The sequence below is a fragment of the Lathyrus oleraceus genome, chromosome 5 (assembly GCF_024323335.1).
Source record: "Lathyrus oleraceus cultivar Zhongwan6 chromosome 5, CAAS_Psat_ZW6_1.0, whole genome shotgun sequence".
Taxonomy (NCBI): domain Eukaryota; kingdom Viridiplantae; phylum Streptophyta; class Magnoliopsida; order Fabales; family Fabaceae; genus Lathyrus; species Lathyrus oleraceus.
In genome coordinates this window covers 342,535,796-342,607,884 of record NC_066583.1, presented here as the reverse complement: position 1 = coordinate 342,607,884, position 72,089 = coordinate 342,535,796, and the positions used below count along the sequence as shown (strand labels likewise).

General features: G+C 36.1%; 4 protein-coding genes, 1 long non-coding RNA gene and 1 other non-coding gene across 9 annotated transcripts; 4 read left to right on the top strand and 2 right to left on the bottom strand.

Annotated features, from left to right (window-relative positions):
* The first annotated feature begins 6,977 nt into the window (after positions 1–6,977).
* LOC127084523 (uncharacterized) lies at positions 6,978–8,999 on the top strand. The gene is made up of 2 exons (XR_007788726.1): positions 6,978–7,312; positions 8,698–8,999. It is a non-coding gene; the product is annotated as an uncharacterized LOC127084523 (long non-coding RNA).
* Positions 9,000–18,684: 9,685 nt separating this feature from the next.
* Positions 18,685–20,397, top strand: LOC127080574 (uncharacterized). The gene is made up of 2 exons (XM_051020892.1): positions 18,685–19,158; positions 19,204–20,397. The coding sequence occupies exons 1-2, from the start codon at positions 18,685–18,687 to the stop codon at positions 20,395–20,397; spliced, it is 1,668 nt and encodes a 555-aa protein (XP_050876849.1).
* Positions 20,398–42,526: 22,129 nt separating this feature from the next.
* LOC127084521 (SAGA-associated factor 11) lies at positions 42,527–45,382 on the top strand. The gene is made up of 4 exons (XM_051024988.1): positions 42,527–42,710; positions 43,777–43,843; positions 44,608–44,919; positions 45,071–45,382. Exons 2-4 carry the CDS (start codon positions 43,802–43,804, stop codon positions 45,257–45,259), a joined length of 543 nt encoding a protein of 180 aa, XP_050880945.1. The 5' UTR covers positions 42,527–42,710; positions 43,777–43,801; the 3' UTR covers positions 45,260–45,382.
* On the top strand, positions 42,572–64,510 carry LOC127084522 (uncharacterized). 4 transcript variants are annotated; one of them, XM_051024991.1, is made up of 5 exons: positions 42,572–42,710; positions 61,693–61,744; positions 61,920–62,136; positions 62,626–62,722; positions 64,002–64,510. In XM_051024991.1, exons 3-5 carry the CDS (start codon positions 61,957–61,959, stop codon positions 64,256–64,258), a joined length of 534 nt encoding a protein of 177 aa, XP_050880948.1. In that variant the 5' UTR covers positions 42,572–42,710; positions 61,693–61,744; positions 61,920–61,956; the 3' UTR covers positions 64,259–64,510. The 4 variants fall into 4 exon arrangements, with proteins under 4 accessions (XP_050880948.1, XP_050880949.1, XP_050880946.1 ...); XM_051024992.1 differs by having other exon boundaries at positions 61,855–62,136; XM_051024989.1 differs by lacking the exon at positions 42,572–42,710 and adding an exon at positions 61,032–61,274.
* On the bottom strand, positions 45,534–45,606 carry TRNAE-CUC (transfer RNA glutamic acid (anticodon CUC)). The gene has a single exon. It is a non-coding gene; the product is annotated as a tRNA-Glu (tRNA).
* Positions 49,519–51,878, bottom strand: LOC127080572 (uncharacterized). The gene is made up of 5 exons (XM_051020889.1): positions 51,873–51,878; positions 50,638–51,141; positions 50,203–50,556; positions 49,810–50,112; positions 49,519–49,668 (listed from the first exon to the last, which is right to left on the bottom strand). The coding sequence occupies exons 1-5, from the start codon at positions 51,876–51,878 to the stop codon at positions 49,519–49,521; spliced, it is 1,317 nt and encodes a 438-aa protein (XP_050876846.1).
* Positions 64,511–72,089: the final 7,579 nt, after the last annotated feature.

Here is a 72,089-nt window from a genome sequence, read left to right as displayed (position 1 = left end):
ACACCATTTTTTCCCGAACCTAAATCATGCCTTGTAACCTCGACTTAGACATCTTATACCCTGAAGTGACTTGGGCCAGCTCGTTGGACTCTTGGTTCTTGTTCCTGGGCACATGTCTTATGTCCGCAATTTCGAAATGTTCTAGTAGCCGTGTTGCAATCACAAAGTATTTCAGCAGACTCCCCTTGATGCATTTATATTCGCGCGTGACTTGCTTTATTATCAACTTTGAGTTTCCCCTTACCTCGATTCGACTGGCTCCTAACTCTTTCAACAGTTAAAGGCCAACTATTAAGGCCCCGTATTCGACTTCGTTGTTAGAACACTTCTCGTTAATCCTATACTTAAACTTTGTAGGGCCTACCTGAGGGGATAATATCAAAAGCCCGACTCATGTTCTGTCTTTGTGATTCGAACCATCGAAATATAAACGCCATGACATGGTGTCGACCATATTCAGGGATGATTCGACCATGGCATGATCTACTATAAAATCCGCCACGATCTGGCCTTTCATGGCCTTTAAAGGCTTAAAATTTAGAGAAAACTCTGTCAACACAGTGCCCATTTCCCAATTCTACTATGTAGAATAGGCTTAGACAACATATGTTTAATAATATCGTAGTGAGACAAAACATAAACATAGACTGGTTTAATATATTGTTTTAATTTCATACAGGCAAAGTACAAACACATACATAGTTTTTCTATGAGACTGTACCTAGTTTCAGCATCTATCAACATTCTACTGAGGTAATATATGGGCCTTTCGACACCATTACAATCCTCTTGGGCTAACATGCTCCCTATAGTTGTATCGGATGTAACAATATATAATCTCATACTTTTATTTCTTCTGGGGGCAACAGGATAGGAGGCTTGGTAAGATACCCCTTGATCACGTCGAAAGCCTCTTGTTGTTCGTGGCCCTAGTGAAAATCACTTTCCTTCTTGGTTTTAAGTAGTGGCGAAAACACCTTCGTTTTACCATTTAGGTTCGAGATGAACCTTCTTAAGAAGTTTATTTTCCACAACAAAGACTGGAGTTGTTTCTTTGTAGATGGGCTTTTGAGGTCTAAGATCGCCTTCGTCTTACTTTGGTTGATCCCTATCCCTCGTTTGTGTACCACAAATCCCAGGAAGTCACCTGCATGTACCCCGAAAGCACACTTCAATGGATTCATTTTCAATTCATATCTCCTCATTCTATCGAACGAGCGTCGAAGGTGATCTATGTGTCCTTCTTGAGATGACGATTTTAGCACGATGTCGTCGATATATACCTGCATGAACTTCTCAATAAAGTCATGAAAGAGGGCATTCATGGCTCTTTAATAAGTCTCTCCCGCGTTTTTAAACCAAACGGCATGATGACCCACTCGTATGTCCCCAGCGCACCAGGACATCGAAATACTGTCTTGGGGACATCCTCTTCGGTAATGAGAATATGATTGTAGCTGGAGTACCCGTCAAGAAGGCTCAGATACTCAAAACCTGCGGCCGAGTCGACCAATATTTCCGCCACTGGCATCGAATATTCATCCTTCGGTGTGGCGTTGTTTAGATCTCTGAAATATATACAAATCCTAAGAGTTCCATTTTTCTTGATGACGGGCACTATGTTGGCCAGCCATTCAACGTACCTTATCGTCCTTATGAAACGATCCTTAGAAGTCTTTCAATTTCTTTCTTGATCTTCGAAGTTATGTTCGGAGTTAACCGTCGAGGGTGTCGCTTCACCGGTTTCTTCCCAGGTTGGATAAGCAGTCGATGTTCTACTACGCTTCGATCCAAACCTGGCATTTCGTCATAATCCCAGGAAAATAAATTTTTGTATTCAATTAACACCTCGACTAGCCTTGCCTTCATCTCTAACCCCACCTTAGTACTTATGTAGGTTGGTCTTTTTGTGGTCCTATTTCCCAAGTTGATCTCTTCGAGGGGATCTTGCGCTTGCATTTTTGGGACTCATTTTGTGGGTTCTTTTCGAACCCCAAAGGCTCATTGTCATAGATACAATCAAGCCTCCGGCTTTTCGAAGCTGTTGTCTGGTCTAATCGACCATCATCTAGGCTTTCGGCTTCACAGGCTAAATTTTAGAGTCTCTTCCTTTCCAGAATCGACTTCCTCTTGTTTTCAGCCAAATAGGCTAAAATTCGAGCCATGCTTTTTGACTCAGCAGTCATCTTCAACGACTATTTGCCACCCCGTAGGTGGGATTCCCATCTCTGATCCCGTGTCTTCCTCGTTATCCTAGATGAAACCATGATCAGGGTCCAACTTCAGAACTCGACCAGTATTGACGGAAGTATAGGATCCCGACTCGTCATCACATGGCGCTATGTTTGCCAAATGTTGGTCAAACGATCTCTTGGAACCCCTATAGTCGACCCGGTAATAGCTTTAGTCGGCCTCAATTTTCTCTACGGTGTCGTCTTTTCTCCAGATTATGAGTCTTTAGTGGGCCTTGAGGGAACAACCCCTATCCCATGGATCCATTCTCGACCCAGGAGTAAGTTGAAGTTAGCCTTTGAGTCTATTACCATAAATAGCGTTGAACGTGTTATCGTGCCTGCCGCGAGGTCGACCTGAACCACCCCCATTATATTGTTGGTCTTCCCTTCATAATTTGAAAGGACCATGTTGTGTTGTCAGAGATCTTCATCGACTTTTCCCATCTTCTTGAACATAGTATAGGGAGTTAGGTTAACTGCAGCACCTCCGTCGACAAAAACCTTATTCACCGTCATTTCATCCACCTTAGCTCTGATGAACAATGGTTTTAGATGGTACATCATCCCAGGACTGGGCCTTTCAAACATTGCTTTTTGCTCTTCCACCACGACGTTGTTCATGACATAGTAGCATAAAGGCTTTCCCCCTTCTGTTTCGTCGGGTACAAAGTCTCCTTCTATTTCAGAAACTTCAGACACCATGTCGTATTCGGCTGGCACTACTGACAGAATGCCGCAGTTTACGATGAAACCATCACTGTAGATATCGTCATTGTTTTCGTCGTACATATCCTCATCAAATTCCTCATCAGACTGAGGAGAATACTCAGGTTCTTCTTCCTCTGGTTGGGGAGAATATTATGGCCCCTCCTCCTTCGATCTTTCTTCATTTCATGGTCATCCCTCAATCTCTGACGAACATTCCACGTTCTGAGTGGCTATCACCGCTTTCTTTCCCGTCGAGTCGACGGTCATGGCCACTGTCTAGTTGGCCATCATTTTTGCAAGTCCATTGACCTTTGACACATGTTCCTTTTGTCCAGCAGTCTCCGAAGTCTTCGACTGTGTGGTAACAACTTTCCCAGCTTTTTTGTTTCTTTGGTGGCGTCTCCACTGTGTCTTAGTCATAGGATTATTTCCTTTGTAGTTAGGAGAGATTGTGTAACCTCTTCTCTTCTCTAGAGACGTTGCCTCTTTTTCCAACACCCTCCATTTCGGCTTCTTGCCCCCCTTCTGATTGACAAGTTCTATCCACTTCTCATATGGAACATCAGTTAGAGGAATGAATGTCTTCGGGCGGGAGCGTTGAAATTGTCTCTTGTACTCTTCGTTTTGTTGAGGAGCTCCGTGTCTGTCGAACACAAATCATGGGACATCAAGTTTTTCCTCCTTATTGGTCTTGTTGTCGGCCTCCAGTCTTTCAACGGTTTTCTCGTCGAATACCGCTCTGCACTTTGGGCATAATAGAGCCTTTGATCCTTACCCCTTGCACTTCTCCTGGAAGTCAGACAAACTTTCGCCCAGCTGGGGATAGGCCGACGTGGGCCTCCTTTCGTCTTTGACTTCGAAACCTTCAGTAGTTTCGACCATCATTACTTCAAATGATTCAGCTAACGAGGTTGCTTTAAGAACCTCAATGAGACCATCAGTAGTCTCCACCCTCATGCATTCTGTAGGCTCAACATACAATGCTTCTTCCACCTTCAAAGGGTTGGTATCCACCTGCATTTTTGGCCCTTCGCCAAACTGAAGCCTTCTCTTTGGTTCGATAGGGTTTTTCCCATTCGATGGTTTCAAAACCTTGCACGTATATGGAGGTTCGGGATTGAGTTCCACCACATTGACCTCACTCTTGTCGACTATATCTTCGTCGTCAGAAGAGTCTCATTCGACTTTGATGTAGGACACTTTCTCTTTTTTATGATATCAACCTGCCTTAGACTTTTGCGCTTTCAAACGTTTGATACGTCGAACCCTATCGGCCAATATGGGCCATATCCCTAAGGTACTAGGTGTCCAGCTTCTTCCGTATAGAATAATCTAGACCCCCAGCCGCCAATTCGACTACTTCGTGTTTAGGGACTTGAGTAAAGCATCGCGCCTTCAATAGTCTAAACATGTTCAGGTACTGGTCAATTGACTCAATGACCTTTTACTTAACGCTCGCTAGTTCCTTAGGACTGATCTTTGACTGTCCCATGTAAAATTGTTCATTGAATAGCCTTTCCAATTGTGTTCATGTTTGGATTGACTAAGGAGGTAGCATTATGAACCAGGTAAATGCATGTTTCGTGAGAGAACTTGGGAAGTATTTCAACTTCAAGTCCTCGTTGTTTGTTATGTCACCAGCCTCGGTCTGGTACCTCGCTACATGTTCGACGGTGGTTTCTTCAGTATCCCCGCGAACTTAATAAACTTAGGGACTTTCCATCCCCTTGGCAATTCTGTCTGTAAGATAAAATCTGGTAGAGGCGAGGAGTATGTCGATCGTTGGAGGCACGGACTTACTCCATTCCGCACTATGATCCGTTCGACGATAGCCTCTAGGTTTTGTCCCCCTACGGCTGCGTCGTTTCGAACTTGTCGAACCACCTGGTCGGGATCCCGGTTACGGTTAACCAGTACCACGGGGGGCCTTCGTGCCGCCCTTGGTATGTGTTCGAACTCCTGGTATTCTTGTTCGAACGTATCCTCTGTCATCTCCTCTTGTCGAACCGGAGTCTCTGGTCGAGGAAGAGGTGTGGGGTTATGACGCACTTGAGCCCTTAAGGCTCCCAAAAAGTCTCAAATCCTGGTCATTTGGGTCCCCAACTGTTGATAACTCTGCATCGAATCCTAGATAAAAAGCCTTAAAATAGTACCTATTTGCTTAGTCAGCATGTGTACCATTTCGTGGTTACTTTCTTCCATTTATTGTCTCATAACGACAACTGAGCTTGACATAAATGTTGGGATTGATTGAGATGTCAATCCAAAACCTAGGGGCCGACCAAATGGGGTTGCCAAAGGTCCAAACCCCTGATAACAAGGGAATGGCGATGATGAGGTATCGCTATAAGTCGAATCGAGGTTATGCATGTTTGCCATAAACTCCGTCGGCATTCCCAATATTCTGTGTATGGGAGCCGTGTAACTGGGCATATGTTGCCCCATAGTTCCCATGGTTGTCGGTGTCGGTGTTTGTGGCTGACACGATGTTAGAATTGGTCCCACAAATGTTGTTGAAATCGTCGACTCCACACTAGAGTCGGTGTCCACGACCTGGGGCGTCGTTGTGTCTCCCGCCGAAGACGTTTCTTCGTGGGGTCTAGGAGACGTCATTTTTCCACTGCGCAATCGCATACAACTTAACACTGCCGAGGTCTCACTGGGTGTGCCAATTTGTTGTTTTGCACAACAATCTCTAGCCTTCCTTTATAAGGGTTACTTGCGGGATCAGCTAAGGAGTCTCGGACTTAGTGTTTTGTGTGTATGGCTATATGGTAAACAGTGTTTCTGACTGGTTGAAAGGGTGTAAACGAGACTCTTAACGAGTTTAAGGAAATAATAAAGGTAAAATGACAGGTAGAAACGATAAAGTACTGAAAGAAAGACGATAAACAGTAAAGTGAAAACAAGACAAAAGATAAGCTTTGCGAAGATTAAATGACTTGTAATTATAAAGTGGAGGCAAAATACACTGTTTGTGAGGAGAGTAACTTTTTTCTCGTGAACGCTTGGATACTTCAAGTTTTACCCCTACTACAAATGTTCAAATTGCCACCTTCGAATTCTCATCTAATATTGGCTTAAATACTAATTAGAAGGTAACCGTCGGGGGTTACAAAGCCTTCTTGAGGTGCCACGTGTCGGTCCACTTCCCCCATCTCAGTGTATAACTACCCATGACTTCTTTACGTGCCCACGTTCTCATTCTCCCCTCAAAAACCTTTCGACTTCGACCGAAGCTTGCTCGTGTCGACCGACAGCCTCTCATACCCTTCTGTCGAGGAGCTTCCGACGGATCCCCTTGATCGAAATTGGCTTTTTCCCTTAGTCGAAATTTACCAGCTAACAATTATTTAACACATTATACCTACAAGCACATAGATCCATATATGTTCCATTGGCTTGGTGGTAATCTCGTGCAATGTCTACGAGCTCAACATGCTTTTAAGGGTCTTCTGTGTGGATCTATGTGCTTGCAGGTATAATTTCTGCAATATTTAATTAACTTATATAGTTTTGATGATGAAAAAACTATAAGGTGAAGTCTTCATCTAAAGTTAATCAAGTTGTTATGCTTGGGAGATCAAAATTTCAAAAACTAATCTTTTAAGAATAACCCTTAATGTCAAGCGGCATTTGGTGGAATCCTCGGTGATCTTAGTCAAACAATCTCTCTAATGAAGGTGTTTATCAATATTTCTTATAAAGTCTCATAAGTTAAAAGAAGTTGAGTCCTAGATGAAGTGTTGAACCATTGATGTATTAAGTAAGGGATCTTGAAGCTTTAGAATTTTTGAAAGAGAAAAAGTGATTTAACACCCCGCTTTAGAGCAAGGAAACTCCTAACTCTTTAATTTAAGGGATTTAATTTTATTATGTTAATCTCATTCACAAGCCAAAAACCTTAATGTGTAATAAAAAGAGAAATTTTAATTTAATGGTTATGAGTGAATGGAGGGTAATTTAGTCATTTTTAGAACCAATGCCATATGTGTGATTTCCTTATATGTCAGGTGCAAGTTAGTAATCTGTCTTGGGTATTATGTTAGCTATTTTGACAAAAATCCGGAACTCCTCCTTCCTCTCTCTAATCGACAGAATATCTACCTCACCCACCAAAATCTATTTTTCATTCTTCCCCCAAACCAAGCTTTATGAGGTGCTTTCATGGTAATCCAAACACCTAGAAAGAACAAGATTCTATTGATTTCTAATTCAATAATAAATATTTACATGTGTCTCTTGAACTCTCTAGTCCATATTTTGGACTGTAGGTGAAGTCGTAGGGAGATTTGAATCAAAGGAAAGAGCTTTAAGAGGATTATGTAAACTTCAAGAACTCAAGCTTAAAGGAATCAGATTTTTTCAAGGTGATTTCTATTAATAATTAATCTCTTGTTATATGATTTAGTAGTAACTTATGAAGTTAGATTTCTCATAGGAAGTTAGGGTTAGTGGAAATTGTTTATTATTCTGAAAATTCTGCAGACCTGCTTTTGACACCATGTGGTAATTTGCCCATAACTTCTCGTAAATCATTTAAACTTCATTTTTACATGAATGATAAGTAGACAAAAATACACACAAGATATACTATGGATACTCATTTTCATTAGGTTTTGATTGAGTAAACCATGTTGCAAGTTCAGCTAACAATTTAAATGTTGTTTTGAGGGTACTGTAATGTTTTTGCTATAATTGTAGGTATGGAACTCCGGTTGAGTTTATTTTAGTGTCAATAGAAACTTCCTCAATTACCTTCAAAGTATGCACTAGTTTTTTTGAAACCCATTGAATATTGATAGAGAAAACTGAGTTATAAGATGATAGTTTTTGCTGTCCTATTTTGGAGAAAATTAGTAGTAACAATTGTTTGGTTTTATGGATGTTTTGTGGTTATTTGAATTCAAATCTTTGAATTGGTATGATTGAATTAGTTAGTAATTCATTCTAATATTTGACAGTTGGCATAAAATATTATTATTTTTATCAATTAGTAAGATTGGTAAAATTAGTAGGGATATTTAGCATTGATATCAAATTTTTAGTAAGATAGACAAGTATATATATATATATATATATATATATATATATATATATATATATATATATATATATATATATATATATATATATATATATATATATATATATATATATATATATATATATATATATATATATATATATATATATATATATATATATATATATTCTTATGATGATTATAATAAAATAAATTTAAAATGTTCGAAATTGTGAATCTTGAGATACTTAATATTTGACCCTCTTTAGATGTGAGAACCAATCCATCGAAGAGTTGTGATTACTATTGTTGTGACTGTTTATTAGATATGTAAACACATATTGCATTCGTCTTGGTGTTCAACCTTAAGCTTACGTGGGGTAATCTGAGTGCTTGGTTAACACATATTTACAAGTTGAATGGTTAGTGATGTATAGTCGGTGAGTATGATTAATTATGTTAACACTCACCAATAGGTGAATATTGTTGAGTTCCTCACTCTCGATAATATGGCTGTTTGCATATGTGTTAATACAAGATTATGATTATCGAAGGTGAAAAGTATACAATCATATGATTAAGGAAATGTAGGATCATGCTTACATTGTGTGAGTCATTGTGATCGGTGTAAAAAATGAGATTCTTTGGTGGAGGTCATTATTGGTTTTTTTAGTAGGGAATCCACTTAGATGTAATCTCACCCCATTCTGCTTAAATTTTATTTTTCAGATAAGCAGGTTTCAAAGGGTAAGAATGACGTGGGTTAAACTCAATGGAGCGGAGACTCTTTATGATCCAACTTTTGTATTACTCTTTAAGTTATTTTGTGCAAAGGCTTTTTCAACCATTTACTGTGAAACTTAATTATCTCGTACATTAGTTGTAATTTCTTTTGTGAATCATGGACTAATGAGTTAGTCAAGTGGCATGTTTGTGTTTCAAGTTAAAATTTATGATATGTAAAGTCTGAAGTAATGTAATTTCAATTATCGACTATCAATACGAGACTCCAAGGATTATATTCTAGACAACTTAGACTTGGGGTGTTATATTAGCCATTGCAGGGTTCCTTTTTTTTTGAGGGAATTAGGGTTGTCATTTTTATGAAGCACATAATCGATTAAACCAATGATATAATCGATTATGAGTATTAAAAAACCCATAGATAATTTTAATTTTTGATATAGACTTCTCACCTATAAATAAAGGTTTTCATTCACTTTCAAACTACACCAAAACACGTGCGTTGACACTCTTTCTCAGTCTCTACTCATTTTCTCCTCATTTCTTTCATTTCACTAATATTTCCTTAGTGCTTCAAGAGTGCACAATATCAATAAGAATTTTATTGTGTACTCTAATGTAGGGGTAAAATGGTAATATGAGTTTATCACTAGAAGTTGATGTTTGGTTCGTGAGTTTATCAGTGAAAATCTTCATTTGGTTCGTGAACTTCACCTGGTGTAAAAGATCTCATTTGCTTTGTGATATTGTCCGTTAAAATCTCGATTTGGTTTATGAGCTAAGTATGGTGTAAAAGCTCTCATTTGTTTTGAGATTAGTCTGGTATAAAATATCATGTTTGATTTGAAGGGTAGTCTGTGTAAAACTGCAAGTTTGATTGAAAGATAGTTTACGGGTATAACCTGTGAAAAAACTCACACATATAGTGAAAACTCTCAAGAAGAAAATCTTGGGGAGAGCTGTATGCCAAATTGTTAGGCCTGTGGAACCTTGTTTTCCATGTTATTGATCTAGGAAGCTCTATTAAATATGAATATGCTTTTAATGATGACAAATAGTTCTTGAAGATAATAACTAAAGTCAAGTATAATGAGACACTCTAAAGATGATAAATGGATAGTTTCCCAAGATTGAACAAGAGATAATGAACATTCTAATCTAGGAAGATGAAACACCAACTGAACATAAAGTTCATCTTTATAGATGGTGCTAAAACATTAGAATCCTTGGAAGATATGTAAAAAAATTATATTTAACATATATCTTAGATTCAATAATTGTAACCAAAAATCAGATCCAGACCTTGAATCAAAATATATAAGTGTGTTTGTTATTTTTCACGAAAAATCCAAAAATAAAGAAATCATTGAAAAACTCAACAAAGTTATTTGGATGTTGAAATATGGTGGAAATTGTTCAAGAAAATTAGAAGAATCATAATCTTCATCATTAGAAGAAATAAATTATAGAACAACACTAGAGATGTCCTTTGAAAGAACAACTATGATAAACAAACAATCTTCTAAGCAGTCTTCTTTAAGTAGAGGATTTGAAGAAGCTTCACCCAGTAGAAGACATGAAGAAACTTTGTCCACTAAGAGAGATAAAGAAGTTGTAAGAACAAATTTAGTTCTACAATGTATCTCTAAGATTTTGACGATAACAAATGATGAAACAAAAATGGTACCCTAACGAAATATTTCTAAGTATGCAGGAATCTAATAAAAAACAGTCAGATAGACATTCATCAGATATATAATCAAGCTCTAAGATACCACTTAGAAGATACGCAAACAAAAGCTCTGACTCTGATCAAACGCAAGCGCAAGCTAAACTAAAGAAGTCAGACACTCTGAAGTGGAAGAATGACTCTAGAATCGGAAGACGTACGCTTTGATGAAATCAAGTAAAGACAAACTCTGAAGACAGTCAGCAACAAGCATCTTCTGAAGTTGCAATCGCTTAATAAAGGCTCTGACATTAGGATCCTCTGATTCAGAAAGCTTAACCTTGAAGAAATTCGCTTATGGAAAGAAGCTATTTTAGGAAGATTTTATGGCGCTCCAAATATTACTTTGGAAAGAACATAGAGATTAATGACATTAATCATACATCATTGCCCAATATTCTGACATTAACATCACTCAACGGTCTTCTCAATACTCCTATATAAAGGATGGAACGCCACCCAAAGACAATACCTTAAACACACGAGAATACCATACTTCCATTATTCATTTTTCATTCTCTCACGAGCTGCTGCTCTAACGTGTGAATATTTGTTACTCTTACCTTGCGTAATTTCTGCTTATTTTTGAAGCACTATTCATTACTGTAATCATACTATATTGCTAAGAAATTTCCTCAAGTGACTTGTGAAGTCTGTAAATTTGAGAGGGCTAGGGGATCCCTATTCTCTTTTAGATGACTGGTTGTGTAATCTTTCAATATTAGTGGATTAAGTCCTTTTTGAAGGCGAAATCACATTGGCCGGATGGACTGGAGTAGCTTTGAATTTCAAGCGAACCAGTATAAAATTCTGTGTTGAACTCTTTTGTTTCTGCGTGTGTCTAATTTCTAAAAAGTTTTTATTCTTTTAAAAACAATTCAAACCCCACTTTCTTATTTTTCTCTACCTTCAATTTGTATCAGAGCGTCGACTCTGTTATTGATTTTTTAATCAAACACTTAACAGTGTAGAGAGATCCAGCGTGAGAAAAAAATTATGGTAAACACCAATAAAAGAGATAGTTACAATGCTAAACCTCCATTCTTTGATGGAGAAAAAATTGATTACTGGAAAGATAGAATTGAAAGTTGCTTTCTGGGCTATGATGCTGATATGTGGGACATAGTTACTATTGGCTACATACCTCCTGTATCTGACGCTGGCGTTGCCATTTCCAGAAACAAGATGACAGATGATCAGAAGCGTGACTTCAAAAACCATCACAAAGCCAGAACAATACTGTTGAATTCCATTTCCTATAATGAATATGAAAAGATCACCAACAGGGAAACAACTAAAGAAATACTTGACTCCTAGAGGATGAATCACAAAGGAAATTCACAAGTCAAAGAGACAAAGGCTCTAGCTCTAATTCAGAAGTACGGAGCTTTCAAGATGGGGGACGATTAAGCTATAGAGGTAATGTTTTCTAGATTTCAAACTTTAATTGCAGGACTCAAGGTTCTGGACAAAGGCTACACAACTGCAAATCATGTCAAAAAGATAGTCAGAAGCTTGCTAAAGAAGTGGAGACCCATGGTCACAACATTAAAATTGTCAAAGGATCTGAACAATATCAGCCTTGAAGAACTCGTCAGTTCACTCAGAAGTCACGAGATAGAACTTGAGGAAGATGAGCCTCAAAAGAAGATCAAATTTGTCGCGCTAAAGTCCAGATCTGAAAGACGCAAACCAGAAAGGAACAAAGCCTTCCAAGCTGGAGAGGAAGACAATGACGACTCTGAAATGGAAGACTTTGACGATGAAGAAGAGTTATCCCTTTTGACCAGAAGAGTAAAACAACTATGGAGAAAAAGGAATAATAACTTCAGAAGACCAAGACCCAAGGGAGATTGCTCAGAATCAACTTCCAGAGGTAAATCAAACAAAGAAGTAACATGTTACGAATGTAAGGAAACATGTCATGACAGAAACAAATGCCCAAAGCTAAAGAAAGAAAGCTCCAAAAGAGAAAGTTTCAAGAAAAGCTCCTTCAAAACCAAGAAGGGGCTGATGGCCACCTGGGACGACAGTGGATCTGATTCCTCTGAATCATACTCTAAAGAATAGGCAAATGTTGCATTCATGGCTACCACCTTTGGAAACACATCTGATGGAGAATCTGATCCTGAAGAGGTATTTTTTTATCTTTCTCGCTCTGACCTTGAATCATGCCTTTATAAATCTTTGAACTCATATCAGAAACTTAAACAAAAATTTAAAACACTAAAAAGGGTTCTTGAAGGAACCATCGAAGAATGTGATAAGATTGAGATGACAGTTTCAGAACTAAAAGATGAAAATCTAACTCTGACAAAAGAAAGAGACTCCACAAATAAACAATGTTTAAAACTTGAAGAAGCTTTATCTCAAGCCCCACAAACTTCTAACACAATGATATATAAATATGAAAAATCTTTTCAAAAGTTTCTGAAAAATGGGATAGAAAGAAGCAGAATGGCATCCATGACTTATGGAGTCAGACAGAATAATAAAAGAGGAATAGGGTATGATCCTAGCAAAGATAAATCTTCCACAGATGACAAACCCAAATATACTTTTTCTTATCACTACACACATGCACAAGCACAACGTTTTGATAATGCTAGAAAACCCAAAGTTCTAAGAAACCTTGGGAAAACTAATCACAAAGAACCCAAAATATTATGGGTACCAAAGGATAAAATTATTTATGTTGCAGATATCTTATGCAGCAGAGTTAGGACACCAATCATGGTATGCTCGCGACACATGACGGGAAGAAAGTATATGTTCCAAAGTCTATAACTTAAAGATGTTAGCTTTGTAGGTTTCGGAGGAAATCAGAAAGGAAGAATCAGAGGCTCCGGAACTATTGGTAATGGAACTCTTCCCTATATATCTAATGTTATCTACGTAGAAGGATTAATGCATAACCTGTTATCAATAAACTAATAAGTGATAACGGTTATGATGTAATCTTCAATCAAAAAACATGTAAAGCAATTAATCAGAACAATGGAACAGTTCTTTTCACTAGCAAGAGAAAAAACAGCATTTACAAAATAAATCTCTCAGATCTAAAAGATCAAATTGTAAAATGTTTGATGTCTGTTCACGAAGAGCAATGGGTATGGCATAGACGTTTGGGCCACATTAGCATGAGAAAACTTTCTCAGCTAAATAAACTCGAGTTAATCAGAGGTCTACCTAAGCTGAAGTTTTCTTCAGAAGCTCTGTGTGAGGCATGTCAGAAAGGAAAACTTTCTAAAACATCTTTTAAAAAGAAAAATGTTGTTTCCACCTCTAAGCCTCTGGAACTTCTTCACATTGACCTTTTTAGGCCTGTTAATACATCGTCAGTCAATGGAAAGAAGTATGAACTGGTCATTGTTGATGATTTTAGTCGCTGGACATGGGTAAAAATCCTAAAGCAAAAGAGTGAGTCTCACTCTGTATTCACTAGCTTATGTTCTAAAGTGCAAAACAAATTTGACTCTAAAATTATCAGAGTCAGAAGTGATCATGGTGGCGAATTCGAAAATAAGTTCTTTGAAGAACTGTTTGATTCTACTGGAATATCCCATGATTTCTCCTACCTTAGAACTCCACAACAAAATGGAGTTGTAGAAAGGAAGAATAGGACACTCCAAGAAATGGCCAGAACCATGATCAATGAAACAAATGTGGCTAAGCACTTTTAGGCTGAAGCAGTAAATACAGTGTGTTATATTCAGAATAGAATCTCTATAAGACCTATTCTGGAAAAGACTCCCTATGAATTGTGTAAGGGAAGAAAACCCAACATATCTTATTTCCATCCTTTTGGATGCTCATGTTTCATTCTTTACACTAAAGAACATCTGAACAAGTTTGATTCAAAAGCACAAAAAGGTATCATGTTAAGATACTCAGAACACTTTAAAGGCTAAAGAGTATACAACACATAAACCAAAATTATGGAATAATCACTACATGTTAGATTTGATGATAAGCTTGACCCTGAAAATTCAAAGTTAGTTGAGAAACTTGCAGATTTGGAGATAACTCTTGCAGGCTCTGACGAAAAGACTAAAACATCAGAAGAAACTTAGAAACAAAGTCCAGATTCAACTGAAGTTTCAACTATCTAGAAATGATCAAGAAGTCTCCCTAACATCTCTGAAGATTTAATTCTGGGAAACAAGGATGAACCTGTCAGAACCAGGTCAACATTTAAAGTATCTGAAGAAACTCCTCTGGGATTAGTATCTCTGATCGAGCCAACTTCCTGTGATGAGGCACTTCAAGGCAATGGCTGGGTTCTGGCAATGAAAGAATAACTGGATCAATTCTCAAATAATGGTGTCTAGGATCTTGTCCCAAAGCCTAAAGGAACTCATATTATTGGAACAAGATGGGTATTCAGAAACAAACTAAACGAAAAAGGAGAAGTAGTCATAAACAAAGCACGACTGGTGGCACAAGGTTACAGTCAACAAGAAGGCATTGACTACAATAAAACCTTTGCTCCAGTCGCCAGGTTAGAATCTATTCGCTTACTTGTTTCTTTTGCTGTAAATCATTCCATCAAATTATATCAGATGAATGTCAAGAGCGCATTCCTTAATGGTTATATATCATAAGAGGTATATGTCAATCAACCTCCAGGTTTTGAAAATTCTAAATGTCTAGAACATGTTTATCATTGTATGGTCTGAAACAAGCTCCTAGAGCTTGGTATGAAAGACTAAGCAACTTTCTCCTAGAACATGACTTTATTAGAGGAAAGGTTGACTCTACACTATTCTGTAAAAACATTAGAAATGATCTCATGATATGCCAGATATATGTTGATGATATTATTTTTGGTTTAGCTAACCCCTCTGTATGTCAAGAATTCTTTGAGCTAATGCAGGCAGAATTTGAAATAAGCTTAATCCAAGAACTAAAGTTCTTTCTAGGAATTCAAATCAATCAAGCTTCAGAAGCTACCTATGTATATCAAAGTAAATACATAAAATACATTCTGAAGAAATTCAAAATGGAAGAATGCAAACCTGCTAAGACACCCATGCATCCAACCTGCATTCTGGAGAAAGAATAAGCTAGTCAGAAGGTTTGTCAGAAGCTCTATCGTGGTATGATATGATCTCTTCTCTATCTGACGGCTACTTACCCTGATATTCTTTTTAGTGTATGTCTTTGTGCCAAATTCCAACCAGATCCTAGGGAATCTCATTTAACAGCTGTTAAAAGAATCCTAAGGTATCTGAAAGGAACCCCTAGCCTTGGCCTAGTGTATGAGAAAATATCAGAGTATAGGCTCTCTAGTTATTGTGATGCAGATTATGCAGGGGACAGAATGGAACGTAAAAGTACATATGGGAACTGTCAGTTCTTGGGAAACAATCTCATATCGTGGGCCAGCAAAAGACAATTAACCATCACCCTGTCTACTGCAGAAGTAGAATATATATCAGCTTCACTTTGCACCACTCAGATGCTCTGGATGAAAAATCAACTAGAAGACCTTCAGATCTTTGAGAGTAACGTTCCTATCTTTGGTGATAATATTGTTGCAATATGTTTAAGTAATAACCCTATCTTGCATTCCAGATATAATCACATAGAAATAAAACATCATTTCATCATAGACTATGTTCAAAAAGGGGTAATATCCTTAAAATTTATTGATACAGACCATCAATGGGCTGATATTTTCACTAAACCCCTCGCTGAAGACAGATCCTCATTTATTCTGAAACATTTAAAAATTGAAATTTGCCCAGAATAAACCAAATGTGCTTCTCTGAAATAGCAAAATAAGGCTCTGAAATAAACATCGGGTATCTGGATCTGACTCTGATGCTTCTACGAATTTGGAGTTATCTGAATCAGAAATCCTCAAGATCCAATCTCTTGGTATTCCTAAAGATTAGATAGATCAACACGTGGGGCATCATACGTCTGACTTTGGATCTTTTGGATAGCTGTGTATCAGAAATCAAGAGACAGGCCCTTGAGATCTCCTCGAGCAGTGTGCTGATTTAGGGATTAGACCTCCATCATGGGTTGTAATCATTTATCCCCTAAGCGTGTAAACTTGGTTAATGTGCATCATTAATTTCATAACTTCTCAACTGCCTCTAACGCTGTTGTTTTGCATGCATTTCTTTGTGTATATATATTTTTCACTTATCACATCTCACACTTTTACGCTCATGCCATACACAAACCCCCTGCCCTCTCTCTCTCTCTCTCTCTCTTTCTCTCTCTCTCTCTCTCTCTGAAGTTCATCATCTTCATCAGCTCCTCATCATCTTCAAGCAAAGTTCTTCATTCTTCAACAAATTTCATCAGAATTCTTCATGGATGCTCAACAACAATCCACCTATAACTATTCTCAGCAGATGGAATCAACTGATCAAACACCCATTTCTACTCAAAAAACAACTATAACTATTGGTGTCATTTCTACCCCAATCTACAGAGAACCACACATTCTAGATCGTGAACCTCACATTCATCTTGCCACGCCCTTTGACAAACTTGAGGTACTGTGCGAATCACTGGTAGATTTAGATAACATAAAGCAAAATGGCATAGGCCTTGATCGGTCACCATTTTACTTGATTTTCATCATGTTCTCGGCCAAAATTCATCAATGTGGTAACCCTTTATTTTGAGTTTTAGTGTTTGAGTTTTAAGTATTTCATATTTGAGTAGTTTTATGCTTATTTTGCTTTTGGTGTTAATTTAAGTTTTTAGATGCGTTTGATGTCGTTTCCATGGTATTGTGCATGTTTCAGAAGTAGTTGAAGAGTCGGAAGTGCCAAGGCAACAATGGAAGAGTTAAAGAAAAAAATAAAAAAATATAATAAAAAATTCTGGAGCCAAACACGGCCCGTGTCTCCTGACACGGCCCGTGCTGCAAGCTCAGCTTCTTCCCATACAAAAACCAGAGAGCCAACACGGCCGGCCGTGTTGCTTGGCACGGCCCGTGTTGGCTGGCGCGCTGAATTTTTCCGATTTCCTATTTTCACTCATGAAGTGATCCCGAAGGGCATTTTTGACTTTTTGGCTTGGCTGTAATGTGTACTGTACTATTTAGACCTAAAAAGAGAAGAAAAGAAGAGGAGAGACTACGAAGAAAAGAAGGGCAGTCAAGGTTTTTGGAGAACGGAGATCATCAAGCGCGGAAGCAATTGAAGATCGAAGCTATCCAATCTCTTGTAATGTTTAACCTTACATTTGTACTTTCTTTGAATATTGTGATGAGCTAAACCCCCCGATGCTAGGGGTGTCCCTGAATTGCTTTTGTAATGAACCTTTTTCCTACAATTTTATGAATGTTTATGCTTTTATGAAATCAATTTGTTATAACACGAGTGTAATGCTTGCCGTATTGGAAAATTAGGTATTGATTTGGAGGTAAAGGAGGTCGGACAAATCCCTTTATCACTGTGTGTATAATAACATCGCTAATTTCTCTTAGGAATGAGGATCTAATAGTGATGATGGGAAATTCTTGATATTCATACATGGGATTAATATTCTTTTGAATGGCTAAGGAATTGGGATTTAAAATTGAATGTTAATGGTTTCTGGCTAAGGAATTAGGGGAAACTACTCTTGAGAATCATATTGAATCATTCTAACGTAGATGTCATAAAATAAGGATTAAGTTTATTTCAGAGCAATTCATACACCCCGGACCTAGCATGCTTAACTTTACTGCGTTCAAAATTCTCTATTTTTCCTTTATATTTTACAGAGCAAATTCACTTTTCACTTACCAACCAAAGGTTCTTTTGTTCAATTGAATCATTACCAACACTTATAGTTCCTACGCAGTCCTCGAGATCGATACTCAGGATAATTCCTTTTCATTACTACATCGGTAAAAATAGTACACTTGCTATTTTCCCGATCAAGTTTTTGGCGCCGTTGCCAGGGACTGCCAAACTATCTGTTAATAATTATTCAATTGGAATTTTGTTGCTCTGCAACTAAAATTTTACTTTATTTTATTTTATTTGTTTATTTTCCTTTGCTTATCCTACCAATCGTCTAATATTTTTATGCGAGGTAAGGCCTCAGCTGAATTTCTTTTTGACGCAGAACCAGAACGATCGTTGCGAGCACAAATCAGAAAAGCCAGACACGACAGACTGGAAGTGACAGAAGAACCCCTAATAGTTTCTGATTTTGAGAAAGACGGAACCGTTTCAATTCATTCGGAACACTCTGATTCTGAAAATTCGGATACCGAGTCTGAAACTATGGCAGCTGCCCCACCTCCTGTGGAGAGACTATTAGGTGATTACGGGGGAGCTAATGCCCCGCTTGGAAGGATGACAATAGTGAATCAACCAGTCAATGTTGCCCACTTTCAACTTCACCCCTCAACGATACGGCAACTTGAAAGGAGACCTTTCTCAGGAAAAATTAACGAAGATGCCAACAAACATTTGCAGAGGTTTCTTACGATGACTACGTCGTTAAAGATTGAGGGGCATTCTGAGGAAGCTAAGAAGCTGGTCATGTTTCCGTTTACATTGTCAGAAGATGCTGAAGAGTGGTTCTACTCTTTACCTGCTGGAAGCATCACAACTTGGCAACAGATGGAGACAACGTTTCTCAACGAGTACTTTCCGGCTTCTGTATACATCCGAAAGAGGTACGACATAGTGAATTTTAAACAGAAAGAAGGAGAGTCACTTGGAGATGCGTATAAGAGGTTCAAACGATTGTTGGTTGCATGTCCTACTCATAATATGGATGCAACGGAGCAAATGCAGAATTTTGTAAATGGTCTTCGGCTGAAGACTAAGCAACTCATTGACACAGCAGCTGGTGGCTCAACCAATTTTACAACAGCCACTGGTATTAAAAAGATTATCGAAGCCATTGCAGCCAATGAGCACCTGGAGTTGTATGACCGCAGTGTTAGTCAATCCGAAGGGATAATTAATTTGAAATTGGCAAACCAAGTGGTGAAGATGGAAGATCAAATAGCAGCTGAAGTAGAAAGGAGACTGAAGAAGATGGCTATTGATACCCAAACTGTTGCACAGGTTCAACAGGTTCAACCAACTCACACTAGTAATTGCGAAATTTGTGGAGGACCTCATCTTACCGTACATTGCGTTGCTACCGCACAACAAATTGAGGAGATCAAGTTTCTTAGGCAGAACAACCCTTATTCAAACACATACAATCCGGGTTGGAAAAACCATCCTAATTTCTCATGGAAGGATCAACAAGGAAATGTGCAGAACCAACCACAGCAACAACAACCGTATCAACAACATCAACAACAGTTTCAGCAACAGGTACCAAGAAAAGCTGATTGGGAGCTTGCCATTGAGAAGATGGCCGCTCAAAGCTCTCAATTTCAAGAAGAGACTCGGAGTAATTTAAAGAACACAAGTGCTTCAATTAAGAATCTTGAAATCCAGATGAGTCAGATAGCCCAACAACTAGCGGGCTCTCCACAACAGGGAGTTTTACCAAGTTCTACGGTTACTAATCCAAGAGAAAATAATCATGTGAATGCGGTGACCACAAGGAATGGTAAGTCAAAAGAAATACCTGAGAAGAGTTCTGAAGAAGAAGACTTATTGCTTGAAGTTGATCTAGAGATAAAAGAAAATGAGGTTGCAAATGAAGAGGTCACTCATGATGAACGAGTGGTTAAAGATAAAGTGATTGATCCAAAACCGGCCGTCAAACTGCCATTCCCAACAAGAAATAAGAAGAAAGGGCAGCATGAGAAAAACTTTGAGAAGTTCTTGGAAATGTTTAAAAAGCTTGAGCTAAACATTCCTTTCTTGGAGGCGCTTGAGCAAATGCCTACCTACGCAAAGTTCATGAAAGACATCATCTCGAAGAAGCGGACCATAGAGACTAACCCGATTATTCTAACGGAAACTTGTAATGCCATTTTGCAGGGTATGAAGGTTCCGGTGAAAAAAAAGATCGAGGTTCTCTGACTATTCCGTGTGCCATTGGAGATAGATCCTTCAAGAAAGCTCTAATTGATTTGGGAGCGAGTGTAAGTCTTATGCCGCTGTCTATCTATAAGAGGTTGGGGATAGGTAAAATTCAAGATACGAGAATGACACTCCAGTTTGTTGACCACTCTGTGAAGAGACCTTATGGGATAGTAGAAGATGTGCTAGTAAAGATCGACAAGTTTGTGTTTCCGGTGGATTTTGTCATTTTGGAAATGCCGGAAGATGAAGAGATACCAATCATTTTGGGGAGACCATTTTTAGAGACCGGGAGATGTTTGATCAACATAGAAGAAGGCACGATGACTTTGAAAGTGTATGATGAAGAGTTAAAAATTGATGTGCGAAACACCATGAAGTACAAGGATGAGGTTGCCACTAGTCAACATATTGAGACAATTGATCAAATATGTGAAAAGAAAAATTGCTTGACAACACAAAAATTACCCTTGGAAAGGGTGTTGAGCTTATCAATTTTTAACAAAGAGGAAGTAGTTAACGAGAAAGATATGGAAGTATTAGCCATGACGGAAGCATCACCACCTTTTAAAGGTTATCGACACAACCGGTGGAAAGATTTAAGGCAACCCTTAGTGGAAGAAAAGAAAGATGAACAAAAGAAGGGAACTGAATTGAAACAACTACCGGAGAACCTCAAATATGTCTCCCTCGACTCAGAGAATTTGAAGGGAATAAACCCTACAATATGCATGCACAAAATTCTCATGGAAGATGATCACAAGCCGGTTGTCCAACCTCAACAACGACTTAACCCAGCAATGAAGGAAGTAGTCAGAAAAGAGGTACAACACGGCAGGCCGTGTGAGCTAGCACGGGCCGTGTTGCTCAATTTTCAGAATCCAATACATTTTCCAGAGGAGCAACACGGGCAGCCGTGTGTGCCAACACGGGCCGTGTTGCATGCTTACATTTTTCCCATACATTTTCCAGGGGTGCAACACGGTCGGCCGTGTGGTCTAGCACGGACCGTGTTGCAGTGCGTAACTCAGAATTTTTTTTAAATTTAGAGACGTTGGAGTGGGGCCCACACGTCTTTAAATACCTTTTACCTCTCCCCCACTCACTTTTCAGCCACTTCATCTCCTCCAACCCTATTTTTCTCTCAAACCTCTCAAACTCCATAACCACCTTCACTTTAAACCTCAACTTTCATCATCATCCAACCATTTTTTTTCAAAGTCCCTTCACAAAAGTTGGGCCGTTTCTCGCACTCTACATCGTGACGGTATTATTTTTCTCTATCTCCACTATTTTTTTCCGCTAACTTTTCAGGTGATCATTATGCCCCCCAAAAGAGCCGAGCGAGGAAAGGCTGTGGTAGAGACCTCAAGGCCGAGACAAAGGGCCTGGAGGATGCCGAATGCACACGGAATTATTTTTGAGGATGATGACCATGTTGAAAGGTACAAGACTCACCTTAAAAGGAAGCTTGTACCTACAAGGTATGTTTGTGATGATACTATGAGTGCTTTAGGAATTCTAGATGATGTATCTCAAATGTTCCACAATTTAGGTATTTTTGAATTTATGCATGCTGATATGCCTTCCTATGAACGCATCACTCTAGAGTTCCTAAGCACTGTTAAATTTAAATTGGAAAAGAATTGGACTGGTCATGTTTATGAATATTTTGGTACTATGAGTTTCCGACTTTATAACGAAGATTATTCGATGTCGGTTATTCAGCTTGGGCAATGCCTCCGGTTACCATTGGTAGGATCCGGGGCAGTGCCAAATGACTTTTCTGCAGGTTCCTTTTGGTCCTCTATTACAGGTTTACCACAGTACGAACCCCTGAGTGCAAAGGCATCATGGATTCAAAACCCGTGCTTCCGATATGCTCAAAAAGGGTTAGCATTCACCTTGTTCGGACGAGGAGATAGTACAGGTGTAGCGGCAAAGCGGGAGTTATATTTGATGCATGCCATGGTTAATGAGGAACCAGTGAATGTGGCGGCATTCGCCGCCGACCATTTAGGTACCATGGGGCGTGCCAGCTCAGGAGCCATATTTGTGGGTGGTATGATAACACAAATTGCTGACTGGTGTGGGTGTAGGCCGATGTTGGACGGAGAGACCCCGATGCAAGCGTTGAGTAAGCTTGACCTCAATGCCCTGTGCACGCAAGGAATGCTCGAACAAAGCCGTCATGGGTATGTGTTGGTAAGTCGGACACGCCGGCTGTTCCGCTTACCGAACACTGATAAAACTAATGTTGATAACAATGAGAATTGGTTGTATACTTCTGTTAACCCCGAAGAGGCGGGAGAAGATGATTTTCGTGCAGGTGAAACGATGGAGGAAGATGCACCAGCAAGGGAGAGGGGTGTTCCTCACCCTCACACCTCTCACCACCGAGGTATGGGAGCCTCCTCTGCTGGATGGACACCCATGGACATGGATCAGTTCCGTGTCGAGCAGGCTCGCCAGGGAGCGGAGATTGATCAGATCGTGACAGAGCAGCTCCGTCAAGGGGCTGCCATTGATGATATTCAAAGGATGATGCAACAGATGATGTTGCAATTTCCACAACACCCTCCTCCGCAGTAGGCACTGTAAGTCCCTCTTGCATTTGGGTTTAAACATTGGGGTCAATGTTTAGTTCAAGTGTGGGGGGGTTCTTTTCATTGTTTTAATATATTTTTCGTTTTGGTTTTTTTCATTTTTTTAAGTTAACTTTGATTTCTTTTATTTTCAATTGTTTGGGTGTTGGGTTACATATTGATGGATAAAAACCAGAGGCGTGAGGGAAGGATGTTTAGTGGATGAAAGACACAACCCGAACTTACTCTCCCGAGGCACCTTGGAAATTTATGCAGCCGAAGAAAAACTATTGTTGGACGCAGTGTGATGAAAGCTGGATTGAGATAGAAGTATGGTACACCTGAACCAAAAAGAAGCTACATTACACAGAGAGTGCTTTGGAACCTGCAAGTTTACCCCACATGGTGAGACTACAAAAAAGCCAAATACGAAGATATCATCATGAGAGTTAATCCAGGTATGACTCTATCGCTCTGGTTTTGCGTACGTTCTACTGACATAGCACTGCATTAAGACACACACTGAGGCACGTTTTTGTTGTTAACCTTGAGCCTTTCCAGCCACCCTTGTACGTTTTATTCGTTGCGAACCCCTTTTGAGCCTTTAACCATTTTGTTTGTTTGTAAACCGCTTATGTTACCCTATGGCCAGAAAAAGAAAAAAATATAATAATCTCTTTTACCCTTGCTCGGCATAAATGTTGTGGATTTTGGAAACTATGTTGAATTCTAAGTTTGGGGTGGTAAATCTAATACAAAAGGGACAAGTGTGCGAAAAATTGTTACAAGAAAAGAGAAAAGAGAAAGAAAAAAAATTGGAGGCTTTTTGAATGCTCCGGAAAAAGAAAAAAAAGAGAAAAGAAAAATAGAACTCATAAAAACGCACCTGTCCCAATTAAACGACTTGATTACATTTGAAATACTCAATCAGTTGAGTAAAGTTAAATAGTCGATGTCGAACCCCTTTATATCAAAATAAGCACAGGTACAAGAAAAATAACATGAGTGCCGAGCCCAAAAACCCCTTGTGTATCCGTTTGTTGTTTATCCCACCTGTCCTAAGCCCCGTTACAACCCTAAGTCCTCCTAAAGTGTGTGAATTATGTTTGTGCAATAGAAGTAGAATTTATTCAAAAACTAAGAGTCGATATTGCATATACTGAGTCTTTAGTGCTAACCCTGAGAGATTGTGTGAGATGTATGAAAAGCTTGCAGGTAAAGAGGTGCTGGACTGTGAGGTGTAGCGGATAGTTCGGATCGGGTGGCCAACATCTTGACCATGAAGGTAGGAAACTCGGTGCGAATAACATCGGCTGTATAGTGGTGAAAAGGAATTCTGGGGTGACCTCTGTTTGTTGTCTCTTGCATCACTTGAGGACAAGCAATGAGATAAGTTTGGGGTTGTGATCGGTCACCATTTTACTTGATTTTCATCATGTTCTCGGCCAAAATTCATCAATGTGGTAACCCTTTATTTTGAGTTTTAGTGTTTGAGTTTTAAGTATTTCATATTTGAGTAGTTTTATGCTTATTTTGCTTTTGGTGTTAATTTAAGTTTTTAGATGCGTTTGATGTCGTTTCCATGGTATTGTGCATGTTTCAGAAGTAGTTGAAGAGTCGGAAGTGCCAAGGCAACAATGGAAGAGTTAAAGAAAAAAATAAAAAAATATAATAAAAAATCCTGGAGCCAAACACGGCCCGTGTCTCCTGACACGGCCCGTGCTGCAAGCTCAGCTTCTTCCCATACAAAAACCAGAGAGCCAACACGGTCGGCCGTGTTGCTTGGCACAGCCCGTGTTGGCTGGCGCGCTGAATTTTTCCGATTTCCTATTTTCACTCATGAAGTGATCCCGAAGGGCATTTTTGACTTTTTGGCTTGGCTGTAATGTGTACTGTACTATTTAGACCTAAGAAGAGAAGAAAAGAAGAGGAGAGACTACGAAGAAAAGAAGGGCAATCAAGGTTTTTGGAGAACGGAGATCATCAAGCGCGGAAGCAATTGAAGATCGAAGCTATCCAATCTCTTGTAATGTTTAACCTTACATTTGTACTTTCTTTGAATATTGTGATGAGCTAAACCCCACGATGCTAGGGGGGTGTCCCTGAATTGCTTTTGTAATGAACCTTTTTCCTACAATTTTATGAATGTTTATGCTTTTATGAAATCAATTTGTTATAACACGAGTGTAATGCTTTCCGTATTGGAAAATTAGGTATTGATTTGGAGGTAAAGGAGGTCGGACAAATCCCTTTATCACTATGTGTATAATAACATCGCTAATTTCTCTTAGGAATGAGGATCTAATAGTGATGATGGGAAATTCTTGATATTCATACATGGGATTAATATTCTTTTGAATGGCTAAGGAATTGGGATTTAAAATTGAATGTTAATGGTTTCTGGCTAAGGAATTAGGGGAAACTACTCTTGAGAATCATATTGAATCATTCTAACGTAGATGTCATAAAATAAGGATTAAGTTTATTTCAGAGCAATTCATACACCCCGGACCTAGCATGCTTAACTTTACTGCGTTCAAAATTCTCTATTTTTCCTTTATATTTTACAGAGCAAATTCACTTTTCACTTACCAACCAAAGGTTCTTTTGTTCAATTGAATCATTACCAACACTGATAGTTCCTACGCAGTCCTCGAGATCGATACTCAGGATAATTCCTTTTCATTACTACATCGGTAAAAATAGTACACTTGCTATTTTCCCGATCAGACCTCACTGAGGAATTAAGAATGCAAGGGTGGGAAACCTACTTTCAGAGACTCTACGGTCCTGTGTACACCTATATGGTAAAGGAGTTCTGGCGCTTCGCAGACTCAGATGATCACTACATCGTCTCTCACGTTCTGGGAGTCAAAATAGTCATCATTGAGAAGTCAATAGCCTCCCTTCTGAACATGGAGAATACAAGAGGAAGAAGAATCTACAACATCAATCTTAGGGCAAAGTACTTGTACCAAGAAATCACCCCTACCATCTTTCAACAGAACGTTGAGGGCAAACACTCTAAGAATAAAGAACTTCATCAGAATCTCCATGTCTGGTTGAAGATCATCCTGGGCACCATCCATCACCGCCCTACATCAAACTCTTCTGACTACATCAATACAGATTAAAAGTGCATCCTCTCTGCATTCACAAAGGGATGAAACTGAACCTGTCAACGTTGCTCTTCAAGTACCTCAGAGATTCTGTCAAGGATACCAGAAACAATATGAAGCCAAGAACCTACATTCCTCTGGGAAGACTCATCTCCGATGTTCTGATCGAGAGTGGGCTGGTGGATCACCTGATCCGTCACAACCTGATGGAAGATGTCACTGTTGACATTGGAAGACCTCTGAATGCTCGAAATCTGAAGAGTATGGGGGTGATTGAGCAAGTCAGAACTAAACCAACTCTAGACACTTCCTGGGAAGCACTTAAGGATCAGAGGAATATTCCCAATGGACTCTACCTTTTCTCCAAGATCGACCCTCTAGAAGTGGTGGCTCACTATCTGCAAGACCTTGCAAACCAATGGGTGGATATTTATGAGTTCTCTGTGGACTGGCTACCTGAGCGTCCACCTAATTTCATGAAGAGACAATGAGATCCATATGGGAATTCCAAGAATTCAAAGAAGGTAAAGTTGGGAGAAACTTTTGGGTCAAAACCTCTAGTCCCTCTGGCTGATTCTCCAAGTAAGTCTCTGCCTCTCTCTCGCTCTATTAAATTAGAGACAATTGCTTCTTCTCTTCCCCAAACCACTCCCATCCACACCCAATCAAAAACACCACCCTCCACCACCAGATCCTCTAACCCACCATCTCTGAAATTTAATCTCGCAACCACTACCTTACCCATTTCTGAAGCAGAAATGCTGAACGAAACCACCTCACCATCATCTTCCACACCTTCATCCCCATCATACTACATTCTCTCATCAGACAACAAACCATCTGACCCCTAATCCCCCATACTAGCTCAACTTCAGGCACATGCTCTGGCCTCACAGCAACCACCACAACCTGAACCTGAAGCCACCTCTCCACCCCCTGAACAACAAACAAATCCACCATCTAAACAACCACAAACACCACCTCCTGAACAACCAACAACTTCACCCTATGAACATCAACCTAGTCCACCACCTGAACAAACAACACCACCCCCTCTGATATTCCCCCGCTACCAACCTCTGAAGACATCATCATCCCTATTAAAACCCCGCTGACACTAACCCAACACCACCATCCTCCCCATCCTCTAACCCTGAACAAGAAATTGCCTTCCCCACATTAGAAGAAGCAATAACTTTATTTGCAGAGTCTTCAGTGGAGAAAATCAAGTCTCTGTCTGTCAACTCTGGCATCAGTGATGATCCATCTGCAGTAAGGATCCACTGGAGCAGAGTGATCAGATGGATGACCTCTAAAGCCTTCAAACTGAAAGGCCTCTCTGAATAAGTTTGCAACAACTTTATCAGAGATGCTGGAGTAAGGCTGCAGGCTCGCTTGGTCAGAGAGGCTGAGGAAAATGCCAGGAAAGAAGCATAAGAGAAAGCTCTCCTGGAAGAAGAGCAATGAATCAGAGAAGTTGAAGAGAAGGTTGCAGCTGCTGCTAAGGCTTAGGCAAAAGCAAAAGCCGAAGCTGAGGAGGCAGAACGTATTACTGCAGAGGAAGCTTCCAAGGCCAGTGTGTAACACCTCAAAATTTGCCCTCCTCTCTTGGGACTAGCATTAACATTGTACATATCATTTTAGGGCATTAGGCATTTCATACTGCATAGCATGTGGTTACATTGTGCAAGCTATTCTCCCAAGTCTTGATCAGAAGATGGAGAAGTCAAAGTGCAAGTCTAGGGTTTTATTGATTGATCATTGGCCATCTGAGGATTGGGTTGTGAATTAGGGTTTCATGATTCTCAATGGATATTGGTGTTCATCTTGATTGAAGTGATACATCATCATTATCATGGTTGGATGTCATCAGAAGATTGAAGCTCATTCCTTGAGATTAGGGTTTTGACCACTGGTCAACCCTAATCAACTGCATCGGGCCAATCAGGGCATAATCAGGAGATGGGGTTTATGATGGTTATGGGGTTCATTATGTGATTATATTGTGCTTATTGAGGCTAGGGTGTCACCCTTGAGCCATTTCAGTTGAAGATTGGAGCTCAGATTGATCTATGCATTGCCTGATTCATCTGTCAGTTGAAAAGTCAACTGTGGTCAACTGTACATGATCTGATGGATTTGGAGGTGGAAATGAGTTGGAGATACTTCATACATGTTGGAACAAGTAATATTTGACATCTCAAAGCTCAAGAATGAAGGAAATCAAGTCAGGACAAAAACTGCCAAAAATAGAAAGTGACTTGTAATGGAAGTTTCCAAAAATGGAAAGTTTTGGACCTCAAAGCCACGTGTCCAAGGAAGCTTCAAATGCAAATTTGTTCAACATGAAAGTTGTAAATCTTGTTCTCACCTTTCCAAAAAGTCCAAGAACTTGAAAATCCAATGTATGGTTGGAAAGTTATGGCTCAGTGAATTTCAAAAATGACCCGTAATCAGGAGGCCATAATTACCACATACTTTGTCCAAATTGCAAGTTCTTTATATGCACAAACTCCATTTGACATGTACTTTGAGGGTGCATCATTGGATTTGTTCAAAAATGGCCAAGGCAAAAAGTCACTTTTCAACTGGACAGCTGAATTGGACCAGGGGCAAAATTGTCCAACTCTCAAAATAATTGGAATTTTTGAATGGGACTTTTTCCAACACCTCAGGAATGGCATTTTGAGCTTGTTTGAATCATTACTTTGTGGCCAAAGCATATGGTTTGAGTTTTGGTTTGAAAAATGAAATGGTGAAAATTGGACATTTTGCATTCACATGTGAATTTGAGAATGGAGCAACCAATAAGCATGGGACAAGTTTCTATGGTTCACATGTGTCATTTGGAGATTGCATGAGCTGTCAAAACAGCTGGCATGAGCTGGCATAGTGTATTTACATTTTTGCCCTTGTTTACAAATTGCCATTTTCACTAACTATGCCAAATTGGTTAATTACATGATTAGTGATGGATTAATGCAATGTATATAAACCAAATCACTTCCTAATCATAACAGACTCTCACAATTACCAAGATTGGATCTGAAACTTCTTCATTCTCTCAAGATTGCTCAAGAACTCAACATCTTCAATCTCAAAATTCTTCACCAATTCTCAACCATTTCTCATAATTCTTTTCAATTTGAACTCACATCATCATCTACACCAACTGTTTTGGAAGATTGGAGCATGAAGAACACTGCATCGTGACTGTTCAAGAATCCCTCATCCATGGCAAATTCGAATTAAGGACTCTAGAGGCAGCATCAACTGAAACTGGACACACCTATCACCTTCCTTATCTCCCTTGCTCATCTGTTTGAAGAGAAAAAGCGCGAAGAACAGCTCCATAAGCACTGCCATTTCCAGGTTTGAGCAAAATTCGACTCTCACCATTTGCTTAATGCTTATATGCGTTCGAAAGATCTTTTCACGTAGGTTCTAATGATAGTTGTAGCTTAGCAAATGGTTGACCATAGGCTGAGAAATCTGGAAATGAATTTTGGTAGCAAAACCCTAAGCTCATCGATTCGGTTGATTTAGGAACTTTTAGGTAAAATCAAGTTGATATTCGTGTTCCTCATGATTAGACGGTTCGAACGGATGTATTCTCGTGCGTTTTGGTTAGGTTCTGTGGAATGCGTGTTCTTGAGCCATTGTTGAGTTTTCTGGAAATTTCATGCTGAAAGTGATGAAGTTAACATGTTTGATCCGTGGAATCGTTTGAAAATTTAAATTACATGTTTCCCTCCCGCGCCAAATTAATTACGAAATTGCCATTACTAATTCCTTTAATTAATTAATTAATTCTTAAAAAATACATATGACCTTAAAAAATTCATAAAAAATAGGAGAAAATTCAGAAAATTGTGAGGAATTTTTCCTTGACTTTGTTGACTTGTGTAGAATTTTTTTGACCTATTGGTCAGAGTTGTGCTTGGTAATAATATTATTTGGCCTAGGGTTTTTCCACATGTGTGCATTTTTGCTACATTTTGCCAATTGATACATGAAATGCTCATATCATAAAATAAATTCTTGCCAATTTTTGTGATGATTCTTGACTGGATGAGGTTTGTTTCCATGTAAATTTCATGCATTTTTGATACCTGGTCATGTAGTTATGAATTTTGGAAGTTAGGTGTGACAATTTGTGTCACACCTCTTGATGTCAACTTGTGGAATTTAATTGGTGGACCTATACTTGTTAGAATTGAGTGAAATTTTGCATGATGCTTAGTTGACATGTTAGGAAGCTATGGGAATTTTTGTAGAATTTTTCACTGCATTTTCTAATTGATAATGATTTTTCATTTCTGGTGAATGATTTTGCAAGCTCATAGGATACATGTTGGTAGATTGATTGGGAAATTTTCATATGGTGTTGTATGATCATGAAATCTGACATGCTTGTAATAGACACATAATGTGACACCCCTGTTTTGGTCTCATCCATTTCTTTTTTGTTTTCAATGAGTTATGATTTTTTGAAGTGGATGTATGCATTGATGTTGTGAATTGAAGCATGAAATTGTGTCTGTTTTTGTTGATTTTCATTGACATGGTTTCATTTGCCCAATTGAGCTCAAATTTGACATGGTAGACCTTGATTATCCCCTGTTTAGGTGTAATTAATTTGAGAATTTTTGGATGTGTTTTGATGTGGATTTGAATGCAATACTTCTGTTGGTATATTTGATGCTTCCTTTGAACCAATATGGATTGTTTTGTGCATGAATTGGATATGGTGGATGATATAAACATGAGACCAAGGATGTTTGCTCTTGTTTGACTTTAATTTGAGATTGGTTGATGAATGCCTTGCTGTTTAGGGATTTTTTCTTGCTTTGGACCCTAGGCTTGGCCTAGTGGTCTAGTTGCTAATGTTTGCTTGATTTTTCAGGATCAAAGGCATAAGGCACATGGAGAATGATTCAAATTAACTTTAATTGATGTCGTTGATGTTTGTACACTAACATAATTGTGTTTTGTAGGTTGTGAAGTATAGGCTTGAGCCTTGGCTTGCTTTGTTTGTGCATAGCTTGTATAGTTTGTCTGATTGAACTTGCTGTTTGGTTTTGTCTGTCTGAGTACTAACTGTGTTTGATTGTTTCCAGGTACTTTAGTTGCTCAGTTCCTTGTGAACTTTTGCTTTGCTTTGCTTAAGCAACTTGCATCGAGGTATAACTTCCTAACTTCATGTAGTCTGGAGACCCGGCTGTTACCGGGTCGGGCAAATAAATGTCTGAAGTCCTCCTTAAGAGGCAATGATTGTGGTTGTTTATTTTTAAGCCCAAGCAGGTGAAAGTCCTTTAAATAAGGCAATTGGTGGAAGGTAGGGGTATGCAGCCTACCCCCCACTATTCAGTGAGTCTTCTCCTTGCTCCCATTACATGGTTGTAGCATCGAGATCAAAAGCCCAAGATCTGTTGTGTCAGAGTCATCGAGTATAGAAGGGTTCCCCCATTCTGGACCCATGCTCATTTGTCAGCTCTCCCTGGTTAGGGATAAGAGCTGTGGGGTCTGATCCTCACTTCATCCTTTCATCTGCTTCACCTTAGCCTCGTAATGGCAAGGTTAAGAGCAAACATAGCCTGTACAGACGACTTGCTTAGGCAGTCAAACCTGATTGATTGAGCCTCTTGTTTGGTTATAGCGTGTGCTCTGTGAATCTCTGATTGACATGCTTGATTGAGATGCTTGCTCTCATTTGATATGATTGTATGCTTGTGTGCTAGCTTCTTGCCTGGTTAGGTTAGTTTGCTTATGCAAGTAGGATAGAAAACTTGAACTTAGGGCGACTTTGCATGACAACATTAGGCTCGAGTCTCAGCTCCCTAGTGTCGTGTTTTCCCCTCGGTTTCTGGTTAGCAATTTAGTCCCTTTCAGGGGAACTACATCGCCCTGATCCTTGTTCCAGACAAGGTATGTAGGCAGGTGGTCGTGCGAGACCACTCCGGGCAACCTTTTTCTTTTTTGCGTGTGTTTACTTGTTATCTGACTGTATGTTTGGGTTCGGATGCCGACGTAAGCCCAGTGATTGGCAGTCGGGCTCCACGTTTGCCCTTTTGAGTGCGTTTTGGTTCGGATGCCGACGTAATTCCATCCAGTGGTTGTCGGGCTCCATGTTTGCCACCCTTGCTTGTTTGTATGTTTTGTGTTGTTTGGCGTGCGTAAGCCGAACTACAGGGGCTCTGATTCTTGTTCCAGACAAGATATGTAGGCATAAGGTGCGATACCTTATCGAGCTCGTTCCTCTTAACCCCACCTGCGTTCCCCGTGTGTGTGTGTGATGTTTAGCAACCTTTTCTTTATTCTAGGACGTGGATCCCGTCGAGTACGACGGACGTGAGGGGTGCTAATACCTTCCCCTTGCGTAACCGACTCCCTTACCCATTCTCTTGGTCGCGAGATCATTTCCTTTCCAGGTTTTTCTGAGCGTTTCCTTTCCCGATCTTGGGATAAATAACGTTTAGTGGCGGCTCTGTGTGTTTTATTTTGAGTCTCGCCGGTTGATTTTTCGCAGGATGCGCCACAGTGCTGATGCTCTAACTCAGGGGAGCAATCTAACTCTGGTTTCTCCCCTCTGGTCTTGAAAAGTCTGGAGGAACTGCAAAAGGAACGAAAAGTTATGAGAGCAAGGTTGGATCACCAGGACTCCGTCAACAACAACATTCAGAACATGCTGACTCAACTGCTCCAAAGGATGCCTCCGCCCCCAAACCCTTAGGCACTTAGGCTTCTTGTTTTGTTGTTTTCTTCTGATTTTTTGTTTTTTATGCTCTTTGATATTTGCTTTCATTGCTGCCTATTTGTACCAGTTTTTCTCTTATATATGAATATTTGTTTCTTGCCATACTTTTTATGTCCTTTTGAGTCTGACAAAAAGGGGGAGAACTAAAACAGCTATGATGAAAATACAATCTAAACCTCTTAATACACTACGAACATTAATATCTTAAAGATTTATGAGAACTAAAGTAATGCAGGATAACAGCTAAGGTACAAAACCAACTACCACACAAGGAAGGTCCGATAAGAACTTCTAAGAAATCTGATGATTTAACTCAGGGGGAGTCCCCTGTTCTTATCTGAGTCTGAGATATTATTTACCGTTTCATCATCACTTTGACTTGTTTTGTCATCATCAAAAAGGGGCAGATTGTAAGAACAAATTTAGTTCTACAATGTATCTCTAAGATTTTGATGATAAAAAAGGATGAAACAAAAATGGTACCCTAACGAAATATTTCTAAGTATGCAGGACTCTAATAAAAAACAGTCAGATAGACATTCATCAAATACAGAATCAAGCTCTAAGATACCACTTAGAAGATACGCAAACAGAAGCTTTGACTCTGATCTAATGCAAGCGCAAGCTAAACTAAAGAAGTCAGACACTCTGAAGTGGAAGAATGACTCTAGAATCTGAATACGTACGCTCTGATGAAATCAAGTAAAGACAAACTTTGAAGACAAACAGCAACAAGCATCTTCTGAAGTTGCAATCGCTTAATAAAGGCTCTGACATTAGGATCCTCTGATTCAAAAAGCTTAACCTTGAAGAAATTCGCTTATGGAAAGAAGCTATTTTAGGAAGGATTTTATGGCGCTCCAAATATTTCTTTGGAAAGAACACAAAGATTAATGACATTAATCATCCATCATTGCCCAAGATTCTGACATTAACATCACTCAACGGTCTTCTCAATACTCCTATATAAAGGATGGAACGCCACCCAAAGACAATACCTGAAACACACGAGAATACCATACTTCCACTATTCATTGTTCATTCTCTCACGAGCTACTTCTCTAACGTGTGAATATTTCTTGCTCTTACCTTGCGTAATTTCTGCTTATTTTAGAAGCACTATTCATTATTGTAATCATACTATATTGATAAGAAATTTCCTCAAGTGACTTGTGAAGTCTGTAAACTTGAGAGGGCTAAGGGATCCCTATTCTCTTTTAGACGATTGGTTGTGTAATCTTTCAAGATTAGTGGATTAAGTCCTTTTTGAAGGCAAAATCACCTTGGTCGGGTGGACTGGAGTAGCTTTGAATTTCAAGCCAACCAGTATAAAATTCTATGTTGAATTCTTTTGTTTTTGCGTGTGTCTAATTTCTAAAAAGTTTTTATTATTTTAAAAATAATTAAAACCCCCATTTCTTGTTTTTCTCTACCTTCAGAAGTTTCATCAAGTAGAATTTTTGAAACATAAAAAAGAACGTTTGGAAATTCATCACATGCAAATGATATAAACTCAAGAAACTCTTCCAAAGATGTTTTCAACAATATACCTGACAATACATCAGAAGACTCTCATGAAGCATCTTCTGAAAGAAGGGAATCTGACGAAGAAGATCATGTGTGCTTCAAAGTTTCAAGAGTAGACGATGACACTGGAGAATTCTTTGCAGCTTTGAAGGAACTAAATGAGAAATTAATAAAGTTGTGAAAATCACGTGTATACTCTAATTATACAAAGATAAAGATGATGTTTAATGGTGTTTGATGATCCTGTTAACTTTGTTCAAATTATTTCTTGTTGGCGTTGATGGTGATGTTCAACAGTCGTGATGGTTCTAATGTTTGGGCAGTTTGAGGATCTTTGGTGGTCGTGTCATTCCTGAGGATTTTTAGCCGAATCTCGGTCCATAGAGATTGAAAATTGAGTGTGGTTTGTCGTTCCCTCTTGAGGGGGATTTTTCTCAAGTTACCTTAGGATTTTATAGGTAAAACACTTGGTAGAAGTTGAATCAGAAAAATCCAATGAAATTCTCTAGTTGGTGGTCTTATTTATGCTTAGTGAATATTAATTTATCACTAGCATATTTGTTGGTTTGAGTTAAATTCTTTTTTAGCGAGATTTCCATGAAAACATGAAATATTATGCCAAAGGGGTGCAACATTGAAAGAAAAGGTGTTCCAAGAGAAAAATACAAAGCCTAAATGCATGCCATGGCCCAAAAAGAGCAAGGAGGCTAAAATCACACTACACAATTAATTACTATATCGATTTAATCGGTTAGAGAATTTTTGAAATTAAAATTTCACGCCTCATAATCGATTATGACCGCTTTTATTGTACCCTTCCATCAATCAATCATCAGGTTTTATGGCATTAACTACTCTAATAAATTATGAAGGTCAATAATTGAAGAAGAAATTTATAGTAGGTATCTTGCCATCTCTTATATTCATCTCGTCTTTTTATTTCTTCTTCTTACTTGTGTTTTTTATGTGTGTGTGCAAATACTACTTGCAATTTTCATCATCATCATCATGACTCCAAAAAGAATCTTCAGATGTGAAAGCATTTCTTCTCCAATTTATTTCTCATATTCTTTCTCATCTCAAGAGAAACAAGATGGTTTTAATAGAGATTATGCAATAAGGGAGATTTTTAATTCATGCCACTTTGAAGAAAATGTCTTTGAACAGTGTGAACTTCTGAAGATCTTTAATGAAGCAATGCTAAGAAGATTCGTCTACTACATCCCTGAAGAAAAGTTTCTAACTTTAGTGAAAATGTCCTACTCCAACCTAAGTTATGTAGATGAATTTCTCACCAGTAAAGTACAAAAACAACCAACGTGATTATATCTTGAAGAGTTTGTGGATATTTGCAACCTTCGTTATACCAATTATAATTACAAAGCTGATGAAGAAGAAGGTGGTGATTTTTCTTATGTCTTTACTGCTATTACCTTCATAACAAATCCAAACTCTGGTATTCCTTATCCCTTTAAGGTGGGAAAAGTACACCTAAATATTCAACTCATTCATTATGTGACAACACATATTCTTATCCTAAGGAAACACAACTTTGGATAACTAACAAAAATTGATACTTTTGCGGTTTAGTTACTTACTAATAAGTAGAAACAAATTGGACTAGTGCAGTGATCCATCATATGATGGAGAGCAATAGAAATAATATGTGGTTACCATATGGTGGTCTAGTAATAAAAATCTTGGACTATTATGGATTCAACCTTGAAAAAAAAAGGTGTTTCAAGAGAAAAATACAAAGCCTAAATGCATGCCATGGCCCAAAAAGAGCAAGGAGGCTAAAATCACACTACATAATCAATTACCATATCGGTTTAATCGGTTAGAGAATTTTTGAAATTAAAATTTCACGCCTCATAATCGATTATGACCTCTTTTAGTGTACCCTTCCATCAATCAATCATCATGTTTTATGATATTAACTACTCTAATAAATTATGAAGGTCAATAATTGAAGAAGCAATCTATAGTAGGTATCTTGCCATCTCTTCTATTCATATCATCTTTTTATTTCTTCTTCTTACTTGTGTTTTTTATGTGTGTGTGCAAATACTACTTGCAATCTTCATCATCACCATGACTCCAAAAAGAACCTTCAGATGTGAAAGCATTTCTTCTCCAATTTATTTCTCATATTCTTTCTCATCTCAAGAGAAACAAGATGGGTTTAATAGAGATTATGCAATAAGGGAGATTTTTAATTCATGCCACTTTGAAGAAAATGTCTTTGAATAGTGTAAACTTCTGAAGATCTTTAATGAAGCAATGCTAAGAAGATTCGTCTATGACATCCCTGAAGAAAAGTTTCTAACTTTAGTGAAACTTTCCTACTCCAACCTAAGTTATGTAGATGAATTTCTCACCAGTAAAGTACAAAAATAACCAACTTGATTATCTCTTGAAGAGTTTGCGGATATTTGCAACCTTCCTTATACCAATTATAATTACAAAGCTGATGAAGAAGAAGGTGGTGATTTTTCTTATGTCTTTACTACTATTACCTTCATAGCAAATCCAAACTTTGGTATTCCTTATCCCTTCAAGGTGGGCAAAGTACACCTAAATATTCAACTCATTCATTATGTGACAACACATATTCTTATCCTAAGGAAACACAACTTTGGATAACTAACAAAAATTGATACTTTTGTGGTTTAGTTACTTACTAATAAGTAGAAACAAATTGGACTAGTGCAGTTATCCATCATATGATGGACAGCAATAGAAATAATATGTGGTTACCATATGGTGGTCTAGTAATAAAAATCTTGGACTATTATGGATTCAACCTTGAATATGAAGAATCAAACAAATATTATACCGGAATAGGAAATAATGCAATAGGGAAAATGTGAATAATGGTTACCAAATGAGTGTTGACTCACAAACCTCCCAAGGAAAAGTAAGCTTCCTTAAGTCAACAAGTTCCATCCTAGCAAGGAGAACCTTCAATATTGGAGGATTTCAATTATGAGATCCCTCAAAATAATCTTATAGAATCTCTTATTAACAATATCATTAAGAGACAAAAAATGATAGGCATGAATATTAACTTCCTCCCGTCTGCTCGCATAGAATGGATCCTACTTGCCTCATGTTCAGTGATGATGATGAGGATTTTAAAATGTGTTTGATTTTTTGTTTTGAACTATTTGCTGCTTTTTTTATGCTTTTTGCACTTTTCCTATAGTATTTGAATTCTCTTTTGAATTAATGAAGTATTTTGTTTATTAAATATACATGATATTTCCTTTTTATCTTTTGATCTATGTGCTTGGATGTATTTTATATTTGTAGATATTTTTTCCAAATTTTTTATCATGTCAAAGTGGAAGAAGTATACTATCATGTGAGTAACGTATACTCTCTATATTTAACATATAGAGCTTAACCACTATAATTTTTTCCCATTATTTATTTGTTTTCCACCTCCCTAAGAGATACGTTGTCATCTTTAAAAAGGCATATAATATGGATTTATGTGCTTGCAGGTATAATACCTTGAGCACTTATATGGCTTTGATGATGACACTATTATGAGGTGAAGTCTTCATCTGAATCTATTCAAGTTGTTATGATTGGGAGCTCAAGATGTCAAAGTTAATCTCTTAAGAGTAACACCTAATGTTAAGCGGTGTTTAGCGGAGTCCATGATGACCTCACTAAAGCTTTTTCTCTAATGATGGTGCCTATCAATAAGTCTTATTTATCCTTACCAGATAAAATAAGTCAAGTCATATATGAACTATTGAATCATTAATGTATCAAGTATGGGATTTTTAAGCTTTAGAGTTTATGAAAGAGAAGAAGTGTGAAAGCTCGCTTGGTCTGTGTCTGAGTGATCAAAGTTTTATAAAAGACATTAGAGTAGTTCTTAAACTACTAAGGAAATGCACACAATCACCTAAAAGTGTTTATAACCTATATATTTGATAAAAACACCTTAAAAACATTAGAGGAACCATCAAAGTGCTTCTGGATTTGATAAAAAAGTGTTCATAAACATTTAGGAGGCTCATATACAGTGCCTAGTCAACTAAGGCCCTTAGTCAATCGATTAAATTAAAGTTTAAATCTTCCTAATCGATTAAGAACAGTTTTATTCGATTAATACACTAGCCATTGTAGGGTTTCCTTTTTGGAAATTAGGGTTTTTGTTTTTATGAAGCACATAATCGATTAAACCAATGGTATGGTAAATTATGAGCATTAAAAATCCCATAGAGAGTTTTCCTTTTTGGGCCATATTTCTCACCTATAAATAAAGGTATTCCCTCACTTATAAATTATACTAGAAAATGTGTGTTGACACTCTTTCCCATTCTTTACTCCTTTTTTTCCTCATTTCTTCAATCTCCCTATTATTGTCTTAGTTCTTTAAGAGTGAAACATATCAGTGAGGAATTTATTATGTATTTTGGTGCAGGGGTAAAATTGTATTTTGTGTAATAAGTTTTTTTTATCTCTTGTTGAATATCACTTGTGGGAAATTATTGTTTGGTTAGTGAATTTATCCGCGAAAGTCTTCATTTTAATTGTGAGCTTCACTTGGTGTAAAAGCTCTCATTTGGTTTGTGAGGTTGTCCGCTAAAATCTCAGTTTGGTTCATTAGTTGCATGTTGTGTAAAAGCTCTCATTTGGTTCAAGATTAGCCTGATATAAAATCTCATGTTTGGTTTCAAGGATAGACAATTTAAATTTTCAAGTTTGATTGTAAGAAAGTTCATGTGCATAACCTATTAAAAGCTCACACATATATTGGAAATCTCAAGAAGAAATTATTAGGGAGAGGAGTAGGCCAAGTGGTTAGGTCAAACCTCTTTAACTTTCTGGTGCAATCTTATTGTCCTTTATCTCTTTTTATATATGTTATTTGTTTATTTCTATCATTCCTTCATCCCCTCTTCACTCTAATTTCATTCTATTTATCTATTATGATGCTTACTCTTTGCTCAAGTTTCAAAATTGTTTTAAACAATTGTTTTTACCAAAGAGTTTTTAATTCGACATTGTTTTTCAAAGCTACATATTCACATCCCTCTTGTGTTTGGAGTCACTTGTCCAATATCTTGTACCTTCATAAGTTTCCAAATTTGGGGGATTCTCATAATACTTAGGGATGAGGAATTTGGTGATTCATTTTGTGGATGAATTCTGCCAATGATGCGTAAGATATTATTCGGGGGAGTTGTATTAGTCGTTCATTCGTAGGCAATGGAAATATGTATATCTCCTTGGGTGGCGGGCGTCAGGTGGGGTGCGACAGTTGTTCCTGCCACTTGAGTCATGTAGAGGAGAATTATGGTATTGGTAAGAAGGGAAAAGCCTAATTTTCAACTGTTGAACTCATGTTGTGAGCATCCACTAGGATATCTCTAGAGTGATTGCGTTGCAAAACTTTTAACTGTGTTGCAATCTCACTTAAAATATTTTGTTGGTTTTCTTCAATGCGGATGAGTCTCATGGTTTATTATTTTAGTATATTGAAAATTTTCATAAGAATATTATTCATGTTTGGTGCATCAAATAAAGCTAGGAGATGCTAGAGAGGATGTACCAGTAGGGGAACTAGATCATGAGAAGGAGGAAGATGAATTGACGCCGGAGAAAGTTGATTATGCGGTAAAGGAAGTGAAACACGGTGTGGAGGATTTGGACGAGTTTCTTTGAATGATGGTTGAGGAATCATCACTGAAGTTTGGGTGGTCTTGTTGTAGGGAACATTCTTTTCCAACAAGAGAAAAAATTATTGTAATGTTGTCTTGAATAATGTCAATAAATCACTACTACAAATAAGTCTATTTCACCTCGGAGACGAATGGGATATAACCTCAGTTACACATGCAAGGTAACAAAGTGCGACATGAATACCTGCCACTTTACCCCTCAATTTTTGAATAATTGAGGGGAAAAGTGGCATTGGTCATGGGTTCGATCCCTAACAACTACATTTTTTGGATTTTCAAAATTGTGCTACTTTTTACCTTGGTTTTTAACTATATTCGATGGGTAAAGTCTTCTTTACAAAAATTTATTTTTAACCTATTTTTTTTTCTGTTTTAATCTGCAAAGTATCAAATTTGTTGACAAAATCTAAATCTTCTTCATCATCATCAACAACACCAATAACAATAGCAAAAACAAAATCAATAGAATCCTTAGACATTAAATCTCAAAAACGACGACGACAACAACAACAACAAAATCCATGGAATCTTTAAACATTAAATCTCAATAACAACAACAAAAAATAAACAAAATCAATAGAATCGTTAAATACTAAATTTCAACAACAACAACAACAACATTAACCATTTTACTTTATACGACTACAACTAACATTAATAAGTTACTTTCATGTTTTCCTAATTAACATTAAACATTTTTAACAAGAATTACTAGAGAAAATATTGCGTTAAGAAACTAACCACGAAATATTTTTCTGCTCTTACTTTCATTATCATTGTTTTCAATATGTTAAGTTTAAATTTTAGCACTTCGCATCCAAGATGGATAGTTGTGGCATTCGTGTTTTGATTGACTAGTGAGAGTTTCACGTAGATCGTTAATTTTTCATGTGGATTGATGATTTGACAATGTCTTGACCATTGTTACTTTATAAATGGATGACAAAGATTCACTCCTTAATTTTTTTCATCAAATTGGTCATAAATAAAATATAAAAAAATACGCTATTTACTACTCGTTTTTCTACAAAATAGAGGTAATAGGTCATAATTTTTTTTAAAAAATTAAACGATGATAAAATATAGTTGTTGGAATTCGAAGACGTGTCCTCCAAATACTTTACCCCTATATTTTAATCAAAACCGAGGTAATAAGTCATAAAAAAGTTTAAAAGATAATAAAATATAGTTGTTGGGATTCGAAGATGTGTGCTCTAAATACTTTATTCCTCGATTTTCAGCAAAATCGAGGCCATATGTCATGAAAAAATTAAAATTAAAAATTTACTAAAATGTAGTTGTTGGGATTTAAATATGTGCTCTCTAAATACTTTACACGTCGGTTTCCAACTAAACCAGAGAATATATGATATTTTTGTAAAAAAATAAATTAAAATGTGACGTGTCTATGATTTACACCTCGATTTTTTGTTAGGTGAGGTGAAGGTTCAGTCATAAAATTTATTATTTATAGTAGTGAATCATCTAAGTTGATCATTGGTGATCTTTCGAGCATGAGTTAACTTCGAGCTAGCCATTGGAGGTGAGATTAAAAGTAGCTGCAAATGTGAAATTGAAGAAATTCTAGAGAATCAAAGAAATTAGAGAAATCAAAGAAAATTACTTCACATATATGACGTCATTATTTCATATTGGAACCAGGAATTGTTTATATCTTGATGACGACCACCATAAAGGGACATCCAATGCGGTAGCGCAACAATTGGATAAGAGGTTTCAGCAAACATATAAGCAATAGTAATAACCTTATTGATGAACTTTAGAGTGTGTTATCAGGTCTTCAATTAGTGTAGCGCAACAATATCAAGAAGATTGTGGTTCAATTGGACAATAAAAGGCGGTTGACATGCTCAAAAATTTTAATAAGGAGTTTGAGCAAGGTTATAATATGTTTCGTCAAGCATGACAGTATAGACATTGGCAAAAGCTTCAAAGACATTAAATTTGAGCATATTTACCATGAAGCAAATCAGAGTGCGGATCTGTTGCTTAAACATGACAATATAGACATTAATGAGATCTTTGAGGATGATCGTAGGTGATTGCATCATTTGCTTCTTGAAAATCTCCATATTTCTTTTGTAAGACAAATTTATTAGATGTTTTTCTATTTGGGCTTTTGCCCTTCCATTATGAATTTTTTTTTGAACAAATTTAAAATAAAAATGAAAATTAATATTTAAAAAATTAAATAAAAAAAGAATAAAACTAATATTTTTTATATTTTGTAAAATGGAAAGTGTTTTTTTAAAAGATTAATTATTATACACTGAAAATTTCAATTAAATTTTTTTTTAATGTGTTTGTTTTGAGAAATAAAATTATAATTCTGAAAATAATATTATTTGAGAGAACATTATTTCCATAAATTGTATTCTTATCTTAATTTTTGATAAGAAAAATTTCCCATGTTCTAATCCTAAACCCACTCCAATTAATTTTAAATCTCCCCACAGCTCCATTGAAAGAATAATAAAAGAAAGGCGCGATTAACAAATTGGAGTTGCTCAAACTCAGCTCACCGGGAAACACGCCGGAGTTGTTCGTCAACACCGCGGCTCCTCGATTCCGATCTAAGACGGCGTGGTTAATATAATAGGTATGAATTTTTTCCGTGATCGGTTAGTATCTGTTTAGTTCTTGATTACTGTATTTTTCCTCTCTAATGTTTATCTACATATTATCCCAGAAATTGAAAACTGTGAAGAATATGTTCTTTTATAGCAATAGAAATTTGTGTAAATAAGAATATACTTGTTAATTCTCAATTTTCCCCATTGATTATATACTAGTATGTAGATCAATATAGCTCAATGACTCATGAATTCACATTTTACTTTTTGTATTTCTAAGCAATTGTGTTCTCTTTATTCTATTACAATTCTTATTTTCTTTGACCCTCCCTAGGTAAGATTTATCTGCATAGACACCTCGGAAAAAAGCTGTGTCCTTATCTGTGTCGGACACCTGCACTAACACTTGTGATTAGGTTTAATTAATTAAGTTTTTAAAATTATTATCGATATCTCTGTGTCAGTGTTAGGGTTGTGCTTCATAGGTTTTGATCTAGAACAGATGTTCACAATGGCACCGGCGGACTATCGGGTGATGATTGTGCTTAGTCAGCATCCCCATTGTCGGCCCTGGTAGTATGGGTGTACCTGCAAAACACTTTGACACTCAAGTTAGTATTAGCCGTAAGTGTGAGATTTAGGGTTAGACTAGTGTGTGCCTTGCGAGGTGATGTTGTGAGAGGCTTATGTAGCATTGAAGATGTAGTATTGGGCTTGGGTCAACCAAAAGCCCAGTCCAGAACACTGTTTTGTATGAAATAGCATAACCCAAATCAATAGTGTTTTGTTCTAATCTTGCTATTCAATAGCACCATAGCAAACAATGCATTCTAATGCATATATAATGTATTAGTATCTTTTGATTTTTGAATGATGTCTAAGTATAGTTTGAAAGTTCAAAAACAATTTACCCCACTTGTACAGGGCCAATAGGTCCACTCGTGCAACTCTGCAAGTCATGTGGATATCAATACTATTTTGCTTGCAAATTTCAATATTGTTTTCTTTGATGAATATGTTTTGTTTTGTTTAATGTTTCCCATAAGCTTTTGAGTTTATATCTGACTTTCACAAGTAATGTGTGTTAATTAGGATCCAAAAGCTTCAGTTAAAAGTCATGTCGGTTCCTGACGAGGAAAATTTGTCGTCACAGTCACAGGTATGCTCTTCATTATGAGTAGACTTGTTTTAGCAAGAACTAAATAATAGATTTTGATGTCAATTTCCTGCACATTTCACTGTAAAACTATATTGTGTTGCAAAGCATGTTAAATTTTGGTTTTGAATGTAAATTCCCACGTTTTTCTAATTATGCTTGCCCTCAGCGATTATGAGAATACACATAATCCTATTTTGTGAAAAGTCGAAAGCTACAAGTATTTAAAGTGTGGTTAAAGTTATACTTCTGTAAATCACTTAAAACACTTTAATTATCTTAATAGTGAGCTATGTTTATGAAATTAAATTTACACTAGTATTTCAAGTGGTTTTCTTTATCTTACTAATGCTATTTTATATTTATAAGCATATATGAGTTTTATGAATTTTGTATATCTTACTATCAATGTTATGATTCCATGATTTATGATTTTACTCCCCCTTCCCAATTTGTCGTAAATTCTCGATTGTGTTGTAACTACTTTGCTGATATGCACTTGAGGAACCCCTTACGAACTAGTTGTCAATAGGAAGAATCAAGCCACTTAAGTACTCCTCAATCTACTCGATGTAGGACTTAAGTCTTAGGCACTCCACACTCCATAATAACCATAGTCTAACTTTCTAGTATAATAGCGATTCTTTCAATTTAGTGAATTTCCTCAAGTGTATGTGCCTAAAATAATTATTTATGTGTCTGAATTGGAATATTTGGAGTAGTCAAATACTTATTTCGCCTATACTTTCGATTGGGATGTTTTGCAGGTTTCATCTCACTTTTTCTGCGATCTCCTTGATTCCATTATAGTTGATGTGGCATCAGAGTGTCACAGAATAGCCAAGCTGGGGCTTGATGCCAATATGGATGAAGAGGACGAAGAATTGAAGTTGTCAGTACAGGCGAGGGCTAGACTGGCTGATCCTAGTAATAGTAATGAAGCAAATGGCAAGTATGTGGTTGACATATTCGGACAAACTCATCCTACCGTAGCAAATGAAATATTTGATTGCATGAATTGTAACCGATCTATCGTGGCAGGGAAGTTTGCTCCTCATTTAGAGAAGTGCATGGGGAAGGTTATTCTCTATTCTTTTGAATTGAATATGGTCAACATTTTCTCAATATTGTCTCCTTATTATTATGAGATATTGTTAGAGGTCTATATAAATTGGTGTATACGTATTAAACTCTAACATTATGACTATGCTAATGCCCTGACCAACTCAGGGTAGGAAGGCTCGTTTGAAGGTAACAAGGAGCAGCTCCGGGTCAGGCGCACAGAACCGGTATTCACGAGGCAGTTCTGTTCGTACATATTCAAATCAATCTGGCAACATTAGTAGTGTGAATCGGTTGGCAAATGGAAACCCTAGTTTTGCCGGTGACGAGCACTCAAACGGATCATCTCAGCCATGAACTAGTGTGATGTATGTGATGTATGAAGCTTGTTTTTATGGATAGCTCATCACTATGTGTATTTGGATTTTGTATATCTCTAACATTTTGGACAAATAATCTACCTTTGCTTTGATCTGTTTATTTATATAACTTTCAGTGGAAAAAAATATTGTCCGCTGCCTATTCCAACATACTCTATTGAGAGAGAGAAAAAGAAATGCAATATCATCAACGCCTTGCAGTACAATTTATCCGTAGAACAGTGTTATATATGATGAAAATGAATAAAATATTCCGTTGCCGGGACTTGAACCCGGGTCTCTCGGGTGAGAGCCGAGTATCCTGACCAACTAGACTACAACGGATTCGCGACTAAAGACAACATAAAAATATTTAAATACTAAGAATCTCTCCATTGGTTTTAAATTTTATTCCATTTACCATGCTTTATGACGCTCTAACAATACGTAAAACAATATATTTTTTAATTATTTATTAGGTTATTGTCTAAAAAAAATTACACTGATAATTCATAAAATTTTGTATTGAGTAATTTATATATTTGGACTTTATAATATATTAAATTAATTAATTATTCAATAAATAAAAATTTAATTTTCTCTTTATAAATATGGAGGGAGTATTTATTTATGACTAAGGATGAAAATAGGTTAAACTAGATCTTAGAAGGTCTGAATCCGATCTATTATAAATTTTTAAATTTGATCTATAATTTATTATAATTTTTTTTGATGGTCTATTTTTTTTAAAAAGTTTGATCTATTTTGAAAATCTATTTTATATGGAAACTTTCAAATAGTCTATTTTATTTATTTTTACAAATAGATTATATGACCTTTTTTATACTATTTAATTTCTTTTTAATATATATTCATGTCAACGTATAAAATTCATAGTTTTTCTTAATAATCTAAGTTTAACTTATTTAATTAAATATATTTTAAAAAAACTTTAAATCTAGTTTTTTTATTAAATAAATTAGATTATAAATCTTTATAAGTTGGTATGACTTATTTCCATTTACTTTTTAAGAGTAAAATATAAAGAATAAACATTCTTTAATTTGTTTCTCAATACATAGTATTGATTTTTCTTTTAGCAGAATTAATTTATTTTTAATTGTTTAAAAATTCTTTAGAAGATTTTTTATTAGACATTCTTTAATAATGTAAACCACCAATTTAGGGTGCTTTTGTTTCATCTTTTCAAAAGAAAAAGAACTTTTTAAAAATCACATATAGACGAGTCACACGTAGAGAAGACGGTTATAATATATCTAATAATTTTTAGAAAAGAATTGTGTGTGTGCGCGCTTGTTTCACACTTTTATTGGATTATGCGTGGAAACCATAGTTAGCTTGTAGCCGAAGTTTCACTGGATTATGCGTGATTTTTACATTTTTATCGAATAGAATTTATGAATTGTATGTGCGGAGATTTTTTTCCTCCTAATCCCGTTTTGATCTGACACTCCTATAATTTCTATGTAATTATTATTTTATTGTTATAAAAAAATTTAATAAAAATATTGTGTAATTTTGATTTTTCAAAATTCTCTATTTTTTTTTAATATTTCATAGATTTTCATACATTTACAATTTATGACCGGTATGTATATATTTTTACAGCATTTTATAGTTGTTTCTATATTTTTCATGTATTTTTACCGTATTTTTGAAAATTTTGATAAAAAGTCATATATTTTTCCGTTTTTTCTTTTTTAAATTCGATAAATATGCATACATTTTTACTTGATTTTTAAAAAATGTGATGTATACATTTTTCTAGTTTTATGGAAAAAATCGGTAAAAATGCATACATTTTAACGGATTTTTGAAAAGTTCGGAAAATGTTAAGCATCACTACCATATTTAAAAAACTCCAGAAATATTCATAATTGTACCGAATATTTAGAAAAATCTGGTAGGTTAAATATTTTGTTTTTGTTTTTGGAGTGAAGACCAGAGGATCAGATGGCACGATTACCGGTCACCAGCATGATAGAGCTGCTGCGGGGGCTCGAGAGAGGCGATGTGATGTAGCAGACTAACATCTCTGAGTGGGGAGAGTAGCCTCAACCGATTCTCACAGGAGGAGGTTGGCTATCAGTTTCAGTTTCGTGCACCCCGCACAACCCGATATAGAGGATCTAGATTTGCTTTTGGATGGACGGGATGCGATGATTGTCATAACCCAAAATTTGCCCTCTCCTTTTATTCTTCATACAACCTTTGACCTAATGTTCAACTGTACTTATTCATGCCTCATTTATGTGCATTATTAATTCATGTTAATACTTTCCAACAAGCATCATAGATTCAAAGCTTGTGGTTAATCAAAACTAGGGTTCTGTTTGAGGATTAGAAAATTGCTCATCATATGGGGGGAACCCTAACTCTTGGTGCTTGAGACCTTGGAGATTGCATCATGGTATTCACTTATGCCTAAACTCTAGTTCTTAATCTTTGGAGCTCATAAATCATGTGGTTTTCCTTTGAGTATTGGAAACCCTAGTTATTGATTCATAACATTTTTGGGCCACTTGTTTTGAGGCTTGTTTGAAAGGTTATATTTCTTGTTCTGGGATGATATATCATGCGATTTGTCTAGTGACCTTGGATTGTGCATGAAACCCTAATTGTGGGTGTTTGACATTTGGTGACCATGTGATTTCCTATTGATCTTGTGGTTGACTTAAACCCTAATTCATGAATAAGGGCTATTTGGTCATTATGCTTTGCATCATGCCATTCTTGTTTAGTGAAAATATGGTATGCAAATAGCAGATGTCCTAAGAGATGTCGAGACACTGATATCTGATCAAAACACAATAATAAGATAACTTACAGATATGAGAGCATAAAATAACTGAATACACTGAGTTGTTAACCCAATTCGGTGTACAACAACACCTACATCTAGGGGCTACCAAGCTAGGGAGGAAATCCACTAAATAGTATCAGTTTGTAGACCTTCTGCAAACTATCTCCAATTTACAGTCTACACCCTAATCACTACCCGTGCTTAACTTCTACCTAAGATACTCCTAGGTATGAGACCCTTCTCACTTCCCTTTCAATCACCATAGTGATAATTCAAACAATTACAAAAGATTCTGAAGTCACACTTCACAAACACACAACCACTCAATGCTTAAAAGCGTATGAGTGTTTGACAACCCTTACACTCAATTGACATAGTCCTACTCATATATCAAGATAATATTAGAGAGACTCATAAATAACAAGAACACTCAAACCCTAACACCACACTAGCATCTTCTTTTCTTCGTGCTTCAATTAGGTTTGAGGCATTATATATATAGCCACAGATTGAACTAGATTTGGGCCTTGTACACGAAGTGAAACAACTACATACCATTAAATAATTTTTTTCCCTAAAATGTCTCAACATTTAGAAAACAGAATAAGTTTAAAAACAATTAGAATCCCTCATTCCTCACTCTTGGACGCCACATGGGATTAGTTAATATTCCTATAATATACTCTAATCAGTTAATCAATCAACTGTTACCAAGAGTAAAACATGTTCCAGACAAGATGTTGAATCCACAAGTTAGGACATCTTGTTCAACATGTTGCAGCTAAGTCAATTTTACCAAAATTACTGCCAATCATAAATACAAAGAATTAACAATCTCCCCTTTTGACAAGTTTTGGCTAACATAATCAAATACCCCTTGCATACAAGCACCACAGTCCAGGTTATAATCAAAACTACATAGGTTTGAAAATAGATCAAACACACACATCACAGAGGTAACCAAGCAATCACACCAGACATATTATGTACTCCCCTATCACACATAACCAGGACTCCCCCTCTAGGGATCATCCAAAGCAAGCAAGACCTATTTAGCAACACACGTCAGAGGTATGTTTAACAACACACATCATAGGTATATGCAGCAGAAAAAACTTCACTCAAAAACAATTCCTCAGTCAAGTTGATGTCAGATCATCCTGTTTAACATCACAACACAACATCTAACCAAAATAGGAACTCCTTCCTCCTTGAACACAACCAGGCAGCAAGTGGTTAGTGGTTAGTGGTTATAACACACGGACAATACTCCCCTTTTTAGCCATAATATGACAAAGGTAAGCATCTAACCAAAACAGAGAAACCACATTCATAAAGTTAATTATCACACACAAGGGGGCACTTAAGGGTGCATAAAATCCTGGTCAGAGACCACAAAACATAACCAAATAATAAATAAAACAAACCTGCAATCAGATATCTTCCTGACTATCTGAGTCAGCAGTTGCATACTCTTCTCCTTCAACTTCTTTCTCTTCATCGGTTTCAGCATCATCCCCACCAGCATAGTCCTGAACATCAGTTCCTTCATTGTCATCACCACCATGTTCAGCTTCCTTCTTCTATTCTTCGATCATAGCCTTAATCAATTTCTCAAGTTTGATCTTTGTAGCAGTGTTAGACCTGCTGGAGTTCTCCAACTCTTTACAAGTCTCCTTCAGTTGTGCAATAACACTCTTCTTGGAGGTGGCGGGGCCAGGTACCTTAGAAGATGTCATGACAATATCTGGGACATGTGTTCCAGCAAAAAGTTTGTAGTGGATTGATAAAGGAGAATCCCTTTTCTTCACACTATCAATAGGCAGTAAAATACCAGGATATTGCTTTAGGATTATTCCATAGATGAGAGATGGAAAGCATATAGGCATTTTCACAACAGTAGAGAAGGCTTGTTTCAAAACTTGTTCAAAGATGTATTTCCCAAAGTCAAATGCTCTTTTTGTCCCAATATCATAAATAAAATTCCCAAGACCAGTCGAGATGGTTGAGGTTTGATTAGTGGGCACCTAGTTGGTAGTCCCAATCCTATGAAGGATAACATATTTGACACTCATCTTTTCAGCATACAACTTCCTTTTGTTTGGCTAGTGTCTAACCTGCTTGGCAGTTATCTCCTTGCACACCTGGTCATCTGTAACCTCTAGCTCAGCCTGAGGTTCTTCTTTTCTTCCCAAAAATTTATTGATCACAGCTAGAGAAAATGTCACAACATTTCCTTTAACATACACCTTCCTATAATTAACACTTATCACATCATCACACCCATCAGGAATAGTCACCATAAACTCCTTGACTAGGATTTCATAGCAAGGGCCAAATTTTGTGACAGTCTTCATCAACCCAACAGCTTCTATAAGTTCTGCGACCTTCTTACATTTTAGGGAATCCTTAGCCGATTCCCTCTCCATAGCTACCCTCTTTTGAATAACATACTTCCATCTTTCAGCATTCTTCACATAGTGTAAAGAAACATTGTCCAGTGGAGCCTTGGGCTCAACAACATGAGGCTTCTTGGTAGTTGATCATTTTACAAGCGTGATGTCTTGGACATCTTTTTTGATATCAAACTCATAATCACTAGAAGATACATCTTTCCTATTTCTAGTAGGGGTAATAACTTTATTGCATGATCTAGTAGGACCAACATGAGATTTTCCTATGGATCTTTTAGAGGGATTACTTTTCAAACCACCAGATTTTCCTTTCATCTCCTTGGAGGGAGAATCATTAAACACCATTGCATTTCCTTTTCGTCTCTGCATTCTCTTGGCTATGCCACGAGTTACAATATTGGCAAGAGGTTCTTCATCAGAAGTTAGTTCATCAATATTGACAACATGATCAACTTTCTTTTTATTTATTCTCTCATGAGCAACATGCACAGGGACACACTCATCAACCTTCTTCTTACTCCTTCTTTCAAGAGCAACATGTTCAGGAACACTTTCCTCAGCTTTTTCACTAGAATCATTGTTTGGGCTAGCTTCTTTTGCCAAAGATGTTTGAACATCTGGCAAAACATATGAGTTCACTTCCTTTAAAACAAATGTAACACTACATAATCAATTACCATATCGGTTTTATCGGTTAGAGAATTTTTGAAATTAAAATTTCATGCCTCATAATCAATTATGACCTCTCTTAGTGTACCCTTCCATCAATCAATCATCAAGTTTTATGGCATTAACTACTCTAATAAATTATGAAGGTCAATAATTGAAGAAGCAATCTATAATAGGTATCTCGCCATCTCTTCTATTCATCTCGTCTTTTTATTTCTTCTTCTTACTTTTGTTTTTTATGTGTGTGTGCAAATACTACTTGCAATCTTCATCATCATCATGACTCCAAAAAGAATCTTCAGATGTGAAAGCATTTCTTCTCCAATTTATTTCTCATATTCTTTCTCATCTCAAGAGAAACAAGACGGGTTTAATAGAGATTATGCAATAAGGGAGATTTTTAATTCATGCCACTTTGAAGAAAATGTCTTTGAATAGTGTAAACTTCTAAAGATCTTTAATGAAGCAATGCTAAGAAGATTCGTCTACGACATCCATGAAGAAAAGTTTCTAACTTTAGTGAAAATTTCCTACTCCAACCTACGTTATGTAGATGAATTTCTCACCAGTAAAGTACAAAAACAACCAACTTGATTATCTCTTGAAGAGTTTGCGTATATTTGCGACCTTCCTTATACCAATTATAATTACAAAGCTGATGAAGAAGAAGGTGGTGATTTTTCTTATGTCGTTACTGCTATTACCTTCATAGCAAATCCAAACTCTGGTATTCCTTATCCCTTTAAGGTGGGAAAAATACACCTAAATATTCAACTCATTCATTATGTGACAACACATATTCTTATCGTAAGGAAACACAACTTTGGATAACTAACAAAAATTGATACTTTTGTGGTTTAGTTACTTACTAATAAGTAGAAACAAATTGAACTAGTGCAGTGATCCATCGTATGATGGAGAGCAATAGAAATAATATGTGGTTACCATATGGTGGTCTAGTAATAAAAATCTTGGACTATTATGGATTCAAACTTGAATATGAAGAATCAAACAAATATTATACCGGAATAGGAAATAATGCAATAGGGAAAATGTGAATAATGGTTACCAAATGAGTGTTGACTCACAAACCTCCCAAGGAAAAGTAAGCTTCCTTAAGTCAACAAGTTCCATCCTAGCAAGGATAACCTTCAATATTGAAGGATTTCAATTATGAGATCCCTCAAAATAATCTTATAGAATCTCTTATTAACAATATCATTAAGAGACAAAAAATGATAGGCATGAATATTAACTTCCTCCCGTCTGCTCGCATAGAATGGGTCCTACTTGCCTCATGTTCAGTGATGATGATGAGGATTTTAAAATGTGTTTGATTTTTTGTTTTGAATTATTTGCTGCTTTTTTATGCTTTTTGCACTTTTCCTATAGTATTTGAATTCTCTTTTAAATTAATGAAGTATTTTGTTTATTAAATATACATGATATTTCCTTTTTATCTTTTTATCTATATGCTTGGATGTATTTTATATTTGTAGATATTTTTTCCAAATTTTTTATCATGTCAAAGTGGAAGAAGTATGCTATCATGTGAGTAGCGTATACTCTCTATATTTAACATATGGAGCTTAACCACTATAATTTTTTTCCATTATTTATTTGTTTTCCACCTCCCTAAGAGATGCATTGTCATCATTAAAAAGGCATATAATATGGATTTATGTGCTTGCAGGTATAATACCTTGAGCACTTATATGGCTTTGATGATGACACTATTATGTGGTGAAGTCTTCATCTGAATCTATTCAAGTTGTTATGCTTGGGAGATCAAGATGTCAAAGTCAATCTCTTAAGAGTAACACCTAATATTAAGCGATGTTTAGCGGAATCCATGATGACCTCACTAAATCTTTTTCTCTAATGATGGTGCCTATCAATAAGTCTTATTTATCCTTACCAGATAAAATAAGTCAAGTCATATATGAACTATTGAATCATTAATGTATCAAGTAAGGGATTTTTAAGCTTTAGAGTTTATGAAAGAGAAGAAGTGTGAAAGCTCGCTTGGTCTGTGTCTGAGTGATCAAAGTTTTAAAAAGACATTAGAGTAGTTCTTAAACTACTAAGGCAATGCACACAATCACCTAAAAGTGTTTATAACCTATATATTTGATAAAAACACCTTTAAAACATTAGAGGAACCATCAAAGTGCTTCTGGATTTGATAAAAAAAGTGTTCATAAACATTTAGGAGGCTCATATACAGTGCATAGTCAACTAAGGCCCTTAGTCAATCGATTAAATTAAAGTTTAAATCTTCCTAATCGATTAAGAACACTTCTATTCGATTAATACACTAGCCATTGTAGGGTTTCCTTTTTGGAAATTAGGGATTTTGTTTTTATGAAGCACATAATCGATTAAACCAATGGTATAGTAAATTATGAGCATTAAAAAGCCCATAGAGAGTTTTCCTTTTGGGGCCATATTTCTCACCTATAAATAAAGGTATTCCCTCACTTATAAATTATACTAGAAAATGTGTGTTGACACTCTTTCCCATTCTTTACTCCTTTTTTTCCTCATTTCTTCAATCTCCCTATTATTGTCTTAGTGCTTCAAGAGTGAAACATATCAGTGAGGAATTTATTATGTATTCTGGTGCAGGGGTAAAATTGTATTTTGTGTAATAAGTTTTTTTTTATCTCTTGTTGAATATCACTTGCGGGAAATTATTGTTTGGTTAGTGAATTTATCCGCGAAAGTCTTCATTTTAATCGTGAGCTTCACTTGGTATAAAAGCTCTCATTTGGTTTGTGAGGTTATCCGTTAAAATCTCAGTTTTGTTCATTAGCTGCATCTTGCCATCTCTTCTATTCATCTCGTCTTTTTATTTCTTCTTCTTACTTGTGTTTTTTATGTGTGTGTGCAAATACTACTTGCAATCTTCATCATCATCATGACTCCAAAAAGAATCTTCAGATGTGAAAGCATTTCTTCTCCAATTTATTTCTCATATTCTTTCTCATCTCAAGAGAAACAAGATGGGTTTAATAGAGATTATGCAATAAGGGAGATTTTTAATTCATGCCACTTTGAAGAAAATGTCTTTGAATAGTGTAAACTTCTGAAGATCTTTAATGAAGCAATGGTAAGAAGATTCGTCTACGACATCCCTGAAGAAAAGTTTCTAACTTTAGTGAAAATTTCCTACTCCAACCTAAGTTATGTAGATGAATTTCTCACCAGTAAAGTACAAAAACAACCAACTTGATTATCTCTTGAAGAGTTTGTGGATATTTGCAACCTTCCTTATACCAATTATAATTACAAAGTTGATGAAGAAGAAGGTGGTGGTTTTTCTTATGTCTTTACTGCTATTACCTTCATAGCAAATCCAAACTCTGGTATTCCTTATCCCTTCAAGGTGGGCAAAGTACACCTAAATATTCAACTCATTCATTATGTGACAACACATATTCTTATCCTAAGGAAACACAACTTTGGATAACTAACAAAAATTGATACTTTTATGGTTTAGTTACTTACTAATAAGTAGAAACAAATTGGACTAGTGCAGTGATCCATCATATGATGGAGAGCAATAGGAATAATATGTGGTTACCATATGGTGGTCTAGTAATAAAAATCTTGGACTATTATGGACTCAACCTTGAATATGAAGAATCAAATAAATATTATATCGGAATAGGAAATAATGCAATAGGGAAAATGTGAATAATGGTTACCAAATGAGTGTTGACTCACAAACCTCCCAAGGAAAAGTAAGCTTCCTTAAGTCAACAAGTTCCATCCTAGCTAGGAGAACCTTCAATATTTGAGGATTTCAATTATGAGATCCCTCAAAATAATCTTATAGAATCTCTTATTAACAATATCATTAAGAGACAAAAAAATGATAGGCATGAATATTAACTTCCTCCCGTCTGCTCGCATAGAATGGGTCCTACTTGCCTCATGTTCAGTGATGATGAGGAGGATTTTAAAATGTGTTTGATTTTTTGTTTTGAATTATTTGCTGCTTTTTTTATGATTTTTGCACTTTTCCTATAGTATTTGAATTCTCTTTTGAATTAATGAAGTATTTTGTTTATTAAATATACATGATATTTTCTTTTTATCTTTTGATTTATGTTCTTGGATGTATTTTATATTTGTAGTTATTTTTTCCAAATTTTTTATCATGCCAAAGTGGAAGAAGTATAATATCATGTGAGTAGTGTATACTCTCTATATTTAACATATGGAGCTTAACCACTATAATTTTTTTCCATTATTTATTTGTTTTCCACCTCCCTAAGAGATGTGTTGTCATCATTAAAAAGGCATATAATATGGATTTATGTGCTTGCAGGTATAATACCTTGAGCCCTTATATGGCTTTGATGATGACACTATTATGTGGTGAAGTCTTCATCTGAATCTATTCAAGTTGTTATGCTTGGGAGATCAAGATGTCAAAGTCAATCGCTTAAGAGTAACACCTAATGTTAAGCGGTGTTTAGCGGAATCCATGATGGCCTCACTAAAGCTTTTTCTCTAATGATGGTGCCTATCAATAAGTCTTATTTATCCTTACCAGATAAAATAAGTCAAGTCATATATGAACTATTGAATCATTAATGTATCAAGTAAGGGATTTTTAAGCTTTAGAGTTTATGAAAGAGAAGAAGTGTGAAAGCTCGCTTGGTTTGTGTCTGAGTGATCAAAGTTTTATAAAAGACATTAGAGTAGTTCTTAAACTACTAAGGCAATGCACACAATCACCTAAAAGTGTTTATAACCTATATATTTGATAAAAACACCTTTAAAACATTAGAGGAACCATCAAAGTGCTTCTGGATTTGATAAAAAAGTGTTCATAAACATTTAGGCTCATATACAGTGCCTAGTCAACTAAGGCCCTTCGTCAATCGATTAAATTAAAGTTTAAATCTTCCTAATCGATTAAGAACACTTCTATTCGATTAATAAACTAGCCATTGTATGGTTTCCTTTTTGGAAATTAGGGTTTTTGTTTTTATGAAGCACATAATCGATTAAACCAATGGTATAGTAAATTATGAGCATTAAAAAGCCCATAGAGATTTTTCCTTTTTGGGCCATATTTCTCACCTATAAATAAAGGTATTCCCTCACTTATAAATTATACTAGAAAATGTGTGTTGACACTCTTTCCCATTCTTTACTCCTTTTTTCCCTCATTTCTTCAATCTCCCTATTATTGTCTTAGTGCTTTAAGAGTGAAACATATCAGTGAGGAATTTATTATGTATTCTGGTGCAGGGGTAAAATTGTATTTTGTGTAATAAGTTTTTTTTATCTCTTGTTGAATATCACTTGTGGGAAATTATTGTTTGGTTAGTGAATTTATCCGCGAAATTCTTCATTTTAATCGTGAGCTTCACTTGGTGTAAAAGCTCTCATTTGGTTTGTAAGGTTGTCCATTAAAATCTCAGTTTGATTCATTAGTTGCATGTTGTGTAAAAGCTCTCATTTGGTTCAAGATTAGCCTGATATAAAATCTCATGTTTGGTTTCAAGGATAGACAATTTAAAATTTCAAGTTTGATTGTAAGAAAGTTCATGTGCATAACCTATTAAAAGCTCACACATATAGTGGAAATCTCAAGAAGAAATTATTGGGGAGAGGAGTAGGCCAAGTGGTTAGGTCAAACCTCTTTAACTTTCTGGTGCAATCTTATTGTCCTTTATCTCTTTTTATATATGTTATTTGTTTATTTATGTCATTCCTTCATCCCCTCTTCACTCTAATTTCATTCTATTTATCTATTATGATGCTTACTCTTTGCTCAAGTTTCAAAATTATTTTAAAGAATTGTTTTTACCAAAGAGTTTTTAATTGGACATTGTTTTTCAAAGCTACATATTCACACCCCTCTTGTGTTTGGATTCACTTGTCCAATATCTTGTACCTTCTTAAGTTTCCAGATTTTGGGGATTCTCATAATACTTAGGGATGAGGAATTTGGTGATTCATTTTGTGGATGAATTCTGCCAATGATGCGTAAGATATTATTCGGGGGAGTTGTATTAGTCCTTCATTCGTAGGCAATGGAAATATGTATATCTCCTTGGGTGACGGGCATCAGGTGGGGTGCGACAGTTGTCCCTGCCACTTGAGTCATGTAGAGGAGAATTATGGTCTTGGTAAGAAGGGAAAAGCCTAATTTTCAACTGTTGAACTCATGTTGTGAGCATCCACTAGGATATCTCTAGAGTGATTGCATTGCAAAACTTTTAACTGTGTTGCAATCTCACTTAAAATATTTTGTTGGTTTTCTTCAATGCGGATGAGTCTCATGGTTTATTATTGTAGTATATTGAAAATTTTCATAAGAATATTATTCATGTTTGGTGCATCGAATAAAGCTAGGAGATGCTGGAGAGGATGTACCAGTAGGGGAACTAGATCATGAGAAGGAGGAAGATGAATTGACGCCGGAGAAAGTTGATTATGCGGTAAAGGAAGTGAAACACGGTGTGGAGGATTTGGACGAGTTTCTTTGAATGATGGTTGAGGAATCATCACTGAAGTTTGGTTGGTCTTGTTGTAGGGAACATTCTTTTCCAACAAGAGAAAAAATTATTGTAATGTTGTCTTGAATGATGTCAATAAATCACTACTACAAATAAGCCCATTTCACCTCGGACGCGAATGAGATATAACCTCAGTTACACATGCAAGGTAACAAAGTGCAACATGAATACCTGCCACTTTACCCCTCGATTTTTGAATAATTGAGGGGGAAAGTGGCATTGGTCATGGGTTCGATCCCTAACAACTACATTTTTTGGATTTTCAAAACTGTGCTACTTTTTACCTTGGTTTTTAACTATATTCAATGGGTAAAGTCTTGTTTACAAAATTTTATTTTTAACCTATTTTTTTTTCTTTTTTAATCTGCAAAGTATCAAATTTGTTGACAAATTCTAAATCTTCTTCATCATCAACAACAACACCAATAACAATAGCAAAAACAAAATCAATAGAATCCTTAGACATTAAATCTCAAAAACGACAACAACAACAACAAAATCCATGGAATCTTTAAACATTAAATCTCAATAACAACAACAACAAAAAAATAAACAAAATCAATAGAATCGTTAAATACTAAATTTCAACAACAACAACAACATTAAACAGTTTACTTGATACGACTACAACTAACATTAATATGTTACTTTCATGTTTTCCTAATTAATATTAAACATTTTTAACAAGAATTACTAGAGAAAATATTGCGTTAATAAACTAACCACGAAATATTTTTCAGCTCTTACTTTCATTATCATTGTTTTCAATATGTTAAGTTTAAATTTTAGCACTTCGCATCCAAGATGGATAGTTGTGGCATTCGTGTTTTGATTGACTAGTGAGAGTTTCACGCATATCATTAATTTTTCATGTGGATTGATGATTTGACAATGTCTTGACCATTGTTACTTTATAAATGGACGACAAAGATTCACTCCTTAATTTTTTTCATCAAATTGGTCATAAATAAAATATAAAAAAAATACGCTACTTTACTACTTGTTTTTCTACAAAATAGAGGTAATAGGTCATAATTTTTTTTTAAAAATTAAACGATGATAAAATATAGTTGTTGGAATTCGAAGACGTGTCCTCTAAATACTTTACCCCTATATTTTAATCAAAACCGAGGTAATAAGTCATAAAAAAATTTAAAAGGTAATAAAATGTAGTTGTTGGGATTCGAAGATGTGTGCTGTAAATGCTTTATTCCTCGATTTTCAGCAAAATCGAGGTCATATTGCATAAAAAAATAAAAAATAAAAAATTTACTAAAATGTAGTTGTTGGGATTTAAATATGTGCCCTCTAAATACTTTACACATCGGTTTCCAACTAAACCAGAGAATATATGATATTTTTGTAAAAAAATAAATTAAAATGTGACGTGTCTATGATTTACACCTCGATTTTTTGTTAGGTGAGGTGAAGGTTCCGTCATAAAATTTATTATTTATAGTAGTGAATCATCTAAGTTGATCATTGGTGATCTTTCGAGCATGAGTTAACTTCGAGCTAGCCATTGGAGGTGAGATTAAAAGTAGCTGCAAATGTGAAATTGAAGAAATTCTAGAGAATCAAAGAAATTAGAGAAATCAAAGAAAATTACTTTACATATATGACGTCATTATTTCATATTGGAACCAGGAATTGTTTATATCTTGATGACGACCACCATAAAGGGACATCCAATGCGGTGATGATAGTTCTCCGATGACTGAAGATGGTACCTGCAAAAAAATCAACATTCTGACGCTCAAATAAGTATGAGATTGAGGTGGAACTTTACCAGTATGAGTTGAATTATACTTGAGTGTGGCTTAGGGTCATACTTATATATGAGGGTTAGTTACAATCGTCTTTGGATTGTCTAGTATGGAGCATAAATGACCGTTTGATGAAGATTAACGACTCTGATCAAAGGGGAGGCATGCTCACAAGGAGATGCAAGTCTACCATACTTTTGGGTTAAGCTGCAATAGATTTCAGGGTTGAGTTTAAACTCAGTATCTCTGGTTAATCTAGAAGAAATCTCTTGCCATTTTATTCAGATGTTCATGGATAAAGTAATTAATTTTCATCACAACAAAGGCATATTTATATTTATTTAAATAACCAAAAATCAAATCAATTTTTAAAAAAATTGCAAGTAGGAAGTTTTCTATGTACAAAAAGCAAATTGAAAAAATTAATACTAAATTTTTCATTGAATAAAAAGAAAATTAAAAAAGTTGAAACAACATTTTCCAATTTTATTTAAAATGAAAAAATTATATATATAAAAAAATGTTACATAACACTTATTCTTTCAAGTAGAGCTTGAGGGTTGACTTCAACTCAATATGCAGGATAATCAAAATGTCAGATATACGAATTGGGGGGGGGGGGGGGGGGATATGGACTAATGTGTGTCATACCATTTGGTATTGACGATATCAAAGGATTCATAAGCTTAACGTCATCATGACATTCAATATGGTTCAAGGAGTTATTGAATCTGTTTAACAAACATGGCTACCATAGGTGTTTGCAACTCAAAACGGTTCCCTCCTCTTCTGTCGTGGTTCAGGTTAAATCGAGTCTGCATGAGGATGATTGGATCTGCCTTAATACAAAGGGTGTTATCCAGAAAGATGGTAAGGCTGACTTGCGTAACAACCATGACAATTGGATAAGAGGTTTCAGCAAACATATAAGCAATAATAATAACCTTATTGATGAACTTTAGAGTGTGTTATCAGGTCTTCAATTAGTGTAGCGCAACAATATCAAGAAGATTGTGGTTCAATTGGACAATAAAAGGCGGTTGACATGCTCAAAGTTTTTAATAAGGAGTTTGAGCAAGGTTATAATATGTTTCGTCAAACATGACACTATAGACATTAACAAAAGCTTCAAAGACATTAAATTTGAGCATATTTACCATGAAGCAAATCAGAGTGCGGATCTGTTGCTTAAACATGACAATATAGACATTAATGAGGTCTTTGAGGATGATCCTAGGTGGTTGCATCATTTATTTCTTTAAAATCTCCATATTTCTTTTGTAAGACAAATTTATTAGATGTTTTTCTATTTGGGCTTTTGCCCTTCCATTATGATTTTTTTTTTGAACAAATTTAAAATAAAAATGAAAATTAATATTTAAAAAATTAAATAAAAAAAGAATAAAACTAATATTTTTTATATTTTGTAAAATGGAAAGTGTTTTTTTAAAAGATTAATTATTATACACTGAAAATTTCAATTAAATTTTTTTTTAATGTGTTTGTTTTGAGAAATAAAATTATAATTCTGAAAATAATATTATTTGAGAGAACATTATTTCCATAAATTGTATTCTTATCTTAATTTTTGATAAGAAAAATTTCCCATGTTCTAATCCTAAACCCACTCCAATTAATTTTAAATCTCCCCACAGCTCCATTGAAAGAATAATAAAAGAAAGGCGCGATTAACAAATTGGAGTTGCTCAAACTCAGCTCACCGGGAAACACGCCGGAGTTGTTCGTCAACACCGCGGCTCCTCGATTCCGATCTAAGACGGCGTGGTTAATATAATAGGTATGAATTTTTTCCGTGATCGGTTAGTATCTGTTTAGTTCTTGATTACTGTATTTTTCCTCTCTAATGTTTATCTACATATTATCCCAGAAATTGAAAACTGTGAAGAATATGTTCTTTTATAGCAATAGAAATTTTTGTGTAAATAAGAATATACTTGTTAATTCTCAATTTTCCCCATTGATTATATACTAGTATGTAGATCAATATAGCTCAATGACTCATGAATTCACATTTTACTTTTTGTATTTCTAAGCAATTGTGTAACACTCGGGACCTCTTGCACCCTATCTTGCACCCTAAGTGAGAATCATACCACTAGACCTAATGCCAAAGTAATAATCGATGTTAAATTAGTGATAGTCTCGTAGATTAGACAGAAAACGAGTCTTGGATTCACACTTCTATCTTTTTACAGAGTTATTCTAACTCAGATTCGCGGCATCGCTCATCCACCAACACTCCTTCAGGTATCTATCTACACAATCCTTTTGTTATAGACTTTTAAAATTCAATTAGTTTTTCATTGGAATTTGTTGTAGACTTGAGTTTTTTTGTTTCATTCTTCATTGGAATTCAGTGATGAAATCGACTCTCCCAAACCCTAATTGTTGTTTTTAAATGTCATTGCACTTTCAACATAAGCATATTTTGGGTGAAGAATTATCAACCTGAATCATAAATGGGGAACGAGGACGGAGGTGACAAAACAAGGAGAGTGGTTTTTGTGACTGTAGGAACAACTTCTTTTGATGCTCTTGTAAGAGCTATGGATTCAGAACATGTTAAGAAAGAATTGCTTGCAAAAGGTTATACCAATCTTCTCATCCAAATGGGACGTGGATCCTTTCTTCCTACCAAGGTAGTTTAAAACATTATTCATTGATTTCCCTATCTCTTACTATTACGCATTCAAAAGTTTTATCAGTTATTATGAATCAGATGACAATGGAAGATGAAATTTAATTGTTAACTTTGATGAATCTTGGAGATAATTGGGTGATACTGCCTCCGTGGAAACGGCAGTCGTGGAGCTTGCTTGATCAGTATGCGGCTTTGCAACAATTAACAACTTCTAGTTTTACAAAATGCTGTTGATGGCGGAGACTCAAAAATCCGCCATATAAACATGCCATTGCAGCCTATGGAGCCGCCATGGCAGTTATCAAAATCTCTGCAGGATAAAAGTGTGGAGAAATTTGTAGATAATCTTACCTTGTTTGATTTGCTTTGAAAAAACAACTTAATTGATTACTTCTGTAGATGAAGTATCTAAAAGTGTATTTTTATGTGTCAGATATATACTTCTCTTTTTACCGAGTTAACTCTTGTCAATAACATTTGATTGCAGTCTGAAAGAGAAGGTTCATTGGCTGTAGACTACTTCACTTTTTCTTCCAGTATTGCAGACCATCTCAGATCTGCTTCTCTTGTAATTAGCCATGCAGGTATGCTTGTTAGTTACAACTTGCCTTTTGCGTGTTTGTTTTCACTAATTATCATACAGTTATACACATTATTGTGTGAATGGCTGTAGACTACTTAGAATGCCTAGTCTCTCCCAAAGGTTTCATCCAAATCACAACCAATTTCCTCCTGCTACCTTACTAACAACTTATATAATCCAAAATTATAGAATCCTCTCACACTTCCCATTCATTAACAACCTGTTAGTTATATGAAAACTTGCATATTGCATTTTTTTCTCCAATATAAGATTTTCTATTCGACTATTACTTTAGTATCCAAGACCGCTTGGATGAGATGATTACAGTCTCTTCCAGCATTATCAAAGGCCTTGGCTGTTCGAATCCAGTCCTGAAAATGCTGCAACGTTAAAAGTCTTGAAGGAGAGGTTTTCCGTCCATTGAGATCCTACGTGATTGGAGAGATTAATCTTTGTAGTTGCGTGTGTAGGATACCTGTTTCACACAAAAAAGACTCGCAAGGTAGGATTTAGGAAACTGATTCTGTAATGCAGATGAGTTTCTTAATAGTTTTCAAAGTCAGGCAGGCATACTTCCCCTTGGACAAGAACTTTTTCTCCATTGGCATTAGCTTGTATTGCAAGGGCTGGAGCTGAATGCACCTTGAGTTCCCGATTTCCGCTCATTCTTCACAATATCATAGGGCCCATAATATCCAGAACTCAATTTCTCATTCGCCCTTTTAGCCAAAGTCCTCAACTTGTGATTTCTTTCAGCTATCAGCCTGTTATCCTTTACTGCTGATCCAGTCACATACAGAGGGGTCTCTCCCGAATCTTTGCAGAATTATTATAGTCAACATTATTCCAAAACTCTGTCAATTGAGCCATTTAGTTCACATAGGACGCTTAAGGCAAGACTCAAATTATCTGTTAGCAGCCCCGGTTTTCCCATTCGACTGGCAATGACATACAGCACTAAATTTCAGTTTGGGTCAATACAATTTTAATAATAATGTCCATAAAGTCAAAACCCTGTGCCTGTCAGAAACAATAGAAGAGGGAAATCCATAAAGTCTAACTATTTTTTTGTTTAAAATTTCATCAATACCTCTTGGTGAAAGTATGAGAATTTGTTTGTGCTCATGTTTTTTAACAATAATTATGTTCATGCTTTCTAGCCTCTCATCATTAAACACTGAAACATCGTAATCTCACTGGTTACCATAAGGCCTATATTTTGTTAAATATAGAGTATCCGGGACTGGGAGATTAACTGTAACTACTCTGATTTAATGCAGGGTCAGGCAGCATATTTGAGACACTGCGGCTACGCAAACAGTTAATTGTGGTTGTAAACGAAGATTTAATGGATAATCATCAAAGTGAGCTTGCAGATGAACTTGCCAACAGAAAACATTTGTATTGTGCTAGTCCTCATACACTCCATCAAACTATATCAGATATGGATTTAAATTCTCTCCTTCCTTATACGCCAGGTGATGCTACACCAGTGGCTAATCATATAAACAGATTCCTTGGTTTTCCTGATGATTGATCTTAAGGCTTTCCTTATCTTATGGCCAATCATACAATTTTTAGTATATTTGGTAAAAAATTAATTTGATGAGTATGAATCCAATTTGGTATTACAAAGATTATCCTCACTTGTAGGATTGAAAATAAGTTAGTCGAACATGTTTCAGTTTGATTTGACTCGATAAAATTTAGATTGTCCTGAAATTTGACTATATTACAGTATTCAATTTAGTGTTTGAAGTGTTGTTAATCAACTTGTGGGTTATTATCATACCATTGAAACTCTTACGCATATCCGAACTTTTCAATAGTAGGTTCGGTTAGACGAATTTTGATCTGGGAAATATTTAAAACTTGCTTCCACGTCATAAATTTTTCTAAATCAGATTTTCTAATAATTTTTTTAACTTGGTATATATTCACCCCCTATAGATCTAAGCATATCGTCTAACAATACTGTGGTCCTGATTACGTATTATACAAGAATATAGCTCGGGCCTCAAGTTCTATCTACACGACAATATCATCGGTGGCGAGGATGTTACCGTGGTGGTGCCTCGATTTTGAGGGTTGGAAAAATCTTCGTAAGTAATGGCTCATGATTTCAACTGACAGTAAGCATGGTATGTTTAAAGAATGTCATATGAGTGATAGCTTTGGAAATTCCTTTGAACTTCCTCTTATGGGTTGTAAATACGTTGGATCTTATGTTCGAAATAAGAAGAATCAAAACCAAGTAATTGAACAGGATTTCTAATTCACCTAATTACTTTTGTGAACTGTCTGATGTTTACATGTGCAATAATATTTCTATGGTGCAGATTTGCTAGTTATGACAGAAGGTTATATCACATGATGATAGAGGGTTCCATAAGTTATTAGATAAAGTTGAATATAGCAAGAAGGGTATTTTAAGATATGAGGCATCAAAGTATTGGCTCACTGTCTGAAATCAAACTATCGAAACACTGCTCCATGAACTACAGTCAGAGGCATCTATAGGCATTCAATATCTTTTTACCAATAAAGGTAGAAAAGGAGGTGGCAGTTGTGAAGTATTAGTTGGAATTATCTTTTATTGATTTTTATTGCATGAGCATTTTGTTATTCTTCATGCATTCTTCTGGTGTTGGAAAATGTGTATTTTGTCTGATAGTGTAGGATAGCAATGACATTCTGTTGGTAGGTGTGTTACCGTACCGACTTATATATGGAGCAGAAGTAGTGTTCCAAAATCGAGATTAGGGAAACCATAAGTGTCTAGATCTCACAAAATTTCATGTTACATGCATGGATATTATAGGGAAATGATGCTTCTAACAAGGAGTTATTTACGAATGTCTAATGTACTGGAAGGGCGGTTTTGGGGTGGACAATCTTATGCGCACTTTTTTCGGCAAACCATTACATATTAATTACATCATGAGTACTTTTTTCGCACTTTTTTCCGCACTTTTTTTGGGCAAACCATTCTTTCCATTACTTTTTTCGCACTTTTTTTTGGAAGTATAAATTTATTAAGTGAAATCGTCGGTAAAATTAGAAGATGGAAAGAATGTAATTTTATGCTTTAAAATTAATTATCTTTATTGTTGGATAAAACGAGTTAATTTCTCTACCGTTTGTAATTAATGACTCATTTAAAATTTACTTTAGGCAATGGGTGTCGTCCATTTCCCCAACGAGGGCGGGAGTCACCTCCATTTTTCTAGAAACTTTTAAAATTATATAGGGTGGTTGTCGGAAGAAACTATATCAGGTCAAATGAACTCAAATTTTTAGTAAGCGAACATCAAATAATATGATCAAAGAAAATCAAGTTGTTGCACGAATTAAACAGATCATAAATTGAAGAAGAGAATTCGATTGATCTTGTCGGGACAACAATCTGATGCAAAGTTCGACATCACTTTCTGAATATTATGAATTGCTTGCGATTTTAATCATATTTATGAAATTCATCGGGTACAAAGTTCGGGCAAAGACTTACTCTCCAATAAAAGTAGGGGCCGAGAACGATGAGAACCTCCACTGTGAGCATTCAACCCAAGACCTCCATAGGGGACAAATCGATTATGTTAATAAAACCTCTGACCTAAATAATCGGTCATGTAAATAAGAACTTATGGTTGAGTTATGTTAATAAAACCTCTGACCATAAACTAAAGTCAAGTAAATAAGAACCTTTGGCCGAGTTATGTCAATTAAAACCTCTTAGCAAATCAAAAGTCCAAGTAAATAAAAATCTCTGGCAAATCGGTCAAGTAAATAAGAACATATGACCAGGTTATGTTAGTTAAAACCTATTACCAAATCAAAAGTCTAAGTAAATAAAAATCTCTAGAAAATCGGTCAATTAAATAAGAACTCTGACTGGGTTATGTTAATTAAAACCTCTGACTGAATTAAAAGTCCAGGTAAATAAAAATCTTTGGCAAATCGGTCAAGTAAATAAGAACCTCTGACCAAATTAAAATGCTAAGTTAACATACCTTTGGTTCGGTCAAGTTAACATATCTCTGACCTTAAATGAAAGCCCAATAGATAATACACATCTAACATCTCGTCCATATTTACATACTTATGACCTTAAGCGGTTTGGTTAACTTACCCCTGGCTAAACACTGGGATTCTCTATGATCCACCCAGGGTTGGTCGGTCTATGTTCAAAATAATAAGACCCCCTCAATCATTAAGGCCCGACTCATTAGGGATTTGAATCTATACGGTACAAGTCTCAGCTAAAGGAAAGCTAAAATACAATTGGGATCATCCATTCTATTTGATTTCCAGTCGAACAAACCAATTGTTATCAAGGAGATAGAGCCCATTAGGGCTACATAGCAATTATAAAAGGACTAACATGGCCACAACTAAAATAATCTCATGAGGGCTCGAATATTATTGTCAAATGATCCGAAAAAAGCATCCAAACATTACAAAATCTATCTGTAGAAGGTGACTAAACGACAAAGCGATTATGAACTAATGCTCTAATGAGAATGATCTCTGGTTTAATCACACCAAATATTCTCGTACGTTGGGCCCCAACTCACATGGGTCATGTAAAGAATGAAGCAAGATATGCTCGGAATTGTCCAAACCTTGGATCATCTGAATCTTCCAGGAATTGGTTACTACTAATATTCGAAAACCCACATGGCTATCACAATTCTAAATAAAGGCTAAGACTTAGCTTAGGTAAAACTGAGCGTTAACTGGCCGAGATCCCACTAGGGCTCTCAGAATTATACATGTCTAGAACCTACTGAGTTCTATGATGCTAACTGGTTGAGATCCCACTGGGGCTCTTTAACTTATACATGTCTAGAACCTACCAAGTTTTACAACGCCAACGGGTCGAGATGCCACCTAGGGTTCTCTGACTTATATATGTTTAGAACAAATTAAGTTCTACGACGGCAACAGATCGAGATGCCACTTGGGGCTCTCCGACTTATATATGTCTAGAACCGACCGAGTTCTACGACGCCAACATGTCAATACCAACACGTCAATGGGTCGAGATCCTACTGGGGATCTTTGACTTCTCTATGTCTAAAACCTAATGAGTTCTACGACATCAATGGATCGTGACCCTACTGGGGATCTCTGACTTCTCTATGTCTAGAACCTACCGAGTTCTACAACGTCAATGGGTCGATATCCCACTAGGGCTCCCCGACTTCCCTATGTTTAGAACCTACCGAGTTCTACGCCACCAACGAGTCAAGATCCCACTAGGGCTATCCGACTTCTCTATGTCTTAAATTTTTTTGGAAACTCAGTCGATCTAGAGTTATGATGGCGATTGACTTCCCCATAAAAGTCATCATGACAATGAGAGATAGGAGATATGACAAGATAAACATTATTATTACTCTTAAAATCCCATTATCACACGTCAGCAGGACAAGAGACGACCGTTGGATTAAACCAAATGGGATGGAAGTACTAACATTCAAGAGGAAAGAATTTTGGGATTCTCTATCTGAACACTTCATCCTGTTGGGCCTTGTGATCAGGGGTCTTATGTACACCCCAAAATTCTCAAACCGAGTTATAAATCACTAGGTCCGAGAGGTGAAGGTTGAGTGTGTCGGGTATTTGAAAGGATAACCTCATTTCTAGAAATATTTTTAAAGAAATACAATTTATGCGGGTGGAGGCAAGGGTGGGGAGGAAAAACTCATTTCTTGTTAGGGGTAGGGGCGGGACTAATATAGAAAGGCAGAGACGGGATTGGTAATGTTAAACTCGCCTCCGTCTTGTCCCCTTGTCATGCCTAACTTTTTTTTTTTAACGCTAACATAGTTGAAAGTTCTCCTTTAATTGATTAGACTAGTCATAATTAGTTATTTGATGACATGTTACTTATAGATTTAGATAAAATATTTTACTTTTATCTTTGTATTTCTATAGTTGAATTTTAGAAAAAACTACTAGAGATTATTTTAAATTCATTTTCCACAAATTAAGTGAATAGTTTTAATTCTTACTATTAAAAATTTCAATATAGAAATGGAAAGTTTGTGTTAATTATAGAAATTTTATGTTTGAAAATTGTATATTAATTTGAATACAAGTTCAATTTATTTATTTATTTTTTTGACAAAAACTTTTTATTTATAATTTTTTTAATGGTAATCTTTAAGGCGCAAGTTAGCATTATCCAATAAAAATTATATAATGTATTAAAAATATATATTTCAAAAATGATTTTAATGTGTTTTAAGATGGCCATTGACCCATGAAATCTCACCCAATTCATATATTCAATCTAATAAGAGTGTGCAAATCACTAATAATCTAGTGAACCTTCGTCTACAAGCTCTATTAAGGATATTAACTTGCATATTATGGATATTAATTCACATATGTTAATAGGAATTTCTGTAGAGATTATTTGTTTGGGATTCTGAAATCGGAGATTTTTCCCCGTTGAGAGAAAGATGGAGGGAAAGTTCCTCCAATAACACTTTGGGGAGAGGAACAGAAAAATGCCCTCCGCCCCGCGGATTCCCCTACCCTAACATATTATTTAACAACATGTTTTTTTTAATATTTGACAATTTTAGTTTGCTATTTTTTTATGCATTATAATATATATTCATTGAGTTTTTGTATGATTGTGCAGGATAGCAACAGGTTCTGTTGGATATTTATTTTTGACAGAAAAAGAAATATTAGCAACTGCAAGTGCTTTTGTATTTTTTAGTTATGTGTTTTTTTTTTTAAATAAAGATGCAAAATATATGTGTGTTTTTTTAAGAATGAAAAATGAAATATTAGTGTCATAGTCTTGATCAAAAAGTATAAAAAAATTCTTAAGATTTGATATTCGTGGATCTCTGTGGATACAGTGGAGATCTGTGAGGATGGGGATGGAGAAAAATATTTCCCCATGACAAGGATTGGAGACAGGAACGTAGAAATAATTAGGGGCGCAGACGGGGAGCGGGGAAGCATGCTCTGCACATTCCATGTCTCGTTGATATCCTAAAGCTCTACACACAAGCACATTCTTCCTTTCATCTAAAAATTGTTTATACATTTAACGCTTCTCTACATTCCATGCTGGCCAGATCAACGACACTTATAATCGTCTTCTATATATATGTGTGTGATCTTAAATAAATAATTTATTTTTTTTTAAAAGTTTTTTTTTTCTTTTGAAAATATGAAACAGGGGCATTGTAACAATCCAATAAAATATGTGTCTAGAACCACATATATATTAAGTAGTTAACTTAGGTATGGAAACCAAATACAATAGTATAAGAGATACATAAGTACATAAGTCTCGCATACATTACGTTGTATACGCAAAATAGTACAAAATTTAACGCATAGTTATCATAAAAGTACAACAAAACACAACAAAGCAACTAAGGTAATACTCTAGGAAAGTCTATCACATCATATTTCCCTTACCTTTACCTTTAGTTGTAGAATGCTTACCTGTAAAAATCATGATAACAATATGGGTGAGAATAAACTATCTCAATAGACTTCTTATATCTTAGGTATCCTTTGTTAGACGATAGTACCGATCTAGAAGGGGGGTTGAATAGATCAGTTTTTGAAATTTAGCGCTTTTTAAAAAATGTTTTCAACGGTTGCGGAAACACCCTATATTTTAATCGTCTAAACGATTCGTTAATGGAAAGATCGAATATGTGTGAAACCGAATGGATTTACTAAGATAGAGATTATCAAACACTATCTAAATCAATTGATCAACCACTATAATCCTTGATATCGTTACCTCTAATAATGTTTAAACACAATAAGAGATCAAGTAAAATATTACTAAGTTTGTGTGAGATTAATTTTATCGAACACATGGTGTGCACTCCACACCAAGTTTCAATTTCACTCAAATTGAATGTGCAAAATTTTATTCAGTTGCAATCAAAATGATAGCAACAATTTATCGAACAGTTACTATGCACAACAATCAAGCGATATTGATTTCGCTATTAATTTCACACAAAACATAATTAATGCAAAATTTAAAGAGTTAAGAGATAGAGAGAACAAGACCGGATTTGTTGAGACAGTTCCCCTACCGTCCACGCTTAGGGTATGTTTGCCCTCAATTCTAAATCTAGAATTGAGGTGTTTTTATTAACACGTTGCAAAGTCAATACAAGAGAACAAATGATCACCACCAATCAACCCCTAGAGTTGTTGCAGATCCTATTCTATTCTCTCCCCTTGATTCGAGTTGAACCAAGTCCTTCAAGCGCTTCGAACAAACCTCTGGTTACCGCTACCTTATTGCAAGAACGCCACGTTCTCCAAAACTTCAGCTCGGATGATTTCGAATGCAAGTCACTTGAAACCTAAGCTTTCTTCATAATCCTTCGGTTACCGTTACTTATTTGACCGAACCTTCCATTTTTCAAACTTTTCACTCGGCTAAATCTGCGAAGCAAAGGTTAGTGCAAAACCCCCAATTCTTGGAGGACAAAACCCCAATGGTTTTATTCAAGAAAAACCCACACAAAGCCTCAACCCAAACTAAGATTAACCCAATCTTATTTGGATGTTATCACAGCAGTAATGCACAATGCTCAACAAAGATTATTATGTGTGATTATTGAGAAATGCAATGAAGAATGAAGATGATGAATGCTTTGGTGTATTTCTTTCACTTTTCTTGTTGAATGTTGAAGAAGAGACACTTGAATGTTTATATGATGCATGAACCACATAACAAACATAACATAATTATTTTGCAAAGTTACACAACAGAAAATTAAGTCTAAGCAGCGACCACTCGACCTGTATGGACCCGAGGAAAAATTATTCAAGTCAAACAGGGGATGAGTCGACTCAAACAGGGGATGAGTCGACTCAAATAAAGGTTTTTTTTCAGGGTTGAGTTGACCTACGACTCGACCTGTTCAGACCCGTGGCTACATGGTTTAAATGAAAATAGGCAATGAGTCGACGCAATAAGTGGATGAGTCGACTCATTCAGGTTTTCCAGGATTGAGTCGACCTGTGACTCGACCTGTTCGGACCCGAGAGTTTTGCTCCAAGTCATGAGTCGACTCACAGTTCTTAAACTCCCAAAAATGAGTTTTGAGTTGTATTTTGAGCAATTTAAACTGATCTCTTATGAACCTAGGATATTTACTATGATCAAGTGCATGATTCACATTTATGATATGCTCCTATATGCTTAGACACGTTGAACCTATATTTTGAACATGTTAGAGGCTGAACGCATTCTATGATATGATGATATTGTCCAAAGTACACGTTGTGGGCGATTAGAAAGGTTTGACATCATTAAAATAAGGACTAGGCATATTTTCCCTCACATCCTTTCGGTCGTA

What these genes read in the sequence shown, in the direction of transcription:
- LOC127080572 (XM_051020889.1), bottom strand. An exon ending in ATGTCCAAGACATCACGCTT is followed by an intron (nt 50,557 to 50,637) that starts GTAAAATGATCA and finishes CACTATGTGAAG; the next exon opens with AATGCTGAAAGATGGAAGTA. An exon ending in AGGAGATAACTGCCAAGCAG is followed by an intron (nt 50,113 to 50,202) that starts GTTAGACACTAG and finishes ACTACCAACTAG; the next exon opens with GTGCCCACTAATCAAACCTC.
- LOC127080574 (XM_051020892.1), top strand. Translation starts at nt 18,685, where the DNA reads ATGGCAGCTGCCCCACCTCCTGTGGAGAGACTATTAGGTGATTACGGG. An exon ending in AGAGGTTCAAACGATTGTTG is followed by an intron (nt 19,159 to 19,203) that starts GTTGCATGTCCT and finishes GAGCAAATGCAG; the next exon opens with AATTTTGTAAATGGTCTTCG.
- LOC127084521 (XM_051024988.1), top strand. Translation starts at nt 43,802, where the DNA reads ATGTCGGTTCCTGACGAGGAAAATTTGTCGTCACAGTCACAG. An exon ending in ATTTGTCGTCACAGTCACAG is followed by an intron (nt 43,844 to 44,607) that starts GTATGCTCTTCA and finishes GATGTTTTGCAG; the next exon opens with GTTTCATCTCACTTTTTCTG. An exon ending in TAGAGAAGTGCATGGGGAAG is followed by an intron (nt 44,920 to 45,070) that starts GTTATTCTCTAT and finishes TGACCAACTCAG; the next exon opens with GGTAGGAAGGCTCGTTTGAA.
- LOC127084522 (XM_051024991.1), top strand. Translation starts at nt 61,957, where the DNA reads ATGGGGAACGAGGACGGAGGTGACAAAACAAGGAGAGTGGTTTTTGTG. An exon ending in GATCCTTTCTTCCTACCAAG is followed by an intron (nt 62,137 to 62,625) that starts GTAGTTTAAAAC and finishes ATTTGATTGCAG; the next exon opens with TCTGAAAGAGAAGGTTCATT. An exon ending in TCTTGTAATTAGCCATGCAG is followed by an intron (nt 62,723 to 64,001) that starts GTATGCTTGTTA and finishes GATTTAATGCAG; the next exon opens with GGTCAGGCAGCATATTTGAG.